This window comes from Ursus maritimus, unplaced genomic scaffold (genome assembly GCF_017311325.1).
Source record: "Ursus maritimus isolate PB19 unplaced genomic scaffold, ASM1731132v1 scaffold_17, whole genome shotgun sequence".
Lineage (NCBI taxonomy): Eukaryota > Metazoa > Chordata > Mammalia > Carnivora > Ursidae > Ursus > Ursus maritimus.
The window spans coordinates 57996264-58057778 of record NW_024424119.1 but is presented as its reverse complement, the minus strand read 5'-3'; the positions used below and the strand labels follow the sequence as shown (position 1 = coordinate 58057778).

At 59.1% G+C, this 61515-nt stretch overlaps 2 protein-coding genes and 1 long non-coding RNA gene across 7 annotated transcripts in view; 1 reads left to right on the top strand and 2 right to left on the bottom strand.

Annotated features, from left to right (window-relative positions):
* Window positions 1–24886: 24886 nt before the first annotated feature.
* LOC121103120 lies at window positions 24887–28878 on the bottom strand. The gene is made up of 2 exons (XR_005835292.1): window positions 27676–28878; window positions 24887–27575 (listed from the first exon to the last, which is right to left on the bottom strand). It is a non-coding gene; the product is annotated as an uncharacterized LOC121103120 (long non-coding RNA).
* An 8732-nt stretch (window positions 28879–37610) lies between these two features.
* On the top strand, window positions 37611–44585 carry LOC103679927 (ficolin-1). Of its 5 annotated transcripts, none has more exons than XM_008709448.2 (10): window positions 37611–37636; window positions 38023–38240; window positions 39555–39668; window positions 40248–40301; window positions 40787–40822; window positions 41623–41655; window positions 42013–42140; window positions 42473–42602; window positions 43450–43584; window positions 44109–44585. In XM_008709448.2, exons 1-10 carry the CDS (start codon window positions 37626–37628, stop codon window positions 44354–44356), a joined length of 1107 nt encoding a protein of 368 aa, XP_008707670.2. In that variant the 5' UTR covers window positions 37611–37625; the 3' UTR covers window positions 44357–44585. The 5 variants fall into 5 exon arrangements, with proteins under 5 accessions (XP_008707670.2, XP_008707668.2, XP_008707671.2 ...); XM_008709446.2 differs by having other exon boundaries at window positions 43399–43584; XM_008709449.2 differs by lacking the exon at window positions 39555–39668 and having other exon boundaries at window positions 43399–43584.
* An 11455-nt stretch (window positions 44586–56040) lies between these two features.
* The window catches only part of LOC103679946 (ficolin-1-like), a 6245-nt gene continuing 770 nt past the window's right edge, over window positions 56041–61515 (bottom strand). The window contains exons 2-8 of the mRNA XM_040631358.1: window positions 60396–60509; window positions 59763–59816; window positions 59263–59298; window positions 58404–58480; window positions 58025–58154; window positions 57042–57176; window positions 56041–56514 (exon numbers count right to left, since the gene is read on the bottom strand). Of these exons, the coding sequence (XP_040487292.1) occupies window positions 56267–56514; window positions 57042–57176; window positions 58025–58154; window positions 58404–58480; window positions 59263–59298; window positions 59763–59816; window positions 60396–60509 (794 nt within the window). The 3' untranslated portion in view covers window positions 56041–56266. The remainder of the gene's footprint in view (window positions 56515–57041; window positions 57177–58024; window positions 58155–58403; window positions 58481–59262; window positions 59299–59762; window positions 59817–60395; window positions 60510–61515) is intronic.

The window sequence follows — 61515 nt, the reverse complement described above, 5'->3', positions numbered from 1 at the left end:
CGGTCATGATCCCAAGGTCCTGGGATCGAGCCCCACATTGGGCTCCTTGCTCTGCGGGGAGCCTGCTTTTCCCTCTGCCTCTGCCTGCTGCTCCCCTACCTGTGCTCACACTCTCTCTCTGTCAAATAAATAAATAAAATCTTAAAAAAAAAAAAAGAATGGAATTGGACCCCTATCTTACACTGCTCTCAGAAATAAACTCGAAATGGATTACAGACTTAAATGTAAGATCTGAAATCACGAAACTCCTAGAGTTTTCTTCCATGAAGAAAATGAGAAAAAAGCACATTGACGTGGGTCTTGGTAATGACGTTTTGGAAATCACACAAAGCAACAAAGTAAAAAATAAACAAGGGGACCACGTCAAACTGAAAAGCTTCTGTCAGCAAAAGAAATGGTCAACAAAGTGAAAAGATGGGATGGGGAAAATATTTGTAAACCTTAGATTTCTTAAGGGGTTAATTTCCAAAATATATGAAGACCTCATACAACTCAGTAGCAAAAACCCACAACTGATACAATTAAAAATAGACCTTTTCCCAAAGAGGACATCCAGATGGCCAACAGACACATGAAAAGATGCTCGACATCACTCATCATCAGGAAAATACAAATCAAAACCGCAATGAGATACCATCTCACACCTGCCAGGATGGCTAAAATCAACAACACAGGAAACAACAGGTGTTATGAGGATGCAGAGAAAGGGCGCCCCTCTTGCACTGTGGGTGGGAATGCAAACGGGTGCAGCCACTCTGGAGAACAGTATGGAGGTTCCTCAAAAAGTAAAAATCAGGGCGCCTGGTAGTTCAGGTGGTTAAGTGTCTCCCTTTGGCTCAGTTCATGATCTCAGGGTCCTGGGATCGGGTCCCGCATCGGGCTCCCTGCTCAGCGGGGAGTCTGCTTCTCCCTCTGCTGCTCCCCTGGCTTGTGCGCTCTCTCTTGCTCACTCTCTTTCTCTCTTTCCCAAATAAATAAATAAAATCTTTGTAAAAACATTTAAAAATAGAATTACCATATGATCCAGCAATTCTACTTCTTGGTATTTATCCAAAGGAAACAAAAATACTAACTTGAGAAGTTATCTGCACCTCCATGTTCAGTGCAGCATTATCTAGAATAGTCAAGACATGGAAGCAACCTACGTGTCCATCGATGGATGAATGGATAAAGAAAATGTGGCACACACACGCTAGAACATCGCTCAGTCACAAAAATGAGGAAAGCCTGCCATTTGCAACAATGTGGATGGGCCTTGAAGACATCGTGCTAAGTACAATAAGTGAGACAAAGACAAATGCTCTATTAACTCACTTGCATGTGGCATTAAAATACCAAACTCAGAAAATGAGATTTGATCTGTGGTTCCCAGAGGGTGGGGTTGGTGGGCGCAGGCCGGAGGGCGGGAGTGGAAAGGCAGTGCACAACATGGTCAACACTGCCGTATGCCGTAGAGGGAAGGTGCCAAGAGAGTCGCTCCTAAGAATTCTCATCACAAGGAGGAAATCCTTTCCTTCTCTTTTCATTGTGTCTGTGGGAGATGATGGGGGTTGACTGAGCCCGTGGTGGCCATCATTTCACATGTATGTGAACGAAACGGTCGTGCTAGGCACCTGTCACTCGCAGTCGATGGATGTCAGTCCCTTCTCAGAGTTCCAGCTTGACATGCCTGCCCTTCTTTCAGGCTCTAACGATGCTGATCTTCTCTGCCTCAGGTTGTTCCAGACAAAAGAGCAGACCCGCCCTCCCTTCTCCTGTATGCGCTGTGTCCTTTTTGCTCTAGCGACCTGCGAAATTTTCTCTTTATCTCCGGTTGAAAGCACAGGATTGTTCTGTACCACGGTGTAGCTGTGTCTGGGGTTTCTGTGCATTCTTGGATCTGTGGGTTTAAAGTTTTCACCAATTTAGAGAATGTTTGTATCTTATTTCTCTGAATGGCTTTATGGCTCCGTCTCATCTCCCCCTCGGAGACATCGGTCACGAATCTGCCAGGATGCGTGCGGTTGTCCCGCGGTCGCCACGCTCTGCTGCACTCTCTGTCTGGTTCTCTCTCTGTGTTCTACTTTGTGATCTTGCCACGGCGTGTCTCTAACTTCACCAGGAGCCCGTTCTTCAGTGTTGGCACTGGCCCCGAGTCCGTCGGGGTGGATTTTCCCCTTAGACTTTGTTGTTTCCAAGTTGAAAGTGTTGGTTCGGCTCCCTCACCTCCCCTGTGCCTCTACGTGCCACGTCCATTCTTCCCTGTGTCTCCTTGACCACGTGGGATGCGGTGACACTAACTATACCGTCCTCCCCCACCTGTTCTGTTGTCTGTGTTGTTTCCAGGTCACTTTGTGTTGGTTAATTTTGCCCCTCGTATTGCCCCTGGTATTTCCTTGGCTTTTGCATGCCTGGTAAACTTTGGTTAGATGCTAGATATCGTGAATTTTACCTATGGGATACTCAAGATTATTTATAATCCAACGAATGTTCTTGGGCTTATTCTAGGACATAGTTAAGTTACGGGGAGACACGTTATCCTTTCGGTGAGCTTTTCCGGATGAGAACAGGGCCGTCCAGAGAAGGCCTTCCTCACTGCGGAGGCCACACTCTTCCCAGTGTCCCGTCCGACACTGTGACTCACGATGTTACACACGCCTGGTCTTGCGTGTGCTCCTGGGACTGCTCCCCGTGACCCTTTTGGGTGTTCTTCCCCCTGGCCTCATGTGCTGATTCACTGAAAACCCGCAAGTCTCCGCTGCTGATGTCCCCCCCCTTCGGTGTTCCACCTCATGAATGGTGACCTCCTGGGCCCCCCAAACTCCCAGCTTCCTTTCCTCCACTTTGCGAGAACTCAGGGGTCCTCCTGGCTCTCCCTTCTTGCCTGCTACCTGAAAACTCTCTCTAGGAGGGCAGGTGCAAGTGTCCTGGGGCTTCCTTCCTTTGTCTTCCTTCCTTCCCTCCAGGGTATATTTCTTTTGTTGTTTGATGTCCAAACTCCTGAGAACCATTGTTTGGTATATTTTTTCTAGCATTCTTTTGTTCCGTTTTGTGTTTTCTTAGTCGTGTCAGGAGGGAGAGAGTAATCTGGTTCTTGTTATTCCTTCTTGGCTGGAAGCTATGTTAATTTTTAAATTTTTCCCAACCACGAAAAGGTTTTGCTAGAAACATTCACTCCACAAATATTTATTCACCGAATGTAAATATGCCAGCCCGTGGCCTGGGCACAGGGAGGTGGGGTGGGAGCAAGACAGATGGGACTGCTGCCCTCAGAGGTGAGAGAGACATCAAGTGAACCACACACTGACTGTTTAATTACAGTCATGACACCCGAGGGTTATAAAAGCTGACAGCATCCAAGCAGATGCGATCAAGTCAGTGTGATTATTCATGAAATGTACATTTTTGGGAAATGACTTATGATGAGCTCATTTGCAGAATCAGGTACAAGAACAGAAAAGAGTCCAAATGGCCACTTGAGGGGCGCCAGGGTGGCTCAGTGGTTAAGCGTCTGCCTTCGGCTCAGGGCATGATCCTGGCGTTCTGGGATCGAGCCCCACATCAGGCTTCTCCGCTGGGAGACTGCTTCTTCCTCTCCCACTCCCCCTGCTGTGTTCCCTCTCTCGCTGGCTGTCTCTGTCACATAAATAAATAAAATCTTAAAAAAAAAATGGCCACTCGATTTGCCAGGCGGGAGTGAGGCACGTCCTGGCAGAGGGTGGGGGTGGAGGATGAAGGGTGGGGCCTCTGGAACACCTGCCCTACCCGCGGCATCCCCAGGGGGTTGCGGCTTCCCTGCAGCTTGTCCCTGCAGCCCCCTTCGTCCCACATCCAGGAGCCAGGCAGACATCCACGCGGCACACATATGCCGGGCCTGGGGCTGGCTGCCGAGAGCTAAGGAACAAAGGAGACCGACAGAGCTCTTCGGTGGGGGGACCAGCACGAGGGGGGTTCACAAGGTGCTGGAGTCTGGGGGGGGAGGACCCGACAGGTTCTCACTGGCTAAGCGGATAAATCTGCATGTACGAGGTAGGGGCAGCTGTCACAGGGAAGGAGAGGGACAGTGGGTGGAGAGGGTTAGTGGGGACCCTGGGGCAGGAGGGCAGGTGCGATGCAGGAGGAAGAGGGGGCAGCAAGCGCCCAGGAGGGGCTGGGGGTTGGGCCTGAACTGCCCAGGACTCTGAGTCTGCCTCCACTTGGGCAGCTCGACCTAAGAGCCCCGAGCTCCTACCAGGAGCCATCAGGGTGTTGGCTGAACAGGACGCTGGCTCAGGGCAAGGGGTCGGTCAGACTAACTTGGGATTCAGTGGGTGAAAACTCTCATCTTCCTAGGGTACCTCAAAACTGGAGCTGAGCTAGAGAAGCATTTCAGCAGGTTGTCGGAGGCCTTCTGGGCAGGACGTTTCCGCAGGGTGTCCCCTTCCTCCACCACGTGTGTTCCAGGCACTGGGAAGCCGTCCTGCCCCAGACAGTCCACAGCCAGGGACGGGCTGACAGGTGCACCTGCTCGCGTGCTGGGGGCAGCGGCTGACAGGACGCCGAGGCGCACAGGCCAGGGTGGGAGGAGCGGCTTCTCCCCGCTGGGAACAGGAGCGGGATGCAGACGGGACTCTGTCTGTGGGGTTGAATGTGCTGAGCCGGTGGCGTCTCCAGGGGTCTGCGCCACCTCACACGGGTCTCAGCAGGAAGGACGGAGCCGCCTGAGATCCTCGGGGGCTCCGAGGCTTGGACACAACTCTCTGCGCCGTGCCCCTGAGGCTCCCGGAGGCGGAAAACGGGCCAGGACCGCACTCCTGCCTGGACAACCGGGGTCCCACATCCGGGGTCCGCCCAGGCCTGTCCTGTGCTCTGGAGCTGAGTTTGCTCCTCAGGAGGGCCCACGACCTCTGCGTGGAGGGAACACTCCGGAGCTCAGCAAACTCACCCCCTAGGTGGGGCTCAGACGTGAGCACAGGGAGATAACGCAGCTGGCCTTCTATGCCTACGTCCCCGAGGCCTGATCCCAAATGCCGCCCCCCTTGCCCCGCCGGCCACAGCGTCCCTGAGGCAGGGCATCTGTCTGGAGGGGGACGCTGCCCTCTGCACGGACGCTGGGCTGGGTGGGCAGGAGCGGGTCCTGGCATCACTCAGGAGCCCCTGCGCGCGGCCGGCCGGCCCTTCCATTCCCCGTAGCTTGGACGTTCCTGCCCCAAACAGCCTTGAAAACACCAACCCATCAACACTTGGCCCTTGCTGGCAGAACTCACTGCCATTTATTATTCACACCGAGAAGGTTTTAGGAGAGGCTGGGCACTCATTGACTGGGAAGTACAATTATTATTTCATTAAAGATTGATCACACATGTGGCTGGTCATTTAAATAATGGCTCTGCTGACACTGTTAATTGAATGACAAATGATCCCACCCTTGCTCCTCAGAGTCGATAGCGGAGCCTACGGAGAGGCCGCCGGGCCCTCCTTCCCGCCCGGAGGTCAGGAGAGAGGGCAGGGCAGCCACAGCTCGGGCTGCGAATCAGGTCGGCTTGGGGGTCAAAGGCAGGAGGCCTGACGTTGGGGTCCCCGTCCGGTGTCCACGGACCTACGCGCAGCCGCCCGCTCTCAGTGCACAGCAAACTCTCCAAGAGGACCTGAATTTCAAGGTAGTAAGACAGGTGCGGGTGTGGCTTAATGTCACTTCATCACGAAAAGGTCGTCCAACCAGAACTGCATGAAGTCCAGCCTGTGGGCGCCCGAGGGAGGCACCCATCGAGGCAGGCGGCCACACACACGTTTGTTCAGGTGGGCTCAACGAATGAGCGTGGGAAGGGAGAGCAGGCACGGCCTGCACCCCACACCCTGCTGACTCTCTCGGTAAGTGCGAGAGTAAGACGATTCACAGAGCACCGTCTCAGGGAGACCCCCAGCCCGGCACCCGCCCCAGAAGCCCCCGGTGCCCGTGAGCCCCTGGGGGGCCAGCCCCTGCACGGGGGCACTGGTGGCAGCTGGAAAGCATTTCCCGAGGAAGGCTGTGCAGTGCCCCCCACCCTCCCCCTACACCTCCAGGGAGGGCGAGTCTCCAGGCAGAGCCCCCAGCAAACAGCAGGCCCGAGAGAAGGTCTGAAGTCCTGGGGTTGGGGATCACAGGTATGCAGGAGAGGGAGCAGGAGCAGGGCGGCTGAAGGGGAAGCTCGGGAGCAGGGGCTAGGTCTTGGGCTCCCTGGAGGAGGTGCCCTTGGGGCAGGGCCGCAGTCAGCTCCTTCCAGGGGGCTCTGCCCCTGCCTCGTGCTCCCCTGCACTCAGTGGGGATTGGGGATGTATTTCCCTCCGGCCCACACTGTGCTTTCACTCCCCCTTGCCTGTTCCCATGTGAGGTTTCAGCCCAGATGCGTGGCCTCCCGGACCCCACTGGACTTCTCCAGCCATACAACCCCGGGAGGGCACCTGAGCCCCCTCCCTGGCCCCCTGCCCCCTTCCCTGGGCTGACACCAGGCTGCGCACAGGGTGGGGAGGCAGGAGAGCAGGGGAGATGGACGGCAGCTCTTCCCATCCTCACCTGAGAGCAGGGGTGGCAGCGGCCGCATCTGTACCCAGAGGAGCTGCCTGGAGCTTCGCCTCTGCTCAGAATAATGAGGCTTTAGTCTTGATCCTCGGCTCCAGCTTACTAAGCACTTCCCCGTTGACATTTCATGCCACGCTCACAACCACCCAGCTCCCCTCTTACAGATGCAGAAACAGGGCTCCAGGCCAGTGAAGGTCACGCTGCTTTCACAGGAGGAAGGCCTCTGCTCCTCCAGGTGGCTGGGGTGCCCTCCGACTTTCCCTTCGTGTGGGGGCTGCCTAGGGGACCCCGAGGTGGAGTGGGGAGAGCAGGGTGGCTTCCGCCTGCTGCACATCTGCTGTGTGACCTTGAGCAGCTCGCATTGCCTCTCTGGGCCCACGCTGGGGCCCAAATGTTGAATGTTCAGTTCCCAGCCTGGAGCCACTTGCCACCAGCTTCCCTGATGAGGTCAGGAGCACACATGTTGCCCTCACCAGATGGAAGGCTCTGGGGCCCGGAGTCCCCCCAGCGTCCCCCCTGCAGCTCACTTCCACCTGGTTCGCATTTCTTTTTGCTACAGCAGGCAGCTGGGAAGCCAGGCAGGGGACAACCTGTGGACCCTGGAGAAGGAGGCGCTGGCAGGACGAGCCCACCGCCCACATTCTGCTGAGATGGGGCTTGTCTTCTCCTCGGTGGCCAGCGACCTCCTGTCCATTAAGGAGCAAACATTCGCTTTTGTAGAAGTTCGCCTCTGAGCTCAACGGAGAGGGAATCCATAGAATAAAGGATTGTCCCAATTATGTCTCTGCTTTTTAAGGAAAAGAAACCCAAATTTAGCTCTGTGGGAAACAGAGCTACGGAGAAAGCAGCACGAGAGAAAAATCGTTCGCGCCCCCGGCAGCCCCTCCCTGGAGGAGTGGGGGTGGGATGATCTCGCTGGTGCTGAGGCTGCGTCCACGCTCTGCCACCGTCCCCGAGCCCCGGGCGCGGCCACGTGGGGCCCACCTTGCAAACCAAGGGAGAGGTTCTTTCTCATGGAGGGGGCTCTGGAGAGGGGAGACGTCACAGCGCCTGGAGGCAGCCCCCTCTCCTCCAGCCAGGACAGCACCCGCTGGGCGCGGGGTCCAGTGGCTCATTCCAGGCCCGGCAAGGAGCGGGCCTTGCTGAGTAGCGTTCTCATGTGTCTTCTAAAATCACTGACAGCACAGAAGCTGATGGGGAAGCGTGAGCGTGAAGCTCTGTGTAAGGAGAGGCGTGAGAGTCCCGCCACGGCCGCCGGCTCCCCGTCCCCCGTCCGGGTCCTGCTCAGCCACAGTGTGCCTGCTCCCCGTCTGGCCGCCGGATAGCCCCCTTGCAGACCCGTGGGTCATCGGGACAACCTGGCTGGGGACTCTCCTCCCCAAGTCCCTGTTCTCACCTGAGGTTTGGTCCGCGGGTGGCCCCACCTGCCCCATCCTGGGCTGCGAAGTGCTAGGGGGTCTACTTATCGCTGTCACATCCGTGTGTCCGTCCCCTGGGCCTGTCCCTCACAGGACAGCGGTCCCCACGGAGTTCGCCCACAGCCTCGTGTCACAGAGGAGAACACAGCCCCAGACGTGAAAGCAGGGCCCCGGGTCGCCCGGGGGAGTGTCCAGCCCAGACGCGGGGGGTGCCACCCACCAAGCCCAGCACTGCTCAGGGCCACGGCCGGGAAGCACCGGGCAGAGCTGACCAGGCTCCGGGTGCCAGGAACCCGTGCTGCGCTGACCACCCCCAGAGCTTGGCCGGCTGTGGACGCCCCTGGCGAAGGAAATGAGTTCTCTTTGTCATGAAGAAACAGGGAATTTGGACAAATGTTCTTCTGCACACAGTGGCCTCAGGCCAGGAAATGCCTGCACTGCGATCACAGAGCATTAGGACTGGCCCCCGGTGGCCTTTCCAGGAAGGCCCATTAGCAGGCGGGGACAGTCTGGTGACAGCGGAGGAGAGTGTTCCCCAGCTGGCACCACTAACCTCGTTTTCTTCGTTACGGGTCCATCTGGATGAGCTCTTCTTATGGAGCCTGGAGCCCACTCCCGCCCCCCTCAGGACTCCATAAACAAGGTCCGCATCCCAGGGGAGGGCAGGGGAGGGCAGGGGAGGGGGGTCGGGGAGCGGCAGCCACGGAGCCCGACTTGTGGACGTCTTCCCAGCAGCCAGCAGGGCCATGCTCCTGGTGGCTCATTGCAGGGACAGCAGCAGGGGCCTCGGGATCCTCGGGATTACTTTCTTCCCCGGTTTTAAAGGCCACACATGTTACTCACAGAAGGCTCAGGTGGTGGAGAGCGGACTTCATCCTTGACTCGTCCTGCAGGACCCGTCGGCTCTCACGGTGCCTGGCGCACAGAGGGCACAGACGTGGGCACAGCGTTCAGAGAAGCAACAGCTAAGGCGACTCACCCAGGCTCACGTTCAAGACGAAGGTCCTCAGGGGGCTGACTGGAGAATCAGGAGAGCCTGAGGGAGGACAGTGAGGCAGGCCTGGGGCCGCACGCCTGCCTGAGCAGCCCTGACAGGCCGTGGTTGGGGTCTAACGCCCATGCGGTCGGCTCCTGCTGGCCTCAGCTGACTTCTGGGGTCCAGCAGGGGGCTCTCAGCATTCCACCCTGGTGGACACAGAGGGGAAGAGGGGGAAGCAGGGTCAGCGTCTGGGACCTTCACCTTGCGAAGAAGGTGTATTAGCTTACTGCGTGTAACAAATTGCCCCAAAATGTAGAGGCTTCACGGACAACCGTCTCTCATCTCACGGCTTTGGTGGGTCAGGCCTTTGGGGCCAGCTTAGGGGCCTGGCCCTGTCTCAGGTGTCTCAGGAGGTGGCAGTTGAGGGTCAGCCAGGGCTGCGCCGTCTGAAGGCCCAGACGCAGCTGGGGAAGCCACTTCCAAGATGGTGTGCCCGCATGGCTGGGAGGGAGGCTTCAGCTCCTCGCACCACGCGGACGTCTCACCAGGCTGGTTGGTATCCTCACGTGTGAGAGCCAGCGTCCCCGGGAACAAAAGGTCCGAGGGAGGGAGCAAGGGGCAAGCCACAATTTGGTGACAGTCTCCAAAGTCACTCGCTGTCCCATCGTCCACGTTCCCTTCCTTAGGGTGAGGCCAGGCCATGCCTCTTGGAGGGAGGATTGCTGAAGAAACTACAACAGAGTTTCAAATTTTTTGTGAAAACCTTTCCATGTTTCTCAATGTTTCCTTCTTTTCTTTTCTTTTTTTTTTTTTAGATTTTATTTATTTATTTGACAGAGACAGCCAGGGAGAGAAAGAACACAAGCAGGGGGAGTGGGAGAGGAAGAAGCAGGCTCCCAGCGGAGGAGCCTGATGTGGGGCTCGATCCCAGAACGCCGGGATCACGCCCTGAGCAGAAGGCAGACGCTTAACGACTGAGCCACCCAGGCGCCCCTCTCAATGCTTCTTATGCCAGTGGGTATAAATACTCAGCTCTTCAGAACCTGGATTATATTACATAGTTTATTATTGAACCCTAACCTCGTCACTCACGCACGTCGTGGAGAAGATCCCGCGTCTGTGAGTAGATACGCATTGCTCCTGTCCCACGACTGCGTGGTGTTTCGGGCCACGCGATGTCCTAGGAAGTGTTGACCGGATACCCGGGCGCTGGACTGATTCCCGGCGCCACCATTCGATGGCTTTGACTCGTGTCCCAGTGGGCGCTCACGTTGGAGTCAGCGTTTAATCTCATACAGCCTTCAGGCGGATATCCTGTCAGAGACGGCCGATGCGCTATCTGCGCCTCTTCCTCCCAGGCACGCATGGCCAGGTTTCCCAGGCGTGCTCGATCCCGTGTGACCTGGCCCTGTGAACAGAGAGGAGGCACCGCATCCCAGTCTCAGGTGCGTCCTCCCTCGGCCTCCCTCGCTGCCACCTGAGCCCAGGAAGGTGGGCCGTGAGCCGGGGGGCCTGGGTCCCTGAGAGCTGGTGTGGACTGGGGTGTTGGGCAAACCCCTGAGGTGTGGGGGCTTCTGCCAGAGCCCACCACACCCCGTGCCCTTATCCAGTGATCTCCCGAGATGGTCTCCAAGGGGCGGGGGACTGGGTCAGAGGACACACACAGTTTAATGTTGACGCACACGGTCAGAGTGCCCTGCACAGGGCAGCCACCCTCCTCCTCCGAGGGTCCTCCGTCCCTGGCCTCAGCCCCTACAAGCCCTCCACGGACAGGCAGGGAGTTGGCTCACCAGACGCACTGACCGGGGCTTGGATCCTTCCTGTCCTAAGCTCTCGCTGCTGTCCCCTCCCTCCTGGACTGACTTCCCCCAGTGGACTCAGGTTTCAATACAAGGATTCCCAAAGAGCCTGCTCTAGCCTGGTCCCAGAAGGGTGGACGCCCAGGGCTGTGCTGCCCTCGGGCCCAGGTGAGCTGCGCCCCTGCAGGCACAGCCATGCTCCCTCCTCACGTCCGGCCCTCGCTGGGCTCCGGAGGGCAGCTCTGTCCGGCCCAGCTCAGCACACAGACGGCACAGGTGAAGCTCATCTTGTGAACGAGGACAAGCAAAGACAAGTGGGCAAATGTGTGGCCAAGGTGAGTGTTGGGGCTGAACCGCGTCCCCCCAGAATCCTAACCCAGAACCTCAGAACCTGACTGCGTTTGGAGGCGGGATCTTTGCAGAGGGGACCAAGTTCAAATGAGGCCTTTAGAAAGGGCCTCACCCAGGGGAACTGGTGTCCTTATGAAAAGGGGAAAGTAGGACACAGACGCACAGAGGGACGGCCATGTGAGGACACAGAGAGAGGACGGCGTGTGCGAGTCACGGAGAGAGGCTTCGAGAGAAAAACACCTGCCAGCACCCTGATCTTGGACGCCCAGCCTCCCAGACTGGGGGGCAATGAGTTTCTGGGGCTAGAGCCACCCGTCCACAGTGCTCCATCACGGCCGCGAGCATCCAAGGCAGAGCGCTGAATGGATCGTGCTGGCTTGCCTCCTGGCCGCAGCAGGTCAAAGGTCTTCACGGGGGCAGAGGCCGGGTGCCCCTGAGGACCCCAGGAGGTCCCCACGGCAGCCCTGCTCTCAAAAACTGCAGCTTGCGCCCAGGATCCTTATTTTATCTAAAACCCTGCAGATGTGCCCTCATTAGCTGCCCTGGATCTCGCTTTCTGTGGTTTTATTTCTGCACCTCTGACCTGTCAGCATGTGTCATCGTGCTGCTAGTCCTTGCGCTGGGCAGCCAATTATCCCCCATTTAGAGTAAGTTCTCCGCACGCAGAGCCTCCCTCACAGAGCTCTCCTGTGTCAAGCAACTCGGAGAGAAGTTATGGCCGTGATGCTCTCGTTACGGGGAAATGGGGCACGCCGATGTGTGTGCGTGCGTGGGTGTGCGAGCACCGGGGAGGTGTGCCCATCCCACACGTAGCTCACACTTCGAGCACCTTTGGGTTCATGAGCCCGTTTGCTGTAACAATTACCTTCACACTTTGGGGTTAAAGAGGCGTAGGCAGAATCTGAGCTCAGCCACTTTCTGCACAATCAGGGGTGACGTAGTCCCTCTGGGCCTCAGTTTTCCCATCTGTGTGCAGAACGATGACCACACCCCAGATGTAGAAAGAGGTGGGCTCAGTGCCCACTCGCCCCCTCCTCCCTGTTGCTTTGTTTTTTCCAACAAGCCCATGGAGAAGGTGGAAGATGCCCAGCCGGTGTGCCCATTACGCGAGCAGAAAAGTGAGGTCTGGAAATGTCAATGGGTGTGCTGAGCAGGGACACAAACAGGGGCTTCTGACTTCAAGGGACAGGCAGGAGGGAGCCCGGTCTCAGACGGGTGGTAGTGGCCACCTGGCTGGACGCAGCACGGGCAGAAGTCACCACCCCGTGAGAGGCCTTTGCACGGGAGGCATTTCCTTCCACGTATCAAATCGGGGCGCCCTAACATCACCTTCCCGTCCTGAGTGCGACACAGGAGAGGCTCTGTAATGGCATTACTTTGCCTCTGTGGCCTTCAAAAGCTCAGTTGAGGTGTATGGCCCTGGATGGGAGAGCCAGCTTCCTGTTTACGGTGAAGTCACCCGTGGCGTGGTCCTGCGGGGTGCACCCGACAAACCTCCTCCTGCCTGGGAGCCTCTGGAGAGGGCTCTGCACCCGGGAGCAGGGGAGGCGCACCTGTCTCATGCTTCTGAGCAAGGTCCACAGCATCGCTAAGACTCCTGTGTGCACAGGCCCACCATGCAGGTGTCTGAGCTTCCAGGGGAGCTGGGGTGGGCGTCTGAGGGCAGAGGGGTCCTGAGTGGGTCACGCACGCCAGCCCCCAAGGGGCCCTGGTGTTACTGGGACGGCAACTGGAAGCCATTCCACCCCCCGCCCCTTTGAGGGGGTTGCAAACACTACTGGAGGCCATCACAGACTTACGCTCCTCTTTAAAATTTTTAGCTTCAACGAGGTTTAATCGATACATAGAAACTGCATACACGTAACGAGAGCATCTTGATGAACCCGGACATATGCCAACACCTGTGGCACCATCACAGCCAAGGTACCACGCAGCCCCGGCACCCCCAAAACTCCCTGTGTGCCTTTGCGTGTGCATGCGTGTGGTGTGTGCTCGGTAAGGACACATTTTAAAGTGCACGACACATGCCGTGAACTATAGGCGCCATGTTACCGCGAATGCTGTAAACCGTAGGCGCCTTGTTACTGCAAATGCTGTAAACCGTAGGCGCCATGTTACCGCGAATGCTGTAAACCGTAGGCGCCTTGTTACTGCAAATGCTGTAAACCGTAGGCTCCGTGTTACCGCGAATGCTGTAAACTGTAGGCGCCGTGTTACCTCAAATGCTGTAAACCGTAGGCGCCGTGTTACCACGAATGCTGTAAACTATAGGCGCCATGTTAGCGCACATGCTGCAAACTGTAGGCGCCATGTTAGCACACAGCGGTGCAGCCTGCCGCCAGAACAGTCATTGGGCATGACCGAAACGCCATACCCAGTGAGCTTCCCTTTCCTGCCGGGTTCCGGCCATAAGCCATAGGCCCCTCCGAAGTGGACCAGAGCTCATGGGGTCCCTTCTGTAGGCCAAGCACCCTGGGAGGTGCAGAGACAGACAAACGTCTGAGACCTGCCCTCATGTGCTTGCGGCCCGACTAGGGAGGTCAGTGCCCGTGCACGGCCTCGTTCACCCGGGTGCAATTGTGAGCCCGCCTACAGGGGCCAGGCTGAAGGGAAGGGAGGACAGGAGAAGGCGGCCCTTGGGAGGGGCACCAGCCAGGGTGTGGACCTGGTGGGGCTCACAGGCCAGCCTCCAGGTGGAAAGCCCAGAGCCTCGGCAGAAACGAGGGCTACGTCCTCAGAACATTCGAGCCTGCGTCCATGAGGCTCCAGGATGGCATGAACTTTGGGCTTTTTAAATGTCACGAAGAAGTGAGTCCAGGCCCTGGTCCCTTCTCGGCCACCAGTCTCTGCGTGAGCCGGTCACAGCCGCTCTGGGGCTGTGACGTGCCCCCTTAGGAAGGCACCAGGTTGGGAGAGTTGGTCTCAAGGTGGGCGGACCGGAAAGTTCTGTGATGTAACCACAGGGTGACATTGGGGCGGGACGGGCCGCTCAGCGGCGGGGCTCTGGATGCCCAGCTGAGGGGCGCCAGCTTGCAAGGACTCCCCTCCAGGCGTCGGGCTGCAGCTGCTGCTGGCTGTTCTCCCACGCCTCTCTCCGGCTTCTGGAAGGTCAGAGAAGTCCTTCCGATGCTCGAAGCGGCTTCTGGGCAGCTTGTCACTGAACTGGCTGTGCAGTTATGCTGGAAAAGTCATTAAAGTGGCGCTTTCCAAGGCCATGAGCAGGTTGGGGTGTGGGGTGACGTGAGCGGAACCCAGGGGCAAAGGTCGGCGTGTTCCCTTGCGGGTAGGCAGCACCCAGCAGCAGACCCTGTCCTTCTTGCTGGCCGAGCCCTGGCCCGTGTTTGCCCCTCCTCACAGCTTCGACAAGCCATGTGCCTGCAAACAGACTGTGTTACCGCGCCTGGCGGAGGAAGGTCACGTGCCCTTGTCTGTGTAGCATGGCTCTGGGAAAATCACCACCTAGAAGCCCAGCTCCCCGGTGGAATACCAATCCTGCAGCCACACACGCCTTAATCACGCATCTCCTTGCGCGTCCCAATGACCCCGGCTGGGAGGGGAGGGACGTGCCGGTTCTTCATTGGTTCTGTGGTTGGAGGAGCCCTTCTCCTTGGGTTCTCGAAGCCACATGAAATAGCGGAGCTGCTCTTTCCAGCTCTCTTCCCGGGGCCACACCACAGACGGGAGCACCCGGAGGGTCCGGACATCTCCCTCCAATCTGCTTATCACCTCTACCCAAGGAACCATGTCAGCTAGAGCCCAGCCAGGGCCCGGCTGGGAGGGTGCCGCGTTCCCTCCTGAGAGCCCTGTGGTCTTTGCCTGGGTGTCCCCACCAGTGGCCCTTAGGCCATCTGCCTCAGATTTGCCACGCTGGGCACACAGCTGATCCCAGGCCCCATCCCAGCCCGTGCTGGTGGGTGAGCACCACAGAGGAGGCTCCTGGGCTGGCCCCAGGGAGCGCAGGCCCCACCACACTCCTCACCCAGCACTGGGAAGCTTCCAGCTTGTACGATGTCACCCCAGCCCTCCCACCTCCAGCCTTGGCATATTCCGTTCCACGTAGTGGGCAGAGGCCCCACCTTTGGGGCCCTCCACGGAGACCGTGCCGCTGATGCCCCATCAAAGCATCCCTCCCTGCTGTGAGCTCCACACTCCAAGCAGTGTCCACTCCAAAGTATTTGTATCGTAAGTGCTTAAGGGCACATTGTCCCCCCTGTGGAGGGCAGCTCCGTCCCTCGGCCACCCAGCCTGTCTTGGCCACTCTTGCCCTCAGAAGTCAGCCCTGAATCCACGTCTGTTAAAGGAAGGGACCAAGGACCAAACAGTGGTCAGAACCATGGTGTGGCCCAGGGTGGGCATGGGACCCCTCACCCGGAGCCAGAGCTGCCCAGTGATGCTTCCCCCAAACGTGCAGGAGGGAAACTTCCCAAGATGGGCCCTGCAAGGAGGGGCTGCGTGGCAGGGTGGCCGTGGTCCAGGTCTTTCCTGTTGACCCAGATCCGAGATCCCCTGGGGCAGCCTCGGTCTGGGGCCGCATCCATCTGGAAGGCCCCAGGGCAGCACGTGGGGCCCGAGAAATTCAACCACCCAGTTCTGGGGTGTCTGCGTTTGGAGATGCTTACAGGCACCTCCACCTTCCGTTTGCGAAATGGGAAACAGGAGCCGCCCGATGCACGAGCAGGCTGTGATGGTCCAGACGCGTCAGGAGCAAGGTTGGGGTCACCCGTGAGGCAAGGAGCCTTGCCCAGCTAAGGTGCTCTGAGGAAAGGGATACGGACTGGGAGTGGACACGGAGGTAGTAAAGGCCGGGGCGCAGAAGATGGCGGGGTGTGCTGGTGACGTCAGCTGCTCTTCCGTGCCCTGCTCCCACCTCCCTGCACCTAGCCTAACCTGGGCTGCCAGGAGCTGACCGTGCATCTCTGCGTGGCAGGAGCCTGCAGGATGACTTCTGTTGCTTCTACTCACGGCCTCTGAGCCCCTCTCCTTGGCTGTGGGCTGTGCTCCTGGCTCACTGCTAATGAATGGATGGAGCACAGCAAAAGGGACGAGTTAGCACTTGGCCATCAGGCCGCAGAGGCCATGACTTCTGCTTGCCGGGCCCCTGTCTTGCCCTCTGTCTTCTGCAGCCCCGCTCTGAGAGATGTGACTGCCATGTTACAGGCAGCCCTGCAAAGAAGTCCGTGCAGCATGGGCCCCACCACTCAGGCCAGCAGCCCTGTGAGTGGGTGTGACAGGACCCTCCCCATCCAGCCTTCAGATGAGACCACAGCCCGGCTGACCCCTCCCTGCAGGGCCCACTGGCCTGGCACCAGGGGCGGCCAGCTAAGCCGTGCTGGGGTTCCCGGCCGCAGAAACTGTGAGGCAGTCCTGGTGCTTTGCTCAAGCCTCTGTTTTTGGAGGAAATAGACGCCTAACGCACTTGATCTTGGAGCCAAGGGCTCTCAAAGGGGAGTGTGGCTCTGCTGCCCCAGGAAGGACATCACCCAACACGGGTGAAAGAACTCTGGCCCTCTTGTGTTTTCAGTTTTATGGAGCAGAGAGCCTTCACTTTAGGCATAAGCTTGGATTTTGATATTTATTTGGGCATTTCGTCTGTTTATGCGAGCTTTACGTGGACGCTGGTTGACAAGGGGAGGACCGCAGTGGGTCTCCACTGCCCAGAGTGCCCTCAGCCGCATGCCCTGGGTGAGCCTGAGCTCCAGAGCAGCGGTGCACGGGACTAGGGAGGCCAGCAGGTATGGCCGTGGTCCTCTTGTGTTGGGAAGGCTGGGGCACACTGTCATTTAGAGGCTGGCCCTCCAGTGGGCGTGGGTGGCAGCCCCAGTACCTGCCCCATACCCCCACAGGCTCTCCACCCCCTGGGCCGGGTGTGACGCTGATGCCAGGAGACCATCCTGAGGGTCTTCCTGCCCCCGAAGCTTATGGCTGCCCCAGCTGGCTTCGGGCCCTCCAGCAGACGGAGGCAGAGCCTCCCGTAGCCTGAGTAGCCAGCTCCCACAACTGCATAAGGACAAATTCTTATAATAAAGCCTTTAAATACATCTCCTAGTGGCTCTGTTTCTCTGATTAAAGGCTTGCACAAACCTCATCCCTGTATATGAAGCCCCGTTCTCCCAGTCCCGGAGGATAAGAGAGAAGGTCTCTGTGCATACGGCAGTCACCAGGAGAATGGTGACCACGTCTGGGGCCAGCCAGGCTTCCCACTGAAAGAATCACACAAGGACGCCCCATGAAAGTCAGAGATTGGCTCTGCCCTTCAGAACACACAGACTGAGCCCCCTGATTGCAGAGGAGAGGGCGTCCCAGGGCAGCCCATCTCATCAAAGCAACACCGTGAGCTTGGTGCCCAGGGCACACGTGTGTGCACGCACACACTTGCACATGCACGCACACACACACGCGTGCACGCACACAAAGATGGAAAGGCTTCTTGCAGCCCCATTTAACAGTTTCAACCCAATTCCCATTCGAGGGAAACCAGGAGGGCTTTGTCATTCCTGTTGGTTCTTTGAAATTTCAAGGGGAGGAAAGGTCACAGGAAGTAAGTGTTGCTGCAGCCACGCTGACAGGTGACGAAGGTGGGACCCAGAACGGGGAGGACGTCTGGTCCTGCGTCGGCAGTGACGCAGAGGGCATGCTGGAGCGCGGTCTTCTCCAGGCGCCATGGGCTTTCCCCGTGGAGAGAGCACATGGTCCGTCTCCAGGGTCCCCCCAGGGGGAGGGCATTCATCCTGCAGGTGCCACACCTGTTGGTCAGCCCCACCTGCCAGGCGGGCCAGCGGCACCAGGAAGGCTCCACTTAGCACTGCGGCCAGAATCCATTTTCATTCATAATTGACCAGCAAACATACCTCCATTATTATGCTCCCTAGGACACCCCCGTCAGTAATGGGACCGTATGGATCCAGAGGTTTGCTAAAAAGCCAGGCTGACAGGCGAGAACGTGTGATGGTGTGCCATGAGCCATGTTTAATCCCCACCTCCCTCTGACACCGCCGCTTCCAGAGATAGCCCTCAAGGCTCCGGTGTCTCCAGCCTTCCCTGGGGTGCAGACTGCATGCCAGCCCCCGGGCCAGCGGCACATCAGAGCATGGACGAGACCGCACGCTCCTGAAGGGCTTGCGGCAGCTCCAAGACAAGGGGCGAGGGCGTCCTAGTGCCCGTTGCGGCATCTGTGTCGTGCCCCCCCACTCCCCCAGGAGCACCCCAGTCATGGGCACTAGGCCCTCAGGCTTGGTCCTGAAGCCCAGCTTAGGGGAAGGATTGAAGCAGGGCAAGAAGCAGCTGGTGGGTTTTGTTCAAAACTTGAAGAAGGAAGGACAGAGGAGGGTGGCGGGTTAGTGTGAAGAAGCAGAGGAAGAGCAGAGGATTCGAGAGGCTTCTGGTCTCTAAGAGGTCAGCTGACAGACCAGGGCACCACTTAAAAATCACTGCAGTGCCCCAGCTGACGTCATGCTTCATGCGGAGAGGACACGCTTCCCCTAAAACAAGGAACAAGACAAGGGTGTCGACCATGCCACGTCCCCCCAAGGCTGCACGGGGGGCTCAGCTGGAGATTTTAATCTCTAACTGCAAGGTCATAAGCTAGAGTCTAAAACGAGAGACGCCCCGTTTCACCCCCCACGACACAGTGCCCACCTGGGGTCTGCTGATGGCATCTCCCGTGCATCTGTGGGGTACGTCTCTGTGACCCCAGCATCCACCCAGAGTTTGGGGAGGTTGTAGAGAATTAAAGAACGGCAGCCACGTGTCCAGCCACGAGAAGGGCTTTGCCGAGCTTTGGACACTGATGCGTTAGAGAAGCGAGCACATCCGCCCTCCCTGAGAGCTAACCGAACAGGGACAGGATGATGATTTCCCATCACCTCTGTCCCCGGCGGCCTCTGGGCCCCGAGTCCTGTAAAGCGAGCAGGAAGAGCGAGGAGGGTACCCGTCATTCTGGGCTCACAGGGAAACAGTCTCAGGAGGCTGGGCGTCAGCTCCGTGACCAGAGACCCCAGATGGGGCGGGGGTGGGGGGCAGACCTGGCCTCATGCCTGCTGCCCGCCGCAGGCCAGCCTCACCAGCACACGCTCGCCCGGCTGCAGCCTCTCCACGGTCAAGTCTCTGGGGAGGGCGGCGTTCCTCCCCTGCAAGGCCTCTTCCAGGCCCATCTGGAGCAGGAACGTTTTGTTGTTGCTTCTGCTGTCTTCCCATACAATTTGGTCCAGGGCCTCCAAGAGGCAGGTGGAGACACTGTTCCCTGGTTCTCAGCAGGATGCAGCACCGCCACGCGGCTGTGATGGGTGGGCGGCAAGCGGACCCGGAGGTGCCCTGTGCTCCTGTCATACCACTTGCTTCCTGTCCTTTGTGAGCAGAGGACGCTCTGAAAGCACTATTCCGACTCGGGGCAAGGCCCCAGCAGCTTTGTGCAGCTTGACTGCACGTACGTGGTGTTGGGGTGCCCCGGGCACCGCAGCCAAAGCCGGAAACCGCCTCAGTCCCGTGCGTCTGCTGGGCAGCCCTGCTGGGCACAGGGAGGACGTTTCCCCCATGCACGCTGCCTAATGCTCATGTGACGACTCCCAGCGCCTCTGCCCCAGGGTGAGATGGGAGCGGGGGCCACGGGGTGTGAACCCAGCCCGTCAGCCTGCCAGACTCTTCCGTCCCTCCTGCACAAGGGGGTCGAGGGCAAGCTCCGGCAGACGGTGGTGAGGGACACCTGCAGCGGTGCAGTGCAGGGGGCCGGCAGGTGCGTGGCCCCGAGCTCCACAGGGGTCTGGCAGATGCTCGCCGGCCACAGCCAGGCAGCAGTGGGAGCCGCGGTCTGCGCTGGAGTCCGGCTGAGAAGGAACGGCAAGGGCAGTGCAGGGGTGCGACCCTGGAGTAGGGGTAGGGGTAGGGTTGGGGTGGGGCTAAGGGTTAGGGTTAGGATTAGGGTAGTTCTCAATTTTCTTCTTTGATTTCTGCATTTATCCGAAGTTCCTGTAATGATTGTGCATTGCTTGTAAGATCAGAATCCACTTCGCAACGAGTGAGGAAAGGCACTCACAGCAGTCCGATGCTTCCTGAGGTTGCCCTTCTCGGCCCCGTGCTCGTCTCTGGCCCACACCGTAGCTCTGTCCTCGCACACTCATAGGAAGAGGCCAGTTCCGGTCAAGAACAAGAAGGCAGCGCCAGGTCCCGTGGCTGGTTGCCATGGAAACACATTTCTCGGTGCCACCTTACCCTCCAAGGGACCCTTGGTTAAGAGCACCTGCCAGCATTTCCAAGACGCTGTGGCTGGGCCGGCCGGGTGTGTCAATCGAGCAGCCCAGAGGGTGGGCGGGAACCTGGACATCGGAGGCACCCCACGGTGCCTGTCTGCTGTCAGCGATGGGCCTCGTGGGCTCCATGGATCTGGGCTTAGAGGCCTCATCTGCCAGCACTGCCCCACCACGGCCAGGGCTGGGGACACCCGAAGCAGCTGGTGGAGGTGCCGACGTCCCTGTGGGAGCACTGGGATGCGACGGGACTCCCGCAGCTGCCTTCTTGGGGGAGGAGTTCAGGGCAGGTGTGGTGGGGCACCTGGGCAACTGGCCTGAGCCCGAGCGTGGCTCCGTGGCTTGCTGTCCATGACCTTCACGGACGCCTCTGTCCTCTTCTGTGAAGCCACCGTGTCCACCCTGCTGGCCGAGCGACAGTGGAAGGCGTCAGGCAGCAGGACAGCCTGAGGTGGTGAGGCGGAAGGCCCCAGTGCTGCACCTGCTGGGGCGGGGGATGAGCTGTCTTCCCAGCTCTGCACTGACGCTCACGGGCAGGGGCCCATCGGACCCGGTGTCAGCCCCACACAGCCTGGCTGGGCCCAGAGCTCCCCAAGAAAGCAGGGTCAGCTGCAGGTGATCATGGGGGCTGCACTGGGCAGCTTGGACCCAAGGATGCCCCTGGGTGCCATGAGGCGGGAAGAGTCTTCTAGCACATTCCAAGGGAGCCGAAGCCTTCTGTTCTGCCGGTCCTGCCCTGTGCACAGACCCTGGGCTCTTGGATGGTGCTCTGGCACCTGAAGTGAAAGACATCTGCCCCGGGACTGGGATGCGCGCAGGCGGCTGACCGGTGCTCAGAGCACTTTATTACCTTCTTCCTTCCCGAGGCCACAGCTGTTCATCGTCAGGTGGGTCCGGGACCCCGGCTGCCTCCTCCCCATGGGGCCGTGGAAGGCGAGGGTGCGGCTGGGTGTGGCCGAGTATTTGAAAGCCACACACACGGGGCTGTTATCACCATGGGCAGCACCGCCTGTCTGTCCCCAGTGCCCCTTAGCAGGAGGCGAGGCAGGGCTGGTCAGGCTCGGGGAGCACCGAGGGTCATTCTCGGGCAAGTGGCGTTGCCTTGTATGAAGGGACCGTGGGTCGCACCCTGGCTGCGCCTGGACTAGTGGGGAGGTTCCTGCAAGCATGACGGGGCCCAGAAGGACAAGGTACACGGGGACGCAGGCGGGAGAGCGTGTGTGTCTGCAAGCACACGTGAGTGTGTAAGAGAGCCTGCGTGCATGTGCGTGCACGGGGCTGAGCGTAGGCGTGCCTTTGCACCATCTCCCCCCGGGGGCCTGGGAGGCCTGGCGCCTCCTTCTCCAGCCGCCGGGGGCTGGGTGTAGCCGGGTCGCCGTCCCCGGGACCAGCTCTCCGAGGGGTCTGGTAGTCCAGGCTGGGGACCAAATCTACTTCCATCTCCGACCCCCAGCAGCACCCAGGGCCTCCACGCTGCAGAGCTGACTTAAACTCGGGGCCGGAAAGGGGCCTAAGGCAGAATTTCCAAATTTCCAAATTGTCCTCTCGTTCGGCAAGGATGTTTTAACATTCCAAAGGAGGCTGAGCGTCAGGACAAAGGGCTGTCTTCAGGGGAGTCCAGACCCGCTGGGGACATCCGTGCTGCTGCAGACCGCAAGGGCGATCCCAGGGGCTCTGGGTGTGCGACACTGTGCTGTCCCTGCCTGACCTGCTGCGGGCCCCTCAGCGTGGCCGAAGCCAGACACCGCAAGGCACCCCGCTCCTGCCCGCCCAGCCATGGCCGCAAAGCCACGGCGCGTGTCCCCAGGAAACCGGTCGCCCTTCATGGTCCCCGAGGGGTGGCATTTGGGACAACCACAGGGTCCTTCTGGCCGGGGGTGGGGGAGAAGGTCTACACTGGGGCCTGGAGGTCACGCCACCTGTAAAGGCCCGTTTGGGAAGTGGGGGCTCTGAACAGGGAGAGGAACGGGGCGGTGAGCCTGCACTTGTTGGAACCATTGACAGAGCTGTGCACCTGCCGCAGCCCCCCACGCCCCTGCCAGGCCTGCCGCGAAGCCATTCACATACCCATGTCCACTTGAGTCACCTGTGACCCCAGGCTTCAGACCCGCACTTCAGGTCCGTGCAGGAGCCTCGTTAGCGTGTCTTGTAAATTAGGGACAGGCCAGGGCTTGGGTCAGCACATCCGGAGGCCGGAAGGGGGGCCCGCAGGGACAGAGGTGGAGGGAGGGGCTCCCCACCCTGGGCCCTGCGCCCTCCCCCCTGCGGTAGCTTTCCTGCCCAGGTAATGGATCCGGAAACTCCTGGCAGAAACCAGGAGCTCAGGACTCCAGCCCACCTGCATCCAGCCAGGTGGCCTGAATCAACCCTTCTCATCCCGTGCCTCGCTTTCCCCATTTGTGCAAGAGGGTCTCTGTGTTCTTTGAGGTCCAGGGTCAGATCTTACAAGTGCAAGGGCACGGTAAGGCCATCTGGTGACTAAAGGTGGGACAGATGAGGGCTCACTGGTCCCCGACTACTCAAATCAGCCCGAGGTTTGCAGGGAGTTTAAGTGCCTCCTGCCTTGGGGACACTGGGGATGTGCTCGCTCCCACCCCGGGGGGCTCTGCATCCCTCAAGGGGAGCCTGGGAGGTCAGTGCCGGCCAGGGACAGGTTTCAGGCCTGGGCACAGAGGCACCCAGTGTCCAAAGGAAGGAACTGTACAGAAGTGGGGTGAGCTCAGCCTTGGGGCGAGGTGGAGGCCTCTGCCCATCTGATCCCTCTTATGCCTCTGGGCCTCAGTTTCTTCTTTTCTAAAAGGGGTCACAGCCCACAGAGTCACAGCCTGAGTGAGATGACACGTACGTGTTAGAGTCTCTCTTGCGTCCCCACTGGCGCACAAGACCTGCCATTGCTCCAAAATGGGCAGAAGGGTTCAGCACCCCTCTGAGGCCCATGCCTCCATCCGTTCCACATGGCGGCTCAGCCAGGAGCCCTGGGAGCACATTTCTGAAACCAGACAGGGTGGCCTTAATCCAGCTGTTGTCCCAGGTGACGTGGGGGGGGGGCGGTGCTCACGGCTCTGCTCTGGCCTTAATCCAGCTGTTGTCCCAGGTGACGTGGGGGGGGGCGGTGCTCACGGCTCTGCTCCTTCTTCCCCCCCGGTGGCCGACAGCCCACGAGCAGGAGAAGCCAAGGAAAGAGAGAGGTTGGTCCAGGACAGACCACAGTCGGGGCGGCTGGGAGAGACCCCCACGGGCCAGCGCCGGGAAGCCCCACTGAGCGCGCTCGCGGGGTGGGGGGGCAGTTCCAAGAGACAAACAGCTTCACATACTCTACTTATCTCTTCTGTTAGACGAAGTCCTCTCTCCCAGCTCCTGCCCAGGCCTCCGGAAGCCAAAGTGCTTCACCAGCCAAGCTCTGCGTCCCCGTGTGGAAGGATCACCAGAGCACCCAGGCCCACTTAGGATCCGAGTAGGGGACTCATTCCCTCTGGGCACCTCCAGGGAGAGGAGGGCAGGACGGGCCCTCCACCCACCTGGCCACAGCCCACCTGGGCAAGACCAGGCCAGGGGGCAGGACAGGACAGCCAGGCCCTTGGGGGTGATGGAGGCGGAGGCAGAAGCTTCCCGGCCAGCCCTGCCCCTCGGGAGGCCTGGAGCAGGTCATGCCTGGTCAGCGTCCTGATGGCCCCACGGGGAGGCTCTGGGACCATTACAGGAGGAGAACCCACAGGCTTCATGTGGGGTTCCCTCCACGTCTTTGCTGCTTTCAGCAGATAACCCTCAGCCTGGCCGGGGATGCCCAGCGGGCACCGGGTTTGCTGCCACGGGAGGAGGTGGCCATCAGGCAGAGCTGCTGCCCCGGCCGGTGCCTCACACGCTGGGCACCCCACTGAGCCCGCCTGGCGCCGCTGCGGCCTGGCTGTCCCCACCCTCACTTACAGGCCCAGACACCGAGACTCCCAGGAGTCTCCAGGGGTCATGCAGGAGGCGTGAGCCAGGCCAGGGATCTGCCCCGGCGGGCACTTTCCATCCAAGCCCCCCGTGGTCTCTGCTTGCACCAGGAGGGACCCTGGGACAGCTGCAGCTCCTGCCCCCCAGCGCCCCAGGGGAAACACCACTTTCCAGGATCTGTGTGAAGCCTCCAGGGGGTGGGCGCAGGGTACGGGCCTGACTCCAGGCAGACTGGTGGACAGCAGTGTCTAAGGAGAAGAGAGCCTTATTCCAAAAAGCTCCTCTCTGCCTTGGTTTCTCCCCACGTAAAATGACCAGCATGGGAACACACGACCTCTGGGCTCTGAGGATCCACCTTGATTACTGGAAGATCGCCTGGAGAAAACCTGGAAGGGAAGCCAGGTTCAGAGAGGCGCTGCCCCGCCCCTGAACAGGCCCCCACCCACACGACACGTGACACCCTCTGGTCCCCCTCCGTGGCAGGTGCCGCGTTGTCAGCTCCACGCGCCGTGTCAGCTGTGGGTGGGGGAACGAAAGAGATGTTTAATTTATCACCCGTTCCAAGAACGGTGGGAAAATAATAATAATTCTGTCTTGAGCACCGAGAGAATATTATTTACGGCCTCAAACTTTCACAACAATTTGAATGCAAAACAGGATGTGCTGTATTTATAGCAGTCTGTCCCAATTGGAAAGGGAAGCACCAAGCACTGGAGAGCGAAAAGCACTTTCTCTCAGCCGCTCGCCGAGAAAATGGTGAGACAGTCAGCTTTCCGAGGGAGCCTGTGAGCTGAAAATGTAGGTACCAGAGAAAACCGCAAACAAAAGCAAACGGAAGGAGCCCTCGGTGGCAGCCCTGTACCCAGCAGAGCCAGGTGGCTTTCTTCTTATTTAAAATGACTTTTTTATCGATTCCTGCATTTGTGCCTGGCGAAGCTGGAGAGGCAAGCGAGTATGGCATGGACAAGCCACCGCCAGAGCATGCCCGACGGGGGCCGTCTCCGCTCGGTACCGAGGGGACAGGCGTGGGGGCAGGCACACCTGACTCAGTTTCCCTGCTCTTGGGAACAGAGCCAGGCCTGCCATCCGCGGGGGCTGAATGATTAATGAGCAGCCCAGGAGCTGTGAAAATGAAAAATATCCTCACCGTCGCAGGGATTAATCATCATAAAACGCATGTTCCATGACTGTGCGGGGACTTAATTAGCTATGGTCGGCGGGCGACGTCCCCCTGCTCCTCTGCCGAGCCCGTGGGCAGGTTCTCCGTGGAGAATCAAAGCTCCTCTTTGCAGCCGCAGCAAAGCTCGGGAAGCATTTTCACACGAGAAGGAACAAAAGCAGCCTTGGAGGGAGATGGGCCTCGCAGGTTCTGCGGGCGGGCCGGGCCGGGGAGAGACAGAAATGGCTCTTCGTCTGTGGCTCTAAAAATAGGATTGATCCTGTTTGCCCCCAGGCTGGCTGGATGTGTCCTTGGCCCTGCAGGGAGCCTTCCCGAAGGGGTCAGGGGTGAGCGCGGACGCTCCCAGATTTGTTCCCTGCAGTGAGTTCTAGCCGACTCCCTCCAGCTAGTTTCTGGGGATAAGACCCTGGTCATGGGGAAGTCGTGGGGGCAGAGACTTGCCCCGTGGACCGCTCCTGGTGCGGTAGCACTGGGTGCCCGCTTTTTCCTTTCTGAGGCCTTGTCATAGGTAAATGTGGGTCAAAGTCCTTAAATTCTGAATGTCACTCACAAGTGAGGGAGTGCTCTCCATGTTCCGTAGATAAGAAGGGACCGTGCGCCCCCCCCCCCATTTACCTGGGACAGTGGGTGTCCTTTACCACCTGTTAACACGTGCAGGGACCCCTTTCCGTCTCCAAACCAGATGTCCTGACCTCTGGTTTATAAGAAAGGGGACATTCAAAGAGGCTCAAAGTTCAGATAGGACACCGCGAGAGAGATGCCCAGAGAAGCAAGTGGAATAACCGGTTCCAACTGTGGGTCCCAGAGCTTCAGAGTGACCCCATTTCTGGCAGTGATGGCAGATAGCCTCTTGCAACAGGGCATTGGTTTTGTCCCCTGGAAAGTGGAGGTAATAATAGGACTTGTTTGAAAGGTGAGCAGTGACTCTCAACAGAGAGCGTCCGGTGCTGGTGGGTCTCCATAGCAACACCTTTCCTCCTCCTCTTTTGTCTTGTGGCAAAGCTGAGCCCTCAACCCTGCCCTCCGTGAGCAAGAAGAGGCCCTGCCCTTCCTGCCCCTGAGCAGTGGTGAAAAGCCACCGCGGACCTCTCTGGGCCCGTGCAGACATTTGACAGGTGGAGACGCTCGAGGTTTGGCTTTGCAGCCACGGAGCAGGGCAGCGCGATGCTGAGCTGACCGGGCCCGCCACTCCGGCTTGTCGCAGTCTGGCTCCTGCTCAGACCACATCCATCCTTGTCAAGTGCAGGGCGACAGAGTACAGCCCACGTTCCCGCCCACGCAGCCCGCCCACAGACAGCAGGGAGGGGACCACGCCCACCCGCACCCCCAGAATTAAACCAGGTCACATTGGAAGGCGGGGCCAGACAACATTCCAGAATCCCCAAATGCACCTTGCACAGTGCCCTCCTGCAGCCTGTGGGCCTGAGTTGGGGAGTGGAGGTGGGGAGGGGAGCACAAGGGCAGCGGTATACGCCTGGAGCCGGGGAGGTGCCTTGATTCAAGCAGTTGAGGATGGGGGACCCCTCCCCGAAGGGTGAAGCTCGTAGACTTTACAAGAGTATCGATCATTTCCATCAAGCGATCTTCAGTACCCTTGCAGCTGAGCTAAACCAGAGAGATTTGATCAGAGGAAACAAAACTGATTTGAAGTCTGAGCCTCACAGGGGGAGCACCCCATGAGACTTCAGGATGCTGGTGAGGGGGACGTCCGGGGTCAGTGGCCGCACCCCGGAAAAGGCAGGAAGCTTCTTCCTTGCAGAGCCCAGGTCCCGCGCTCCTCCGGCTGGCCTCAGGCTCTTCGAACGTTAACAGCAGGTCGGAGATTCCCTCCCCGCCGGGTTGGGATGGTGAATAAAGATGGTAGGGTGTTGGTGTCCAGCCAGTCAACGCTCAGCACGCGTCACCTACTACGGTCGTGCTGTCCTGGATGTGCTTCCCGTCAAAGACGGCTGAAACGTGCACGCGGACGGCGCTACCAGCTCTGTGCCACCCACTCCACAGCCCGCCGGCATCGGGGTCGGAAGCACGCCCAGGTGACCAGAGGCCCCGGGGCCGCTCCTGCCATTGGCACTCCGCAGAGCCCTGGGCTGCCAAAGCCCTCTCCCGGCTGTCTGTGCAGTTCATGGGGCCCCTGGGGGGCTGCTGGGGTCTTCGTCCTGAAGGGAAGGGAGCTTAGAATATCCCGATGTCTAGACCGTCCCAGGACCCAGGACAGAGCCCATGAGGACCAGGAGCTATTATGACCCTTTCACTGACCTGTCTTAGGAGGACTCGCGGGAGTGGAGAGACGGTTGCAGCTGAGACTGACGAGTGTGTGACTCACAGCTTACTAAACGCCTGAAAGAGGAACCCGCCACGCTGGGTGGGTGCAGAGCTCCCAGCCACGGTTTTCAGTTGAACCACAGGCAACTCAGGGATTTGCCTTCTGCTGAAGGAACCCCACAGACCGCACTCTGACCTTGTCTCTGTTCTCGTTTCCCATCCCTTTTGCAATGTCTTCTCTAAAATACTTTGTGGGGAAATCGCCCAGATGGAGGGCTTGAGAAACATTACAGCTGGCTCACCCAACTCCCTCATGGGGTTTGGAAATTTCTAGATGGATTCATGTGGTTTGCCCAGGTCCAAAGGGTTTTCTGGGACGTGGATTTTCCACTGACATGGGGACAGTCCCAGGCAGGAGGGGCAAGTGGGACCTGTCAATGTCGCTGGTGTCAGCCCATCAGCTCCGCCCCCATTTCCCTCCCTCATGATGATTGGCTAGTGGCCAGCCAATCAGAGGCTTACTGGGAGTTTTCAGTGGGTTGCTAGGTCATATTCTCCCTTGCCTCCCTGGTCACAGAGTGAGATGCTGGTGACTTGTTGGTGACCGTGGCCAGGGTCTCTCGCCTTCTAGAGAGCTGTCCTCTGCAGGAAGTGAGAAAGAGCCCAGGCAGGGACACACAAGAGGGCCAGAGTTCTTTCACCCGTGTTGGGTGATGTCCTTCCTGGGGCAGCAGAGCCACACTCCCCTTTGAGAGCCCTTGGCTCCAAGATCAAGTGCGTTAAGCATCTATTTCCTCCAAAAACAGAGGCTTGAGCAAAGCACCAGGACTGCCTCGCAGTTTCTGTGGCCGGGAACCCCAGCACGGCTTAGCTGGCCGCCCCTGGTGCCAGGCCAGTGGGCCCTGCAGGGAGGGGTCAGCCGGGCTGTGGTCTCATCTGAAGGCTGGATGGGGAGGGTCCTGTCACACCCACTCACAGGGCTGCTGGCCTGAGTGGTGGGGCCTGCACATGTCTGCACGCCCCTTGTCCCTGGGATGACCAGGATTTGGGATGCTGAGAGGATGGTTGGAAGGGCTGTGATTCCGCTAAAACCTCGCGTCCTGAGCCCCACTCCACCAAGGACTGCATGGGATGCACAGGAGGCCACAGAGGCCACAGAGAAGGAACCAATGTGCAGTAAATAATTCCCAGCACTTTCCCATGGCGACGCATATCCCAGATCCACGCTATACATTCCACCCCCACCACAGCACCCTTCGGCAAGGTGAGTCCTGTCCTCCTGCAAGCTTAGAAATGCAATCCACCGCGGTGAGCACCTGTCGTGGGCAGCCTCAGCCCATTTGTTCACGCAGAGCAAATATGTGTGCACAACCGCTCCAGAATCAGAGCTGCAGGGCCCGTAATACGTGTGTTCAACATGGCTTTGGTCCCTCTGCTGCCCGTTCCATGTTATATATATGACAGTCCCAGGCCAGATTCGCCACCGTGCCAGCAGGCCGGCAGCCACTTGTCAGCATGTCAAATCAAGAGCAAATCAGATTGTGTACTGGTCCCTGGGAACAAACAGCAGGGGAAGGATTGGGGTTTTACGAAGTCGTTTAACTTTGGTGAGAGGGCACTTCTGGACTTTTCCTGTCTGTTCATAAGCTTTAAAAATACACACAAAACTCAACAAGCACCACAGAAAACAAAACAAAACAGAACAAATCCTCCTGCTTCCTGCTTGTTTTCCTCTAGTTTCCAGAAGGCGAAAATGACCTCTATCCTGTGCAAATCGGGGGGAGTGCCCTGTGGGATTTGTTTTCTCTGAAGCATTCTGGGGCTTGCAGCCTCAATTAAGATATTAAAATGGGACGCAGGTGTCAGGGCTCCTCCGGGGAGGGCTGTCTTTGTTGGTGGTTTCAGTGAGCAGCACTGTGCAAACTCCTCCAGCCCCGGGGATGCTGGAGAGTTCTAACAGGGATTATCTCCCTCCTGAGATATAAATTCCAATTTACTCTGACACAAACTATTACCCTGCAAACACCGGTCATCTGTCTTCAGGTGCCTGGCAGACACTCTGCACTGGCGTCATTATCTTGGGGAAATTAAAGGGGCTCAGACTGGGGGCTGCCTCCTGCCCAGGCAGTGTTCCTGCCTCTGCCCAGCCGACCTGACCTACTCCCAGCTCTCTCCCCTCCACTGCCTGCCCCACAGCATGTTCAGACCACCGACTCCACCTCGGGCTGCTGAGCACCTTGGATATCGGTAAGCCTGGACTGCAGCCAGCCTGGGGGTCCCGTCCAGGCCAGGGAGAGGCTGACAGAGCCAGAAATGAGCAACGGGAAGCCGGGTTGGCAGGGCTGCACAGAAAGTTGGGGTTCTGTTCCACCCCGCGGTGGCAGAGGAACCCTCCCTTCCAGGTCTTCAGGCTCAGCTCCCATGTCTAAGGCCCCAGGCAGCAGGGTCCCCATCCCCTTTTTCCCAGCGCTGCCTGGCCTTACCGCAATCTGACGCACGCGCCCTGAATCCCCACCCCGCGCAGAGTGCCACGCTTGCTGGCGTCTTCAGACCGTCCCACACTCAGGCTTAGATCATTGTCATCACCTCAGAAGAAACCTCATGCCCGTGGCCATCCCCTCGCTGTCCGCCCCCCCCAAGCCGGTGACACCCGTGAATCTGCTCTCTGTGTCTGTGGCCTTACGTGCTCTGGACGCTTCACACCAGTGGGATCGCACAGCACATGCTTGGTGATGCTTTCTGGTTCGGCACGTTGTCAGGTGCACCCGCACGGTAGGGCGTCAGCACTGGTGCCTTCTTATGCTCGGATCCCAGCCTGTTGTACGGGTAGGCCGCCTTGGTTTATTCATTCGTGAACACGCACATTTGGGCTGTTTCCGCCTCTGGCTGTTGTGAATAGTGTCACCGTGAACGCAGGCGTCCGAGTTCCATGTGGACGCCTTCCCAGGTCTCCCGGGGACACGGATGCCTCGGAGTGGAATCGCTGGGTCACGTGGTGGCTCTGTGTTCCAGGAGCTGTCCCGTTTCGCGTTCCTGGTCCGAAGCTATCTTGTGGCCCGTGTTGCTCAAGCTTGGAGACAAAGTGCCGGTGTGCAAGGACATCTTTCTCTGCACCCAGTTCCTCCTGATCTGGGGAACTGTGACTGCGCTCGGACTCCTCACCCCAGCTGGGGACTCGCATCCACCCCACGAGGCTCAAGTAATGGAAGCAGAGCCCCACGTGGTGCAGGGCTCTGCTGGAGGAGGCCCAGCCACCCTGGGGTCAGGACGCAGAGCCAGCTGCTGGGCAGGGTGGAGGCTCAGGCTTCAGCAAACAAGGGTCTGAAAGGACAGCTGGTGCAGACGCCTCGCAGTAAACAGGGAAACTGAGGCTCTGAGGACAGGGGTGTCCCTGAGGCCGCAGATGCACCTAGAGCTAGGGCAGGAGCTCAGGTTTGCCTCCTGGGCTTGCCCTGGGCCCAGGCTGCCTCCGGGCACCACGGCCAGGAGGAGAGAGCCTATCCTGTCCCCCAGAGACGTCCACCAGCCAGAGCCGGGGACCAGGTCTGCTCCTGCCTTTCACACTTGGTAGGCCCACCCCTTGCCGCTCCGGAAGAGAAAGGACGTGAGGCCCCGGGGCTGGAAGGAAGAAATGCCAGGCAGAGCGTTTTCCTTTACCACCACGCGCCACAGCTCCCCAGCCAGACCTGAGTTCCCGGCATGCGCAGCGGACGGGGCCTGTGCCCTGCTGCCAAGCAGGACCCACAGACTCTGCAGGAGAGGAGAGAGCTTGGTGGTGTGTGCGTGGGCGTGCACGTGTGTGCGTCTATGCATGGGTGTGCATGCAAAGAGAGTTCTCATTCATCCCTCAAAAGGGACCTGGTGTTTGTCAGCTCCAGTTTTAGTGAGTCACGGATGTTTTCGTGATGCAGTAACGTGTCTAGGAAAAAGGTCAGTAGACTCAACAGATGTATCGGGTATGTGTGGACGTATCGAATCTATGAAGGCAATGCTATTTCCTTTCACTAGTAATGATCCATTAGGAAGGACAATCTTTCAAAAGATGCCATTCACGGTAGGAACAGAAGCCATAAAGTGCGTAGGAATGAATCTAATGAAAAATTTAAAACTCTGAAATGAGATGTAGAAGGTAATCAGAATAAGTAGGAAGGCCTCCTCGTGTTCCACTGATGGTAACTGTCTCCGGATTCAGCCACGGGTTCAATGCAGTCGCAATGGAGAGCTTTGCGGGACCCAAAGGGGATGTAAGCTTGACCTGCAGGGATGAAGGGCCGTGAATGGCTGTCTCAACTTTACAAAAGAAGAGTAAAGCGGGTGCACTTGTCCTATGAGAGAGTGAGACATCCCACGAGGATGGGAGGCAATGCCATGCCGCGCTGGCCCCGGGCCGCGCACTGGAACCAAGAGCTCAAGGCCACGGCCAACCGCTCGTATGCGGGACCTTGCACCACAAAGGGAGCACCATGCGGCCAAGGGGGAAAAGACAGGGTTGGACAGATGGTTGTGGAAACTGGCAGAGGATGGGGGAAGCATCACGAATCCCCATGTGTGAGGGGCTCACGTGGCAAGGAGCATTACAGGGAAGGACCAGCTACAGAGGGAGACGAAGAAGGACAGCAAACGAGATGCAGGTATGGATCTTTGGGGCTTAGAAGGCAGGAAAGGTCTCATCAACAGAACTTTAAAAGCAGAAACTGTAAGCTCAGAAAACATAGCAGGGCAAAGGTAGTGGAGAGCTGACCGACGGAAGATGTTTGCAGTGTCTTGCACAAACACATGCAACGTCTGCAAAGTGTCATGGAAAGGCCGTGGCCCTGAGAGCCAAAAATCAGTGAAGGTAATGGAGGGGCAGTTGTAAGAGGAAAGCCTTGAAGCCCAGAAGCTGGGCCAGTGGTGCCACACCCGGCACCAGACAGACAGTCGGACAGACAGCCGGACAGACAGCCGGGGAGGTCAGGACCCGGAAGGGACTCACAGCCATTCTGAACGGCAGCTCAGTGTAACTCAGGCAAACTAAGGACCTGTGGGCCCAGGACCCTGAACCCCCACTCTGGGGAGCACGGGGAGACGCCCATGGGTCCCCGGGGGCCTGCGTGCAACCCTGTGCTGGGGTGGAGGTGGGGTCAAGGCTGCGGGTGCCATCACCAGTCAGAGATGACCGGCACACCTCTGAGTGTGACCTGGCGGCTGAGGGCCCGGGATGGAGCGTAGCTGTGTATGGAGGCAGATGTTCTAAGGGTCACACACACACACACACACACACACACACGGAGCTCGGCGCAGGACGCAGAATTCAGAATGACACACAGTGAATGCCACTGACCTAAGTTAAAAATACATGCACAAAAATGCACTTTGCAAGAACATGGTTAAAGTAAAAAACCCACTGAACACGTTACAGAAGGGGGGCGGCTGCAGTGTGGGCTCTAAGGACAGAAAGGGTGAGGGCAACAGGACGGCTGGAGATCAGCCCGGCCCAGGCCCACCGGCTTTCAGGGACCAACTTCCCACCTCACCGCCCTGTGCTGGCCCTGGCAGAGCCCCTGACCACCCTGGAACCCCACTCTCTGGCCCTGAGCACACCTGCCGAGCGGGTCGCGGGAGCACCAGGTACCCCCGTTCTTTCCTAGAGAGCCCAAAAGAGGACTGGCCTTCCCTCTGGGCTTCTCCCCTTTGCTGGGAGATCCCCCTGGAGATCCACAGTCCCCTCGCTGGGGAGATGAGGCCGAGTGGAGGAAGGTAGGGAGAAACCAGTGTTTGCAGTGGGGTGGGGGGCAGGGGAAGGCATCCTCGTCCACGTCTAAGGTCTCCCTGCAGAGGGGCGCACGGGCTCAACTGCATCCACGTTTCCCCCAGGAGGCCTTTGGATGAAGAAGACACGGTCCCTGCCTCCCTCAGAGATGCAGGTCGTGGCTATGACAGCCTAGTCCCTGCTCCTCGGAGCACAGGTGGGTCAGGTCAGTGTCCCGGCCCTCACGCCACACGAATTCCCAAGAAGCCAAGGGGCTCCTCTTCCCAGGTGGTAAAACAGCTGAGGCGGACCCAGGCCCGGAGGCCGGGCCAGGAAGGACGGCTCCTTGGAGCTGGGAGGGGGTGCAGGGGGAAGGGCCACTGATGCCCCACTGTGCGGGCATCCAAATGTGGCTCCCGTGGCCCCAGCCCCAAGGGCAGGCCTGCAGAGCTTCCAGGTCACCTCTGAGGGTGCATCCGCCTGTGAGCAGGGCACGGCTCCCCTCTGCACAGCAAACCCGCTGTAGAGAAACAAGTAATGCCCAGCCGGCTTGCCTCTGCAAGAGACAGCTCCAGGAGGAAGTGGGCCAGACCCTGGGTGGCTGCCCTGCTTGTCATCGTGGGGCGTGGGGGCCCCCAGGCTACTGGGTTCTTTAAGTCCTGATCTTACGGCAACAGCACTTCGCTGAGCAATAAGCCATTGAATTTTACAGGGCGACCGCTTCTGCCCTCCCCATGGATGGGGTCAGTGCCCTGGGCAAGGGGGGCAGGGAGCTGTCCTGCAAACCCAGGTGGACAGGCACTCCCTCTGTCCGGTGGCCCCTCCTCAGGCCCGTCACCCTCCTGGTCACTCAAAGACCCATATCAGGATTCACACTCTGCACCAAGAGCAACAGCCAGCCTCCCAGGAGTGAGGCAGGAAGAGGTGCCACGGGAGCACTTTGGGGGAGCTGCCTACTTTGGAATTTGATACACCATCACGGTCACGCAATGTCCTCTCCTTTGTGTCCAGTGCATGTTTGTGAATTTCAACAGCAGTCTTGCAGGAAGCAGAATCCATTCGCGTTATTTCCTGGCAGATTGCCCTCGGATGATGGGTCCATCCCGCCCCAGACGGACATTCTGGTTGTCTGAAGTCTGGAGCCTGACATTCTTCTGCAGGTGTCCCTGGGCCTGGGCACACACTTCTGTGGAGGGGGACTGAGCTTCCAAGAGCCAGTCACAGAGCAGGAACACAAGTGCAACTGCAGGGGGTGATGCTGGTCTCCAAAGTGGCCGTATAGTGGCCCACGCTCCGCGGTGCTGGAGGACAGCTCCTCCTGCTCTAGCAGCCATATCAAGCTCGGCACCGCCCTCCTTCCTGAGCAAGTTCTGCCTTTCGGTGAGTGTGCACGAGTGTATCTCGTGTGGCTTGAATTTGCATCTCTCTGCAGACAAGCAGAATGCCGCCCCATCGTCCTATCAGCCATCTAACTCTTCTCTTCAAGGCACTTCCCCGCTTCCAACGTGATCATTGATTTACAGGGAGTTCTTCCGTTATTCTGGATAGGAGCCCCTCGTCACTTCTGTGTGTTGTGGATACCCCTCCCTTCCTGCTGGGCTTATCTTTTCTCTCTCGGGGTGATCTCTTGAGAAACAAGAGTTCTTAATGTCGACCTCACTTTTTAGACTTCTTTACATTTAGTACTCTCCTGTCCTGTGAAAGATACAGCCAAGTTTATTTGATATCCTACAATACGGTCTACACTGATTGTCTCACCTTTCACAGTAGGTCCGGCATTCTTTCAAAATGAATTCTGCTTGTATAAGGGCCAACTTGGATTTCGTGTCTTTCCGTACGAATATCTAGCAGTTCATGCCATTTATCCAAGATTTCTTCTTTCCCAATATTCTGTAGGGCACTACTAACATAAACCAGGGGTCAGTGAATGCCTGAGCTGGTTTCAGGAATATATTTCCTTTTACTGGTTTATTCTGTATCCTGGAGCTAGTACCGCATTTTAAAAATAGCTGTATCTTTATAATTATCAGTGTCAGGTAGAACAAGCCATCCTTCTTTGTTCCTGCTCAAGAACATCTTAGTTAATGGCTCTTTGCCTTTTACACAAATTTTAAATTCGTGTTGTCATTTTATTTCATAGTAAAACGGGCGCTTAACTGACAATGCAGTGACTCTATAGATTAATTCAGAGGAAACTAACATTTTTATACTATTGAGTGTTCTAATCCAAGAACATAAAATATTCTTCCCATTATTTTGATCTCCCATAGTGTCTCTCAGCTGGTATTTGATAGCTTTCTACACAGAGAATTCACAGATTTTGTTAGAATTCTTCACCGATATTTAACTTTGGTGTGGCTATTATGGCAAATTTTAAAAATTTCATTCTGTAATACTTTGTGATAATTTTTAGAATTGTAACTTATTTTTGCTAAACCTATTCATTCTAAAATTTTGATTTTAGATTCTCAAACTTTTCACATATTAAATCATATCTTCTGAAAATAACAGCTTCATGTCTGCCTTTCCAATCCTTTTACATTTTATTTATTTTTCTGCCTTGCACTGAAAATGACATCTAATACAATACTGACTGGAAGTGTTGATTATAAGCACCCTTGTTTGTCCTCAATCTCTGCCAGTGCTTTTCAGTTTTCCCCATTAATCGTGTTGTCATTTCAGTATCCGCAGCATCTGGGGATCTGTTTCTATAGTCTGTTGCCTTGATTCGTTCTTCTACGTGTTGCCTTTTATCCTCATGAAACTGATTATCTTGTATTGTGTTCTAACAGTTAATTTGAAACAATATATATATTTGCTGAAATAATGTAGGTCCTAGCATAATGTTATTCTCCTTCAGAGGACATTTTTGTTGGTTTCAGCTGGAAGCCTGATGGTACTAGCAATCTCATAGGCACTTATAAGAATTTAGGAGTTGAGACATTTTCCTGGGACACACAGAGGTGTCTCAGAGCAGGTTTTGGTCCCTACAAAGGCTTGCCATTGATGATTTCAACCTCATGAGTAGAGAGCAGCCCTCTGGATCCCACCCCCAAATCACTGCCTAGACCCCACCCTTTGACCTTTAGCAGAGCAAAATTGGCAAGGTCACTGACCAGCTTCACAGCTGTCTTTTAGGGATTGGCAAACAGGGGCTCTGAGTGCTGATTTCCCCTCTCCGGATTTCTGTTGCTCCCAAGCACATGGCAAGGTGACCCTTTCCTATGTGGCTAACTTGATCATTCCTTTAAGCCAAATCTCTTTTTAATGTTTTGCTTGTTTGTCCTTAGTAGGGTAGGTGGTCCCAAATACCTAGAGTGCCATTTCCAAAAGTCAAATGACTTTTATCAGTCCAAATTTAAGGTATTTATACTTGATAGAAGCTTGCATTCTTCTGCATTCTTCAGCCCACATACCCTTAAGAACATGAACTTAACATCTGAATGTATTGTTGACATCTTGCCTGAAATAATCTTATCCACAATGCAAAGAGGAAGGACCCTGGTGTCTGGGGGCTGCTGGCAGCTGGGGTTGAGGGAGGTAGACCTGCTGCCTCTCTCCCTATCCTGACTAATGCCAGGTGAGCACTCTTGAATTGACTTCTCTCCAGCAGACCAGGTTAGATCACTGAAGTCCAGACCTGTGCTGCAGAGACCGGCTGCTCAGAGAGGCTGAACCGTGCCTGAGGCCGTGCAACCCGCATGTTCCTCTGTCTTACTAGACCAAAGCCACTGCACAAAAATGTGCAAAGTTTAGTGTCATTGCAGTACACAAAGAGATGGACCCAGGGTCCTATGTGCCCTTTGACAACCCACTCCTTTCATGAAATCTCTGGTCTGGCCATACCCAGTTCTGTGGTTGGAACACAGCCCACATGCACCCTGGCCCAAGGAAATCTCAAACCACAGGAGAGTTTTGCCGTCTGCTCTTCCCTCTTGATACCATCCCATTCTCATTAGTGACCATTTCTACACATCTCCAGAACATCTTCCCAAATGCCCACAGCGTGTTTAGGCTGAGCAGAATTAACAGCACGAGATGTGGAATATGGCCTCAGGGGTTTGTGGGGACAAGACATACAAGCCTTCAGATGTAACGAACAGCCCCAGGGATCCTCGGTGCATGAGATGAACTTGACACCAAGGTCTGGTTCTTCTTAGCTCTGTGGCTTCCATTTCTCCACCTGTGAAATTCAAACAATATTATCGACCTAATGGAACTGGCGTAAGTAGTACTTGGCACAGAATAAGTACTCAGATTTCTTCTCCCTCCTTGTTAAGTGCCCAGTGACTGGCTTAGACCCTGAATATTCTGGAAATCAGATGCGGGAGGGAGATATCTTCAGTCAGCTCTTCCTCATACCCCACTCAAGGCCTCAGAGTATTGTTTGGGTATAGCTGGGTACTGAGAAGGGGGTCTCAGGGCTGGGCTTTCCTTAGCCACACACAAAGCAGACACTTTCCAGCAGAGGGGTCCTGGAGCTCCCTTAATGGGGAACAGGATGTCGTTGCTGAGGAAGTGAGCATGATTTAGCAGACAGCTTGGTGGGGCCCATCTGGAAGGAAACACCCTTTGTCATCACCTGATACTTCCCATGGGTTCAACTGAAGAGCCTATAGGAAGTGGGCGTCCCCCTGGGAGTTGAGAAACTGCTGGCCCAGGCTGGGGCTAGCTTCTGTGCCTTATAAGAGCTGGGAGCCTCTTCGAGGTGGAAGACCAGAGGACATGGAACCAAGCAGAGTCACCGGGGTCCTGGGGCCCGCTGGTCAGCTGCTTCTGCTCCTGTGCATCCAGACCCTGGCTGTCAAAGCTGTGGACACCTGTCCAGGTGAGGCGGATGGGAAGCCGGTAACTATGCATTCACTGACCACTTAGAGGGTCCCTGGTTAAGCCCTCCACATGCATCGTCCAAGGGCTCCCAACCCTTGACTACATCCTCAGATGAAGACATCTGCCAGGGCCACACGGTGAGAGGGAGGGAATAGGCTTTAACACTTGCCCCACTCTTGGGCCTGGGACTGGGCCCTAGGAGGCTCGCCTCCAGGTCTCCACTGTGTCACCAAAGAGGAAGAAAATGCCATTTGCATTCTTGGTCTTCCTGTGGGCCTTGCAGAGAGGTTCCCTCAAATTCTCTAATCCAGAGGATCTCACACTCCCGTGGGGGCTCCAGAGACACACCCTGCCCCTCACCACCAACAGGCTGGCTCAGCGCATTCCGCGATAAAGGAGGTGTGCTCTCGCTCCTGATCCGAAGCAGGTGGTGGGGCCAGGCCTATAGGAGAGCAGCCAACCCCCATTGGAGGGCAGACTGATGGAGGAGGTGCGAATGGAACCTTCTAGCCTGCGGCAGTGGAGAACTCAGAAGGACAGGATGGAGACACCCCGGATAGGGACAGCTGCCCTGCCCCCTACAGAAGCTGTGGCGTCCAGGTCGCCCACGGCATCCCCCAGGCCTCGCGCAGGCATATCTCAGTTTCGTCAGCCACACATTTAAACTGCACGAAGTAAATAACCCTCTGCTCCCAGTGCTGCGGCCGCTGCGCGGTGTCCTTGGAGCCAACACGTCCCTCTCCAGGGGACCCACAGGTACCCCTTCCGACTCCAGAATTCCGTGAGCACACGCCTGAGGTCTGGGGGACGTCGACCCCATGTTGACCCTGATGCCCCAAGTTTCTTACCAATATTCATTGTTATTATTTACTGACAGTCCCCAGTGTTCACGAAGCTCTTTAGAAACGCAACGGGTCCTGCTCAGATTGTAAACATGTGCATCAACTAACGTATCCTCCCCCACAGCCCGCTTCCTACCCTCTTGAGCCCAGAGGACGCAAGCCCAGAGGGGTTGAGTGACTTGTCCGGGGACACACAGCACTGAGGAGCCGGGTTCCCCTCAGACAGGGAGGACTCCAAGGCCGTCTCCTCCCGCCTGACCAGCATCCACAGCAGGGCACAGGGGGATAGAGCAAGTCTACACCAGAGGCGAAAACCCACTTCCAGGCTGACCCTCCAGGGGTCCGCAGCGGTCTCCCCAGGCCTGAGGTCCTGTATGGGACCGGCTGGATCCGGCGGCCCGTATGTGGGATCTGCTGAGCCCTCAAGCCCGGGAGGAACGCACCCACTGTCACTTTGTCCTTCTCTGCAGAGGTGAAGCTGGTGGGGCTGGAGGGCTCTGACAAGCTCAGCATCCTCCAGGGCTGCCCGGGGCTGCCCGGGGCCGCAGGGCCCAAGGGAGACGCAGGCGTCAATGGAGAGAGAGGTACGCGTCCGGGCACAGGGTGGGGTGACCGAGTGCCTCCTCTTCTCCAATTAGACCCGGGTTTGGGGAATCCCCCCACGTCTCAGGCTGGAGCCCAGGACTTGCCCTGCACGGTCCAGCCTCAGAGCCACATGGCACCTCTCTGGATGGAGTCACACCCAACTTGGAGGGACTCATGATGACCCGATCCAGGGGCTGGGGCACAATGCCAGTCTGGCTCGCCCTGCCCAGGACCCACTGCAGGAGAGGCTGGCTGTGTCCTCTGGGGGGACCCGAGGACAGGGTCTCCGAGGATGTGCCCCGTGATCCGGGGCCCTGACTGGACAGTAGGGCTCGGTGAGGGTGGCACGGTCCTGGGCCCACCGCACAGAGCTCAGCGGAGGCAGGAATCAGTGGTGGTCCTGGCCAGGTGACGGCCTGGTCCCCACCCTTGTGCCTGTGGCTGCTCCGTCCACCCCGGGGCAGCAGCTCTGTGGATAAGTGGCACTGGGCGGACCTTAGTACTTGGCGCAGAGAGCTCACATGGAATTGTGGGGGCTGCACCTTAGCCCATGACACCCGTGTCCTTGGGATTTGCAGGAGTGCCTGGTGCCCCTGGAGCCCCTGGGAAGGCAGGACCACCGGGACCCAAAGGTAACAACGAGATGAAGAGCGAGGACCGCTGGGGAACCCGGGCTCTGTCCAGGGAGAAATGAGAGACAACCACAGACAGAGGGACAGGAAGACGGGGAGGAGGGCAGAGAGACGGGGGAGGGACAGAGAGGCAGACAGAGGGACAGGGAGGGCGGGTCATATTTCCATCTCCAAGGAACCTGGAGCTACTGTGTGACCAGCGTCCTGATCCAGGGAACGTGGTCCCCAGGGAGCTCTCCTCCGGGGGCAGGATCCCAGGCCTCGGGGTTCGCTCCCCTGCTTGGAGACCCTGGCATTGGAATCCTTGGGAAGCCCGCGGAGCAGTGAGGGTATCCTGCCCAGAGCAGGAGGCCTGGGTTGGTCCCCCGGTGTCCTTCCCACCGACCCTGAGGGCAGAGCGGCTGGCTGGTGTCCAGAGCGCTCCGGGGCCTCTCGCTGAGCACACATCCTGCATCCGGGCTCCTATCCTCCCGTCTCTTCTCCAGGAGACCGAGGGGAAAGAGGAGAGCGCGGGGACAAAGGTGAGCCCGGGTCGGGGTCCTGGGGGCGCCTCAGCAGGCTTTGTCCAGGTGGGGGTCCCCGAGGCCGCAGTCAGCCTGACAGCATCTCCTGTGGGAGGGTGTCAGACCCACGTCCCCGTTCCTGCGGGGAAATGGTGGGGAGGCGCGCAGGGTCTGGGTCAGGGCTCGGTGTGATGAACCGCGCAGTGAGGGCCCAAAGCCTGGCATCTGCCCCCGTTGGACCCAAGAGATGCAAGACAATGGTATTGCTGAATGTGGACATTTCACTTACTTTCCCTCCTGTTTATTCTCATTTATTTCTCAAACTGTAAGAGTCACAAAAGGACACTCACAGACTCTCAGGCGTAGTCACATGCTCCGCGCACAAATAAAAGCCCAGGACGGGGGCGCAGACATGAATGCCCAAGCCCCCAGCACTCGCCTCAGGCAGAGGCTCAGAGGGACAGTGGGTGGACCTGACACCTGCTGGAAAGACCAAGAGTCCATTCCCATGGCCCTGAGGACCTGGGGCCCTAAGGAAATGGCCAGCAGGGGGCGCATGCCGTGGCCCTGGGTGACCGCACTGCCCCATGGCCCCACTGCCCCATGGCCCCACAGCCCTGGCTGGACACAGGCGGGCCCAGCAGACCCGCTCCCAGGGACAGGCATTCTCAGAGCCCATCCCGGGGACTGGACGGTCTGCCCGGACAGATCTAGATGCTATTTCCTCTCTGTGTGCCGGCCACAGTGTGGCTGTGGCTGAAGGGGACGCGGGCGCCCATTTCCAGACCGTGATGTGCGTGTCCTCTCCCCACAAACAGGAGAGCCTGGATCGCGTCAGTTCTGTGACACAGGTGACTGGCCACACCACCGACCTCCCCACGCTTCCCGCTGACCAGAGGACAGCCCCACACTCACCCGGGTTCCAGAATCCATGGACCAAACCCTCGTAGACATGTTCCCTCCGTCAGCGGCTCAGCAATGGGCGGCCAGCACCTGGCAATGTCCTCAGGAAGCTAAATGTCCCCTGAAGGCCTGAGGCCCTGGGAGGGGGGGGATGGCCAGGTAGACCGGGTTTGGCCGTCACGGCGTGGGGGCCCGGGGCTCAGTGTCTTTCCAGGCCCAGGGTGCCCCTCCTCCCGTGCAGACGCCCCCCATCCCCGCCCTGCCAGGGCTCCCTGCCTGACATCAGCTCCCGGGTCCGTCCCCAGCGCCTCGGACCTGCAAGGAGCTGCTCACGAGGGGGCACTTTCTGAGCGGCTGGTACACCATCCACCTGCCCGACTGCCGGCCCCTGAGCGTGCTCTGCGACATGGAAACGGACGGCGGGGGCTGGACCGTGAGTGTCGGGAGCCGGGGCACCCCCAGTGGTGCTCGGGGGAGGCCTGGCTCTGCCTGGGGACCCCCCAGAGCAGCTCGACCGCCTGCAGGGAGGACACTCTCCAGCTGTGTGGCTTTGGGCTTGTCGCCCACCCTCTCTGTTCCTCTGGTTTCCCGCTCCCACACCTGTGGGCTGTGTCCACCCCTGGGCTCTGAGATGAGGCCCCACAGCCATGCCGGGCGCTCACCCAGAATGCTCCCTGAGCTGCAAGGCCTCCCCCCACGTGGTGGGGCCCCCGAGCCGTGGACCCCAGCAGGCCCCTGGCCCCTGAGCCCTCTCTCCCTCCGCAGGTTTTCCAGCGAAGAAGCGACGGCTCCGTGGATTTCTTTCGCGACTGGGCCACGTACAAGCAGGGCTTCGGCAGCCAGCTGGGGGAGTTCTGGCTGGGGAACGACAACGTCCACACCCTGACCGCCCAGGGTAGGTCCCCGACATCCGCCTGCCCCTGAGCTGAGCCCCGGCCCCCGGATCCGAGGACCCTGCCCTCCTCTTCCTGGGGTTCAATCTGAGATCAGGAGACACTAGTCCTCCGTCAGCCTACGCGCGGGAGCCCTCCCTTAGTGTCACCCGCCAGGTGGGAGCACGTTAGCACCAAGGGGAGGCCTCCGGCAAGCACGGCCCACGGGCAGCTTAGATCCTGAGACAGGAGGGACCAGAGGCCTCAGGTGTGGGCTGCACGTCCAGCCCTCATGCTAGGTCCCACCATTTCTCTGTCCCTGGAGGTGCCCGCTCGGGGGAAGAGAGACGGTCTCTCCTCCTGTCCTCCGTCCCCGCCCAGCACCCAGCCCGCGTGGGCCGGGATGAGGGCAGCGTCTCTACCCTCCGACTTGTCTGCCCAGAGCCTCGCTTGTCGCTGCCCTGGGCAGGCCGCCAGGTGGGCCGTCCCCCCTCCCTGCCCAGTGCCTCCTGGCCATCTCCTGAAACACGTGCTCCAGGGAGCGCTGACCTTCCCACACGCAGGATCCCCCAAGCGGGTAGCGCACGGGGCTGGGAGTGATGTCATAACCCCCAGGAAAATGCCCGTTGTTGGTGTAGGACAGTGTCGTGTTCCAGCGGACGGACACGAGGAGGGGAATGGGGTGTGGGAGAAGGCCTCGCGGGAAGCGGTCTTCACGGTTCCTCACATAACCAAGAACTTCCCGTAGGAACGTGCGGACCGTCCCTGGACGCCAGGTTCAGACGGCCCTGCGCACCTTCCTATGTTCCCACCTCCCAGCCCTGCAGACAGAGGGTCCTGTGCTCAGCCCTCATGGCCTTTCTGCCCCAGGAACTAACGAGCTCCGCGTAGACCTCGTGGACTTCGAGGGCAACCACCAGTTTGCCAAGTACGCCTCGTTCCGGGTGGCGGGCGAAGCCGAGAAGTACAAGCTGGTCCTGGGGGCCTTCGTCGGGGGCAGTGCAGGTGAGTGTCCGCCCTGGGCCGAGGGGCCTGGGCGGCGGAGCAGAGGGGACCTGCTTCCCGTCCCGGCTCCGCCTCTTCCGCGTGGAGAGTGGCGGCCAGACGTGTTCTCCGTCCGCACGCGAAGAAAATGTTACCCACGCCTCATGGCAGCGACGGAGTCAATGGGACACATTCCATACAAAGTCCAGGAAGACGTGGTATTTACTGCCATCATTGACAAAGACGGGGACAGGGTGGCAATGTAGCACATGTCTGTGGAGCTCGAGTTTCTGCTTCCTGGTGCCCGGAGCTCCCTGCCCAGGAACCTAGGGGTCCGGGGCAGAGAGTGGCCTCCCTCCAAGACAGGGGGCCTGCCGGCTGGCAGGGACAGACTGGGTGACGGGACGCCAAGGCCACTGTACCAGAGAGCAAGTGTTCCCTGGCACCCCCTAGACTTGTGCAGTGCACGTCTTGAACACCCGGTCACTGCAGTTCCTGCCTAGACCTAGGATCCAAGTAAGATGGCCCATTCTCCCTCCGTGCAGGTGATTCCCTGACATACCACAACGACCAGCCCTTCTCCACCAAAGACCAGGACAACGACTCAAATTCTGAAAACTGTGCGGAGCGCTACCAGGGGGGCTGGTGGTACAGTTCCTGTCACTCGTCAAGCCTCAACGGTCTCTACCTCCGGGGGTCCCACGAGACCTATGCAAACGGCGTCAACTGGAAGTCGGGGAAAGGCTACAACTACAGCTACAAGGTGTCGGAGATGAAGATGCGGCCTGTGTAGCTCGGGGCCGACTGCGCACGCAGTGGCCGCCGGGAGGGCTGGTCCGGATGCTCTTGGGGGCGGGAGCACGGGCTCGGGGACCTCCCCCTGTTCCCTCCTGGGACCCTCTCTGCTTTGTGCCTTTCTCCCACACTAACGCCGTGTCCCATCCCTGAGGGTGAGAGCAGGGACCCCCGATCTTGCCAGCCACGCATTTTCTCAATAAAGACATTTGCTTCCTCGCTCAGCACACGTGGGCGCCACCGTTGCTTGCCTTTCCCCGACCACCAGTCATGCCGCCTCTGTGCTCTCGTCCCAGCCCGGCCAAACCCACTTGCTCCAATCCCTCCTTCCCCTCCGCCCGGGTTCACAAGTTCTTCTAAGGCTGCAAAACCTTCAAGCATTTTATAAGAACAGGACTTGGAAGGGGCCATCTGGTGGATTTTAGACTCAGGCAGGTCAGAGTGAAGGAGGACACTGCTCATCAGAAGAGGATGAGGTTTTAGGTTGTATAAATGAAGGTAGGATTGTAGAATTGAGGAGGAGACATGACACTCTTGTCCGCACAGGTCAGGCCACACCTGTGCCCTAGATCCTGAGTGTTGGACGTTAAAGTAACCAGGGAGGCGGTGTTGCTGGGATGGGGGCACAGGGCTGGCAGCAACAGTCTGAGAAATTTCAGACTGCCGGGGAGGAGAGCAGTGGGTGACACGTGGACCCGTGTCAGCAGGATGGCTGCCACCCTGGGCTCCTGGGGACTCAGAGGACCCTTTCTGCCCTCCGGCCTCTGTCCTCTCCCAGTGGCCTCCAATGAAAAAGAGAGTGAGACGAGCTTGTCCTGGTTTGGGACCCAGTTTTAGTGCTGAGCCCCTACCTGCTGGGAAACCACAGACCTGGACAAACCAGGACGCTGTTTGTCCTGAGAGCAGGTCAGTGGCCTATTAAACCGCCCCATTCATCAGGGGCGCCTGGGTGGCTCAGTCAGTGAAGCGTCTGCCTTTGGCTCAGGTTGTGATCTTGGGGTCCTGTGATCGAGCCCCAAGTTGGGCTCCCTGCTCAGCGGGAAGTCGGCTTCTCCCTCTGCCCCTCACCCTGCTTGCGTGCTCTCTCTCTCAAAAATTAAAAAAAAAAATCTTCAGAAAAATAAATAAAAAATAAAACTACCCGGACCATTAGCATCAAAGAAAGAAATCGGAACCCAAATTCCCCTTCCCCAAGGCCTGGGGAGACGTAGGCTTCAGGAAATCCAACAGGCTGGTCCTCACCGTCCCTTTGCTCCCCTGGAAGGGCTCTGCTCACGGGGTGAACGACCAACGACCAAGCCAGGCCACGCCGTACTAGCCCTTGCCTAAGGGAAGGTCTGCGGGTGCAAAGCCATCTCAGGGGTACCAGTGAGCCAACCTCCCCCCAGGCCCCAGCCCAGCTGGGGGATGGGACATTTTCCAACAGCATCGAGCAAACTGTCCTTGCAGGGGTCAGCATTCCCTCACTTACTCCTCACTGCCCCCAGCCAGGGGCTCCCCGCAGCTCCGAGCAGAGCGTGTGCCGAGCCCTCGTCAGGCTGGCCCAGCTTGGCTGCCGTCTCCGGGCGCGGAAGCCCAGGGTCTCGGTCTGCACGCCCGCAGCCTCCCACAGCGCGGCCCTCTCGGCTGCTGGACGGCCCTGGGGGGGCGTGCAGTCTGCTTTCGTCGCAGTCCTGCCCTGGAACATAGAAGGCGTTTGCGCTCCGAGGGAGGAGCTCGAGAACCAGAATCCCAAACAGTGAGAGATGGGATTTTTTTAAAGCTCCCGAGTGAAAGGCCAGTAGCCTGCATTAGGGACAGAGCAGCTCTGCTTTGTACGTGACGGTCATTGTGCGAAAGCCCGAAAGCCCCGAGCAGGCCTCCCCACGACAATCGAGGCAGAGACGTGAGCACACCCACTAGCAGCAACCCAGCATGAGAAGCGTGTCAGGAGGGAGTGCGTGGAGAAGCCGGCGGGCAGGAGGGGCCAGTCCCCGACTCACCGCGGTGCTGACCTGCCCCCGGGGGCGTCTGACCGTGACCTGGGCAGGAAACACGTCTGTCTTGTCTTACAGCCCTGAGATGGGAAGGGCAAGTAGCTGGCTGTCACTCACCTTGACGCAGAGGTGGCCCAGGTACGGACGGACAGGGGAAGGGGAGACAGGAACCCCGTCGACGCGCCCTGGTCCTGAAACCCATCCTGGGTGTGGAGCCCACGTTGGCCCCTTCCCATGGCTCTAGCCACACTCGCACTCCTCTCTATGGTTGTCAGTGTCCCTGTGGCTAGTCAGCCGTATGGGGAAGGGGCGGCCAATTATCTGATTCCCGGAGCCTCGCAGAAGGCTGGAAGCCCCACCCGCCCACCCCGCAGCATGGCACCAGTCCCAGGCAGGAAGCCGGGGGAGCCAGGAGCCATCTGGAAATGTCCATCTGTCCCAAAGCAGCAGATACAGCCCTCCCAGAGTCCTGCCCCTGCTAGAGGGTTGAACGGTAAACCATCGAATCTTGGGATCGGAAAATAGGGTGCAGCTGCTGTGGATCGTGCTTCCACGCAGAACGAGGGTCAGTGGCTCCCCGGTCCCGACAGGCTCCCGAGCCATCTTGCCATAAAGACCTGCAGGCTAAGAGGCCCGCTGCCGTCTTGGGAAGCTGGGGCAGCGTGGCCAGGGCAGCGTGGCTGGGGCAGCATGGCCAGGGCAGCCAGGGCAGCCGGTGCAGCCAGGGCAGTGGTCCGTGGCATCAGAGCGCCTCCTCTTGTGGAACTGGCCCCTGCAGCCCTGCAGAGCTGAGCTCCGCAGGGGGCCCGAGTGGAGGGCCCAGCAGGAAGTTCCAAGTCCTTGATCAGGATCTCAGAAAGGGCCGGCTCTGGGCTGCTGGCCAGGACGTCAGAGTCAAGGGCAGAAGGCACATCCAAAGCAAAACAAAACAACCCAAACCCGTGCACGACAGCTGGCGAGGCCCTCGAGCCGCGGCCCGTGCCCCTGAGCAGGGGGTTCCAAGGCTGAGGAGCTCGGGTGCGGTGAGCGGCCCGGGTGCTGGGCAGCGGCGTCCGGCGGGGGCCGGCAGGCTCCGCTGATCTGTCTTCGGGCTACGTCAGCCGGGGCCCGAAACACGTTCCTGCTCAGGCCCGCTCTCCCGGCCGGCCCCACCGTCCGCCTTAGTACAAGCTTTGCTGATCTGAGCCACAGGGAGCGGGGCCTCCGTTCGCTTGCCCTCCAGTCACCAAACAGCTCGCTCAGCTGCCTGAAACCAGCGCGCGGTGGGTCCTAAACCTGACTGCCCCTCAGAACCATCGGGGAGAGTCTTAAAAATCCAGAGTCAGGGGTTCATCCCAGACCTAGGAGCCCAAGAGCTCAGCGGGCAAGAGGATCTGTGTTTGTGGACAGCTTCCCGCTGCTTCTGAGGACGAGCCACATGGGAAACCCACTCGCCACCGCCGGCATGCAGAGACCCCCGCCAGGCCGCTGTTCTAGGGACCCCCTGCCCCCGTGCGCCAACGAGCCCGCAGAGCGCAAGGCGGGGGCGAGCCAAACCAGAAGGAAACCCAAGCACTAGGAGCGGGGAGTGGGGACCCGGCTCATGCCTGATGGCCGACACGCCTTGAATCGATTGTCGTGTGTGACGCGGTGTCATGATCTTGGTGTTTCCCGTGTAGGGTCACTTCTACAAAGAACACATGAAGTGCTTTGAATCAGCAAGCTCACTAGGGAACTTACTTCTGGAGAAAACGTTGCAGACGAGGGAAAGCGGTGGCACAGAAGCGTTCCTTGCAAAGTCACGGACATATCCAGTCCCCACCAGCAGCAGGGTGACCGTCCCCTCGAACGAATCCAGGGTGACCACTGAAACAGGGTGACCGTGGGAACCCCAGGGGAGGTGGCTACAACTGGAACACGGGCTCCCAGGAGTCCACAAACGGATGAGAAAACAGGGACCGAACTTCCTTGTGAACTCACGACGAGAGCAGGGACCAAGTCCAGGGACTCTCTTCCGAGGCAGCGGGGGCGACCACGAGGACCCGATGTCGCGGGGACAGAGCCGGTCCTCCCAGGGGCCGCCGCCCGGCACAGCGAAGACTGGGAGGCTGAGAGGGCGGGGGCCTCACCAGGGTCCAGGAGGAAGCTCGCTGAGAACACGCGACTGAAGATGGGGCTGGAGATGAGAATGCGGGAAACAGACGGGAGACAGGAGCACAAGGCGAGAACAAATTGCCCGCACGTGTAAGGGGAGCATTTGAAGCAGGGGGGGAGTGGGCAGAGTCCGAGCGAGGCTCACACACGCGTCACAGCATGGCCACGGGGTCAAAGAGGAAAACGTATCAACTGTCCGAGGAGAAGGGTCACGTGCCGTCGGGGGAGCAGCCCTAGGTCTCTGTGCAGAAAGGACGGCGTCTGGGGGCGCCTGGGGGCTCAGTCGGTTCAGCGTCTGCCTTCAGCCCAGGTCATGAATCCAGGGTCCTGGGATCAAATCCCGCATCAGGCTCCCGGCTCAGCGTGGAGCCTGCTTCTCTCGCTCCTTCCGTCCCTCCCTCCCACTTGTGTTCTCGCACGCTCTGCTCTGTCTCAAATAAATAAATACAAAATCTTTAAAAAGAAAAGAAATGGCATCTAGAAATGCTGGACATGCACTTCCATGGGCTGAGAAAAGCTGCAACCTAGAATTTCACACCCAGAGAAGAGGCTCTTTGAAAGGGAGGAAGACAAAGACGTTTTCAGGAAACAAAAGTGGATTGAATTTATGTCCAGCAGACCTACATCGGGGGAAAAACCCAAGCAAAACAAAACAGAAAGGAAGAAGGAACGAGACCAAGGCACACGGGGCGAGGGGGCGGACAGGCCTCGAGAGGCCGAGGGGACAGCGCCGTGGCACCGGCGTCCGTGTCTGTGGGCCCCGCAGGTGGATGACGCAGGGTCGAGGCTGTGAGGACAAGGCAGGAGGGGATGCGGTTACGGGCTTTGACGTCCTGTGCTCGTGCCGTCATAGAGGGAACCCGTACCTTGGCTATAAAAGGTCCAGGGCAGGTGCGCCGTCTCCAGCTTCAGCTCCGAAGGTTCAGGACGAGGCTGCACACAGGGTGAGCTGGTGGAGGGACTGTGGGGTAATGAAACACCCAGCGGATATAGAAGGGGGCCAGAGAGCCTCGAGGAGGCGCTTGGGAACGCCGAGCGGAATGCCCGTCACCAGCGCCCGCGGGCGGGTCTCGGTGATGCTCCTGCCCCCACCCCTGCCCCGCAGGGCACCAGCGAGGGCCCCACCCCGTAGTTCTCCTGCTTCCATCATCCCCCAAATGCCCACACGAAGCAGATCTCGCCGTCACCGAAACCTGACGATTTGAGTTTAGAAAACTACTCCTAGGTTTGTTTCTTCATTTAAAATTAATGCGCCGCCTTGGGGCGCCTGGGTGGCACAGCGGTTAAGCGTCTGCCTTCGGCTCAGGGCGTGATCCCGGCGTTCTGGGATCAAGTCCCACATCAGGCTCCTCCGCTATGAGCCTGCTTCTTCCTCTCCCACTCCCCCTGCCTGTGTTCCCTCTCTCGCTGGCTGTCTCTATCTCTGTCAAATAAATAAAAAATAAAATAAAATCTTTAAAAAAAATAAAAAATAAAAATAAAAAATAAAATAAAATAAAATTAATGCGCCGTTTCTGAAAGCCACGAAACAAAACAAAGAATGTAGCTCTTCCCTGATCATTTATGTTTGGCTTACGAATCTCGCTTTTCTATTCGTAAGACCTGCAGATCTTCATGGCTTTTCGGGGCCTTTGCGTATACTACGAATTTATTTCATTAACTACCGTCAACACTTCAAATTGCACTGATCGAGCGTAATGGATTCAAATTCCTTCTTGGGCGGTTCCACTGTCTAATGAGCAGAATTGTCCTCGTGCTAATTAATTTTTAGAATCCTGAATAATTTCACTTAGAAATGCAATGAGCCAAAGCCTCTCACGTATTCCCACACTGTCGACACACGCAGAGATTTCCAGCAACGTTAGGAGACTAAGTCAATTAGTCAGTTACACGTCGAAGATGAGATTTGTGTGACTTTCTCTCTAATGGGGCAAATTCTTTAAACATAGTTCTGAAATATCAAACCTGTCCGATGCCTTAGTACAGAAGTCATAGTTATATGACATGTTGTAGTAACGATTTCTACACTTAAGGCACGTCTTCCCGGGTTTCTAGGGTGCTTACCTCCCAAGGTACCATCCTGGTGAACAGATTTGGTTTCCCTGGAGACTGTGGCCAGAACCTGCTGGGATCTGGTCAGCGGGTGGGCTGCGGGGACGCCACCGAGTCAATGACCGGCGATGGGAGGGAAGGACGGGCCGGTCGCCCACGTTCCTGGATCCCGGGAGCGTGTGTTCTTTAAAGCTAGCTTTCAGCTGTGAACGTATTATGCACAAGTGTTGCCCCGGTGTCTTTGTCTCCGTGGGACCTGCACCAGGTCGCCAGCCTCCCTCCGGAGGCACGTCAGCGGAGCTGCAGGCAAGGGACAGCCTGCCCGGGGCCTTGGAGAGAGAGGAAGCAGGAGACACACAGATCAACCCCCCCCCCACTGCGGCGCATTGCCCCCACTGCTCCCCCAGGACCCTGAGGACTGCCAGGACCGTCCCCGCCTCTGGCCGGTGTCCTTACTCCCTCTCCTGGGCTGCCCCGGCTGTCTGGGTAGGGGCAGCAAGGACCCACCCAGGGCCGCCTGCTCTGTCCTCAGCCCTGAGTGGGAAGCTCACCCCTGGACCTGCAGCCACCCCCACCCTCCCCTCACCACCTGCAAAATGGGGCCAGCGGGCCCTGCCCGGTGCTGTCCTCGGCCCCTCAACTGAGACCGTGTGAGTGGAGGGAGCACAAGCTCCAAGGCCCCTCTTACCAACGTCCCTCCAGCCGAGCGCAGGGCTCCCTGCAGCTCCGGGCTCAGCGGTTCAGCGGGCTCCTGTCACGTTCTCCGGGCCTTTGCTGGTGCTCTGGGAGTGTCTCCCCTACTCATACTACCGGAGACGCTTTCGGCGAAGAACGTTCCACAGGGCTCGTGTGCCTTGCAGTGCAGTTTGGAAACCGGGCTCTAAGAACTGGTGTGACATCGCGGCCTTCTTCCACGTGCCCGCGGGGACGAGGGTCAGGAACCTCAGGCCCCACACACAGCTCGCTGTCCTGCAGGCACAGCCTTGGGAGCAGTAAGTGACCCTGTCGCCGGTCCCCACGCTCACAGAGATGCAGATATCACCGATGGAGAAGCCGGGACTCAGGGAGGGGATGCCCCAGCCCGGGCTCACCCGGGGTGCACAGAGCTGGGACGGGAAGCAGGTCCCCTCTGCTCGGCAGCCCAGGCCCCTCGGCCCAGGGCGGACACTCACCTGAGCTGTCCCCAGCAAAGGCCCCCAGGACCAGCCTGCCCTTCCCGGCCTCGCCCGCCACCTTGAGTGACGTGGACTTGGCAGACCAGCAGGTGCCCTTGAAGTCCACGGGGTCTACACGGAGCTCGCGGGCTCCTCTTGCATGAAGGGTCCCAGCCTTGAACGACCTTCCGCCTCCAGGCACGAGGGGTGCCACATTTGGGTAAATTCTTCAGGGTTGTGTGATCTTGGCATCCAGGGGGAACTCAAAGGGGAATCTGTGAAAAGCCCCTGCTGTTGTGAGACCCTCCCGGATGGTGGCCTAATTCAAAGAATCATCCCAGTGAGTCCGTAAGCTAGTCCATGAGCCACGCCCAGAATCTCAAGGTCGGTGTCCATTTGGCAGAGGGCAAACCCTCCTGCGAACACCCACAAGCCGGGGGGCGGCACCGCATTCGTAGCGTCTTCTGCAAGAATTTGAGGCACGTGAGGGCCTCCCTTGCAGGCTGCCCCTGGGGAGCTGAGGGAGAAGAGGATCCACAGTGTGGCACTTGCCCTAGGACCCGTCACGAACGTCCTGTTAGGAAGAGAGGCAGAGGAGGAAGGCCTCTTTCTCAGGGGGCATGTGCCCGGGGCAGGCTTCCCCATGCCGGACCTAGAGGCAAGGCAGCGGCTCCATGGGCCTGGGTCCCAGTTTCCAGGAAAGACCACCAGGCAGATGTGGGAGATGGGCTAACCCGAGTCCCGGCACCTCAGGTTCACGGGCTGCTCTGGGTTCCAGACGCGCGAGGTCGAGCCCTGTTCACCCCAATGACCCTGATACCTCTGGTTCTAACATTCGGAGCTTCCAAGAGCCTCACGCGTAGGCTGACGGAGGACTAGCAGCCCCGCTCTCAGAGCGAACCCCAGCAGGAGCAGGGCGGGGTCCTCGGATCCGGGGGCCAGGGCTCAGCTCAGGGGCAGGCGGATGTCGGGGACCTACCCTGGGCGGTCAGGGTGTGGACGTTGTCGTTCCCCAGCCAGAACTCCCCCAGCTGGCTGCCGAAGCCCTGCCTGTACGTGGCCCAGTCGCGAAAGAAATCCACGGAGCCGTCGCTCCTTTGCTGGAAAACCTGCGGAAGGAGAGAGGGCTCGGGGTCCGGGGCCCTGCTGGGGTCCACGGCTCAGGGGCCCCACCACGTGGGGGGAAGCCTTGCAGCTTGGGGAGCATCCGGCCTGGCCTCTGCTCTGCCCCTCAGAGCACACCCGGCAAGTGGGAGCAGCCGGGGCTGCAGCCTGGGGCGCCTGCAGCAGAGCCCCCGATGCCCCCAGTGGAACAGCCACGACCAGCCCAGTGGCCGGGGGCACAGGGGGCACAGGGAAACTGCACTGGGTGGGCCAGGGCAGCCGCAGCGGACAACAGTGACCGAGAAGCCAGGGGGCTCCTCCTCCCAGCTTGTGATGGCCGAAGGGAAGCTGCGGCCGGACCTGGGAGGGTGGCCAGGCCAGGGAGAGCAGCTCCTTGGAGCTAAGAGGGGGGAGTGGGGGGAACCCGGCGATGCCCACATCACGATTACTGACCCCACCATCTATCGTGGACCCCAAGCTTTGTGGCCATTATGCTAACTCCAGAGACCTCAAAGCCACTCCGTGGCCCCCAGTCACACGAGAAAGAACACAGAGAGGTCCAGTGACCGGCCCAAGGTCACACCGCCTGCACCTGGCAAAGCCCAGCAGACCCAGGTCTGTGTGGACACAGAGCCGGCACGTCCCCAGTGAAACAGAGACTTGCTTCTTCTTGAGGGAGGCAGCTGCGCTCTGGGACCCTGACCTTGGGAATCCCGCACCCCAGAGCTCACAGACGGCACTGGGTGGCCAATGGGGGCTCCCAAGCATGTGTTGACAGCTGACCAGGGCAGGGAGCCCCCACAGCACCAGGCCGGGCTCCCAGCACGTGCTGCACTGGGAGGTGAGACATGGTGGGGACCAGGCCGCAGCAAGAACTGAGCCCAAGGGGACGGAGGCTTCCTGAAGGCTCTGTAAGGTCACTGTGCTGGCTGGGAGGAAGGGCTTTCCTCCCACGAGGGACAGCACAGGGCAGAAGAACCCAGAAATCAGACGGGAGTCGGAAGAAGTTCAAGTGTGAGAGAGAGGACTGGGGAGGAGGGGGCGTCGAGGAGGGAAAACCAGACGCAGCAGCGGCCAGTGCTAAACTCACACCTTCAGGGCCGTTCCCTCCCGGGAACGTGGACGCGCAGGACAGACCCGCTCGGCCTGGACTGGACCCCTGCCCCCCACCCCCCCGCAGCTGGGACTCCCGGGCGCATCATCCTGACCTTGCGGGGTGGCCTCATTGCTCCCCGAGTCTTCAGGGGTCACTGGCACCAAAGCGAGTGTTCCCAGACAGGACCCCGAGCCCTCCCATGACCTCAGAGGCCACCCCACAGTTGAGAATCTAAGGGGTGTGTGCACAGAGCCCACAGGCCACTGCCCCCTTTCCCACACCTCAGACCTGTCCCTCGGGGGAGCAGCAAGGAAGGGCAGGGGACAGCCCAGCCCAGGGGACACACGTGGCCTCAGCCCGCTCTCCATGCTGGTCTCAGCCCCTGGTCCTGGGAGGCAGCTGGCCTCCCTGCAGCAGCTCTGGTGGCCTAGAGGAGCCGGTCGTCACGGCGGGGGCGGGGGCGGCAGGCACCTGCAGCTGGCAGGGCCCCCGGGGCCAGCTGATCTAACGGTGGTCTGTGCAGAACAGCGCGTCAGAGGCCCACCTGCCGGTTACACCTTCCCAAGCCCCCCTCCCGACTGTGCAACCACACTCGTCTGCAATGCACGCGGTTACGTAATGCAAATAAATCCATTATTCCATGAGTGTGATTACACGAGCCCCTTCCTCTCCAAATCTCTTTGACCGCAATTTTGTGAGTACTTCTTGAAGTCTTATCAAGTCCTCAAAGCAAGAGAGCACGTGTAAATGAGGTCCGGCAAGGCTCAGATTAACTATTTACAAAAATTAATGTTTTTACCTCTTAACCCATCTCTCCATTCAACGGATTTTTAAAACAGAACTCAAAAAGAATTTCTGGCTTGCCAGGCTCAAAATTTGTCTGTGTTTGACAGCCTTGTTTTTCCTGGCACAGTAATGACACAGCACTCGAGAGGTTCAGTGTTTTCTCAAGATTTCATTGTTTCTTCGAAATCCTGGCTTCCGGAGGGAAGGTCATTCCCAGGAGGACCTTGTTTCCAGGGCTGCAAGGTCAAGACACAGTGAGAGTCTCTGCTCCGAGCGCCGTGGCGCCGTCCTCACTGCCCGGGGCTTGGTTGGGGCGCGGCCCTTCCTCCCACGGTTCAGGGCTGAGGATGGGGTCCTGCCGTGTCTCCCCTCAGAGCAGGGGAGGGTCCGGGAGCCCGAGGCCAGGGCCCCGGTTCCTGATCCTTGGGACACAGCCCCTCCAGGAAAGGAGAGAAAACCCCGCCCGCGTTCCCGGAAGGATCCCAGGCAGCGACACAGGCCCCATGCTCCAAGCTCTGTGAGGTTCCGAGACCAGCTAAGTGCCCCGGAAGGGACCCCAGGGCGCAGGGAAGCTGGGTTCCCCTTTGGGCCTTCGCAGGTTCTCTGCAAATGTCCCAAAAAGCCTCAGTGGTCACAAGGAGGTTAGGGGGACCCGAACAGCAACACGAGGGCCAAGTACCAGCCATTGTGGGGACCCTATGCCCAGGCCAAGGATGGGGTCCTCTCAGGTTGGCAGGGTTGGGAGAGGGCTGGGTAGCCCACTCGGTGCTCCCCGGGCTAATGCCACTTCCGTCTCTCAGATGGCCTGCGGGCTCACGTGGCGCCTGTCCCTGCCCCGAGTGCCTACTGGCTGGGTGTGGGGTGGGCACAGCGCCCCTCCCCTGGGCAGCTCAGAGAAGCCGCACGTCCTGCCTTATTCCCCCCCAGTCCTGTTCCTGCTCCGGGACCCGCAGGCCTACGGTCAGCCTTGCTCGATGTCTGAGGCCTTCTCAAGTGAGTCCCACGGGAACTCGGGAGGGGGCCGTGGGGCTGAGTAGGGAGACCTGGGCCCGGGCCTGGAACAGACCAGGTCACCTCTGAGCCCGGGTCAGCAGACACTTTCTCAAGGGCTGCCTGGGGAGGATTTTAGGACTTGTGGTCATGGTCACGTGGTCTGTGTCTCCGCCGTTCTGCTCTGTCTGCGGCTTACAGTCGATAAGACCACAGACCATGGCCACAGAGCACACAGAGGCAAAGGGGCACGGCCACACGCCCTGTGCGCCGACTCCTGACCTGAGAGCCCCAGAAACTCCCTCAGTGCCCACAGTGGGGCGCAAACAAAGAACAGAGGGGGCGTAACAGTGGTCGGGGAAAGGCAAGCGACGGTGGCGCCCACGTGTGCTGAGCGAGGAAGCAAATGTCTTTATTGAGAAAATGCGTGGCTGGCAAGATCGGGGGTCCCTGCTCTTACCCTCAGGGATGGGACACGGCGTTAGTGTGGGAGAAAGGCACAAAGCAGAGAGGGTCCCAGGAGGGAACAGGGGGAGGTCCCCGAGCCCGTGCTCCCGCCCCCAAGAGCATCCGGACCAGCCCTCCCGGCGGCCACTGCGCGCCCGGTCGGCCCCGAGCTACACAGGCCGCATCTTCATCTCTGACACCTTGTAGCTGTAGTTGTAGCCTTTCCCCGACTTCCAGTTGACGCCGTTTGCAAAGGTCTCGTGGGACCCCCGGAGGTAGAGACCATTGAGGTTCGACAGGTGACACTTAAAGTACCACCAGCCCCCCTGGTAGCGCTCCGCGCAGTTTTCAGAATTTGAGTCGTTGTCCTGGTCTTTGGTGGAGAAGGGCTGGTCGTTGTGGTATGTCAGGGAATCACCTGCACGGAGGGAGAACGGGCCATCTTACTTGGATCCTAGGTCTAGGCAGGAACTGCAGTGACCGGGTGTTCAAGACGTGCACTGCACAAGTCTAGGGGGTGCCAGGGAACACTTGCTCTCTGGTACAGTGGCCTTGGCGTCCCGTCACCCAGTCTGTCCCTGCCAGCCGGCAGGCCCCCTGTCTTGGAGGGAGGCCACTCTCTGCCCCGGACCCCTAGATTCCTCGGCAGGCAGCTCTGGGCACCAGGAAGCAGGAACTCGGGCTCCACAGACATGTGCTACATTGCCACCCTGTCCCCGTCTTTGTCAATGATGGCAGTAAATACCACGTCTTCCTGGACTTTGTATGGAATGTGTCCCATCGACTCCGTCGCTGCCATGAGGCATGGGTAACATTTTCTTCTTCGCGTGCGGACGGAGAACACGTCTGGCCGCCACTCTCCACGCGGAAGGGGCGGAGCCGGGACGGGAAGCAGTTCCCCTCTGCTCCGCCGCCCAGGCCCCTCGGCCCAGGGCGGACACTCACCTGCGCTGCCCCCGACGAAGGCCCCCAGGACCAGCTTGTACTTCTCGGCTTCGCCCGCCACCCGGAACGAGCCGTACTTGGCAAACTGGTGGTTGCCCTCGAAGTCCACGAGGTCTACGCGGAGCTCGCTGGTTCCTGGGGCAGAAAGGCCATGAGGGCTGAGCACAGGACCCTCTGTCTACAGGGCTGGGAAGTGGGAACGTAGGAAGGTGCGCAGAGCCGTCTGAACCTGGCGTCCAGGGACGGTCCGCACGTTCCTACGGGAAGTTCTTGGTTATGTGAGGGACCGTGAAGACCGCTTCCCGTGAGGCCTTCTCCCACACCCCATTCCCCTCCTCGTGTCCGTCCGCTGGAACACGACACTGTCCTACACCAACAACGGGCATTTTCCTGGGGGGTTGTGACATCACTCCCAGCCCCGTGCGCTACCCGCTTGGGGGATCCTGCGTGTGGGAAGGTCGGGGCTCCCTGGAGCAGGTGTTTCAGGAGACGGCCAGGAGGCACTGGGCAGGGAGGGGGGACGGCCCACCTGGCGGCCTGCCCAGGGCAGCGACAAGCGAGGCTCTGGGCAGACAAGTCGGAGGGTAGAGACGCTGCCCTCATCCCGGCCCACGCGGGCTGGGTGCTGGGCGGGGACGGAGGACAGGAGGAGAGACCGTCTCTCTTCCCCCGAGCGGGAACCTCCAGGGACAGAGAAATGGTGGGACCTAGCATGAGGGCTGGACGTGCAGCCCACACCTGAGGCCTCTGGTCCCTCCTGTCTCAGGATCTAAGCTGCCCGTGGGCCGTGCTTGCCGGAGGCCTCCCCTTGGTGCTAACGTGCTACCACCTAGCGGGTGACACTAACGGAGGGCTCCCGCGCGTAGGCTGACGGAGGACTAGTGTCTCCTGATCTCAGATTGAACCCCAGGAAGAGGAGGGCAGGGTCCTCGGATCCGGGGGCCGGGGCTCAGCTCAGGGACAGGCAGATGTCGGGGACCTACCCTGGGCGGTCAGGGTGTGGACGTTGTCGTTCCCCAGCCAGAACTCCCCCAGCTGGCTGCCGAAGCCCTGCTTGTACGTGGCCCAGTCGCGAAAGAAATCCACGGAGCCGTCGCTTCTTCGCTGGAAAACCTGCGGAGGGAGAGAGGGCTCAGGGGCCAGGGGCCTGCTGGGGTCCACGGCTCGGGGGCCCCACCACGTGGGGGGAGGCCTTGCAGCTCAGGGAGCATTCTGGGTGAGCGCCCGGCATGGCTGTGGGGCCTCATCTCAGAGCCCAGGGGTGGACACAGCCCACAGGTGTGGGAGCGGGAAACCAGAGGAACAGAGAGGGTGGGTGTCAAGCCCAAAGCCACACAGCTGGAGAGTGTCCTCCCTGCAGGCGGTCGAGCGGGAAGCGCGGGAAGCGTGGGGAGGTCGCCAGTCACCTGTGTCACAGAACTGACGCGATCCAGGCTCTCCTGTTTGTGGGGAGAGGACACGCACATCACGGTCTGGAAATGGCCCCCCCGTCCCCTTCAGCCACAGCCACACTGTGGCCGGCACACAGAGAGGAAATAGCATCTAGATCTGTCCGGGCAGACCGTCCAGTCCCCGGGATGGGCTCTGAGAATGCCTGTCCCTGGGAGCGGGTCTGCTGGGCCCGCCTGTGTCCAGCCAGGGCTGTGGGGCCATGGGGCAGTGCGGTCACCCAGGGCCATTGCATGCGCCCCCTGCTGGCCATTTCCTTAGGGCCCCAGGTCCTCAGGGCCATGGGAATGGACTCTAGGTCTTTCCAGCAGGTGTCAGGTCCACCCACTGTCCCTCCGAGCCTCTGCCTGGGGCGAGTGCTGGGGGCTTGGGCATTTGTGTCTGCGCCCCCGTCCCGGGCTTTTATTTGTGCGCGGAGCACGTGACTACGCCTGAGAGTCTGTGAGTGGCCTTTGTGACTCTTACAGTTTGAGAAATAAATGAGAATAAATAGGAGGGAAAGTAAGTGAAATGTCCACATTCAGCAATACCGTTGTCTTGCATCTCTTGGGTCCAACGGGGGCAGATGCCAGGCTTTGGGCCCTCACCGCACGGTTCATCACACCGAGCACTGACCCAGACCCTGCGCGCCTCCCCACCATTTCCCCGCAGGAAGGGGGACCTGGGTCTGACACCCTCCCACAGGAGATGCTGTCAGGCTGACTGCGGCCTCCAGGACCCCCACCTGGACAAAGCCTGCTGAGGCGCCCCCAGGACCCCGACCCGGGCTCACCTTTGTCCCCGCGCTCTCCTCTTTCCCCTCGGTCTCCTGGAGAAGAGACGGGAGGATAGGAGCCCGGATGCAGGATGTGTGCTCAGCGAGAGGCCCCGGAGCACTCTGGACACCAGCCAGCCGCTCTGCCCTCAGGGTCGGTGGGAAGGACAGCGGGGGACCAACCCAGGCCTCCTGCTCTGGGCAGGATACCCTCACTGCTCCGCGGGCTTCCCAAGGATTCCAATGCCAGGGTCTCCAAGCAGGGGAGGGAACCCCGAGGCCTGGATCCTGCCCCCGGAGGAGAGCTCACTGGGGACCCCGTTCCCTGGATCAGGACTCTGGTCACACAGTAGCTCCAGGTTCCTTGGAGATGGAAATATGACCCGCCCTCCCTGTCACTCCCCCGTCTCTCTGCCCTCCTCCCCGTCTTCCTGTCCCTCTGTCTGTGGTTGTCTCTCATTTCTCCCTGGACAGAGCCCGAGTTCCCCAGCGGTCCTCGCTCTTCATCTCGTTGTTACCTTTGGGTCCCGGTGGTCCTGCCTTCCCAGGGGCTCCAGGGGCACCAGGCGCTCCTGCAAATCCCAAGGACACGGGTGTCATGGGCTAAGGTGCAGCCCCCACAATTCCATGTGAGCTCTCTGCGCCAAGTACTAAGGTCCACCCAGTGCCACTTATCCACAGAGCCACTGCCCCGGGGAGGACGGAGCAGCCACGGGCACAAGGGTGGGGACCAGGCCGTCACCTGGCCAGGACCACCACTGATTCCTGCCTCCGCTGAGCTCTGTGCGGTGGGCCCAGGACCGTGCCACCCTCGCCGAGCCCTACTGTCCAGTCAGGGCCCCGGGTCACGGGGCACATCCTCGGAGACCCTGTCCTCGGGTCCCCCAGAGGACACTGCCAGCCTCTCCTGCAGTGGGTCCCGGGCAGGGCGAGCCAGACTGGCATTGTGCCCCAGCCCCTGGATCGGGTCGTCATGAGTCCCTCCAAGTTGGGTGTGACTCCATCCAGAGAGGTGCCATGTGGCTCTGAGGCTGGACCGTGCAGGGCAAGTCCCGGGCTCCAGCCTGAAACATGGGGGGATTCCCCAAACCCGGGTCTAATTGGAGAAGAGCGGGCGCTCGGTCACCCCACCCTGTGCCCGGTATGCGTACCTCTCTCTCCATTGACGCCTGCATCTCCCTTGGGCCCTGCGTCCCCGGGCAGCCCCGGGCAGCCCCGGAGGATGCTGAGCTTGTCAGAGCCCTCCAGCCCCACCAGCTTCACCTCTGCAGAGAAGGACAAAGTGACAGTGGGTGCGTTCCTCCCGGGCTTGAGGGCTCAGCAGATCCCACATACGGGCCGCCGGATCCAGCCGGTCCCATACAGGACCTCGGGCCTGGGGAGACCGCTGCGGACCCCTGGAGGGTCAGCCTGGAAGTGGGTTTTCGCCTCTGGTGTAGACTTGCTCTGTCCCCCTGTGCCCTGCTGTGGATGCTGGTCAGGCGGGAGGAGACGGCCTTGGAGTCCTCTCTGTCTGAGGGGAACCCGGCTCCTCAGTGCTGTGTGTCCCCGGACAAGTCACTCAACCCCTCTGGGCTTGCGTCCTCTGGGCTCAGGAGGGTAGGAAGGGGGCTGTGGGGGAGGATACGTTAGTTGATGCACATGTTTACAATCTGAGCAGGACCCATTGCGTTTCGAAAGAGCTTCGTGAACACCGGGGACTGTCAGTAAATAATAACAATGAATATTGGTAAGAAACTTGGGGCATCGGGGTCAACATGGGGTCGACATCCCCCAGACCTCGGGCGTGTGCTCACGGAATTCTGGAGCCGGAAGGGGTCCCTGTGGGTCCCCTGGAGAGGGACGTGTTGGCTCCAAGGACACCGCGCAGCGGCCGCAGCACTGGGAGCAGAGGGTTATTTACTTCGTGCAGTTTAAATGTGTGGCTGACGAAACTGAGATATGCCCGCGCGAGGCCTGGGGGATGCCGTGGGCGGCCTGGACGCCACAGCTTCTGTAGGGGGCAGGGCAGCTGTCCCTATCCGGGGTGTTGTGTCCTCCGCTCACCGCTCAGAGCAATGTAGACTTCATTTTAAAATTTACTTAATTTTTTCTCATTAAAAAAGAAGACTTGGCCATTTTAGACACATTAAGAAACAAGACATGTTTATGGGAAGAAACTGTCCCATGATATCCCCCTGAAGGGTCCCATGTGTGTTTCCTCTCCGAGGATACTCCATGTACGCCAAGTTCTCCGTCCTGCCCGACCTCAGCGAGCTGGTCAAGGCCGTG

Bases quoted from the DNA above. Each gene is read 5' to 3' on its own strand.
- LOC103679927 (XM_008709446.2), top strand. The intron at 40,302-40,786 runs GTAACAACGAGA...TCTCTTCTCCAG, and splicing joins AGGACCACCGGGACCCAAAG to GAGACCGAGGGGAAAGAGGA. The intron at 40,823-41,622 runs GTGAGCCCGGGT...CCCCACAAACAG, and splicing joins AGGAGAGCGCGGGGACAAAG to GAGAGCCTGGATCGCGTCAG.